We start from the raw sequence: 60,948 nt of genomic DNA on the forward strand, positions 1-60,948 counted from the left end.
CCAGTATGACTTAAGTATCTGCTGTATTTTATTATTCTTACAGTGTCTATATATCTAATGGTTTTTAATGTTTGATGTTGCACCGGTTATGTTGTACATAACTACTGGAAATGTGTAGAGTACAGTTTGCTGTTGATTGTTGGAGCATCTGCTGTCCTGTGACTGTGGTTTGATGGATGGTGGGAAAACAATGTGACGCTTCACTTGCTTATGTATGAGAGTTTTCCAGAAGAGTGTGTATGTGTATGAAGGGGGAAACTGGGGTGGGAGGCTAGGCTTGCACTTACCATTTGACTACTTGAGGGAGCTTGTTTTTATTTGTCTAAATTGGTGTAGTGACTATAAATCAGTTATTGCAGTGCAACCAAACATCCAGACAGGTGTCATATTTAGTTAACAGCTCCTTTCTGTATGTGAGGCAGGACATTTTCCCTTTCTTTCTTTTTTTTTTTTTTTTTTTTTTTTTTATTTAAGTTCTGAAAATTTTTGTTTGCTGTTTTGACTTTAGTGCAAAACTGAAACTATTTAGGTCCTTGCATGCCAGCATAATTTGAACTGCAGAATGATCACGTTGCCTTGTTTTCCTGTTTTATGCTTCAGTGTGGAACTCTTAACTCTAATAAGCTTTGCTTTGCAAGTCCTACTGTGTAGATGTTAAGATTGAAATGTTTTACTGTAAGCGGCAGTCTTGAAGCACTTGGCTGAGTCCTTGACCTCTCACTCAAATGTAGTTATGCTTCAACTGAGTGAAGAATATTTACATCCATGAAACCTGTGCAGCTATGGATACACACTGTTATAGTATTCAAACCACGCATTGTATATAAAATATGCCACACAAGACTTATGTGTTTTGTTTTAAACTTGTACCTTGCTCACTAGTTTTATTAATATATATATATATATATATATATATATATATATATATATATATATGTATATACATACACATATATATATATATATATATATATATATATATATATATATATATATATATATATATAAAAATATAATTTTTCTTTTTTTTTAATTTCCATTTGAATGTATTACGTCAAATAAATGAAGTGTTTGGAAATTTGTCTTTCACTTTTTCCTGAAACATGCATGTTTATTTTGCCTTTGTACATTATTCAGGGTTATACAAGGTGACTGAATCAACCGCTTGTACCTTGTAACGTTTTGAAAGTAGGAAAAAAAAAAAAAAAAGAGATCCTACTCATGTTTGTTAACCCTGGACAGAAAATCATTAATATAGATTTTTTTTTTTTCTCAAAAGTGCCGTCAACATGCTGGGAACTGAACAATTATGCAAACAGTCTCATACTGCATTACGATTCTAATGAACAGTTTTGTGGCTGCTTAATTTGAGCGATTTAAGACATTGATGTAATTTTTATAAATATGGGGGGAAAGCCAAGTTATAGCTCTGTTTAAAAACAAATTTGGAATAATGTGTAGGAAGCAGACAATTAACAATCAATTGCAAATGAATGTTTACAAGATGTCTAACAGGACAAAACTGAATATGGGACGATTTTACTAATGATTTTTGGCAAATTTGCTTCAAGTCAACATTGGCGAGACAAAGTAGTTTGCACTACAGTGTACTACTTTTATAAACAAATTTTATTTTTAATCACACAGAACAGAAAAGCAACAACTTGTATAAATCAGCTTATTAGAAACCTTGAAGAAAAATATGACCATTAGCAAAAACACTGATTAACTATTGCTACAAAGTACATCTGCATCCCTATGGTTGTCATCATCTTGTTAATTTGAGTAAATATATGATCATTTTGATAGATTGCAACTGCACAAAATGAATAAAGAGTATTTTTTTCTTTTTTTATTTCTGTTTTCATTTAAATAAAACTGTTAAAATGATTATGGCCCTTTATAAGGGATTATAGCACAGAAAAAAAAAGCTTTACTTTATTTAAATTTTTCGTCTAAATATATACAGTTTGGGTACATATTTTAGGGTGGCATATTATGACTGAATAGATTTTAATTATGTAGACCAAATACCAACTTGAGTACTAAGGCTCACCTTCAGCATCTCTGCCTGGCAGCTTTGCAAAGTCTTTTGGATGTCGTGTGAAAAGGAACTGAAAACCAAGGAATTAATTGTCCTTATCCAATTATACACACATGTACAGGCATATGTACAAATATCAAATCGAATCAATCTTCATTTCTAAAGCACTTAACATGATAAAACCAAGTCATGCATAATGAAATTGATATGACCACCACCACATTAACTTGACCCACTAAATAATGCCTTTTTAACAATGTAGGTACAAGCAAATGAAAAAATTTTAATTAAAAATCTGACTTGACACTGATGTGAGGAAATAACAATTCTTTGTGATCCGTCCACACCAGGAGCCGGTCCCTCCATGTTCATTGGTGTTGCTGCCATGGTAACCACCTGGATTAAGCCAGGCCGGAGTCCATTCCACACCCATAAAGCTGGAGTGTTGGACCCTTGCCACCCAGACAGGGGCAATCACCATGGCAACAACCTCCAGCCCAAACAGGCAGGGCCCCCAGCATGGAGGATCCCCAAAACACTGGAGAAAACCAAAAAACTAATGATCTTAAAAAAAACAATAAGAGCAAACAATAATAAAATGCTTAGAAAAGACTTCATTAAATAATGTGCTAAAAAGAATTGCAAAAATAGTCTATTGATGCTGAGCAATAATTGTTGATCAGTATTTTTTGATCAAAGACAATATAGTTCTCAGCATTTTTTTCTGGATGGTTTCAATAAACACGGTTTCAAAACAACATCTGTATTTTTACCTTGAGGTGTCCTCCAAAGTTCTGCTGTGGTCCTATAGGGCTGTTTGTTCTGCCCTTTTGGTCCATATAGACATTTTAAAATGTATCCCATCCACTGTTAGACAGGGAAGAAAATCTACAGCGGTATGTATCTTTTAAGATGGATTAGGTTTAAAGGAGATTTGTCTTTCTGAGTTGTGAAAGTCTGTTAAGGACTGGATGGTCTTTATGTTGGCTCCAGCTGCTCTTTGGCTTAAAGGTAATGATCTGGATTTTCTGTCTTTATCACAAAACACTGAACATCATTTTTGTGTTTCTATTAGCCAGTGTTTCAACCGAAATCAGCATGCAAGTGCTTCAAAGTAATAAACATGATCTTAAACTTGAGTGTAATTAAGTTAGATTGAAATTAATATGTTTTGGTCTAAAGACAGAACAGGCCGGATTTTTATTGGCTGGTTGAAATAGGAGCAAACTATTCCAATGTAATCTTATTGAGAGACATTTTTATTGTGTTCCCTCAAATCTGGCTTCTGCTTAAAGAACTTTTATTTCAATGATCTAAACTACTTAAGAAGCAAAAATCCCTATGATACAATAATAGAGTATCACGGCTCTGACGTGAAACATTCTAGTTCTTATTTTGGCCCGCCTGTGTGGCTCGAACCTGTTAACTGCATTTGGCACATTATAAAATGAAAAAAAGGGAAGTCCTGCAGCTGGGTATTGAATGAGAAAACATTTTAAAACTTTGCTTTAAGAACTATATATTGTGTTGTGCATGAACTTAGCACAATACACCAGCAGCAACCTGTCTGCTTGGGGTAACATAAGCTCAATACAAGTCAACACCTCAATGAGTTATTTAGCATTGGCAGAGAATATTTGGCAAGCTGTCATCGGTGCAGCCCATCCTCAACTTTGCTGCTCATCCCACATGCATTTTCATGACAAAATGTGGCACCATTAGTCAAATAACTGGTTTTCCTGCATGACTATGGATTATTGCCAATTTAAATTGTTCCAACAAAGAAATAATCCAGCGACCACAATTTTTGTTTCTTTCAATTCTTGTTTTAAATGTTTTTTTATAAAATTGAGGGTTTAGATTATTTGGAAATAATGGAATTGTTTTGTTATTGACATTTCATACAACTTCAGCTCTTCAACCTTTTCCTGAGCAGAAAAGTAAAAAATAAAACCCAAAACTTATGTTCATATTTGATAGAGCTATCCAATTAACCGAGCCAACTCATCCTTTCCTTGCATGTCTACTTCCTCTTCATCCTCACCATCCCTCAGAGCATTAATCAGTCTGACCCAGAAAGCATTGTGCTCTTCTGCTTTCTCAGGCCACAGTAGGTAGGTCTTTTTGCGCACAATCTTGCGTAGACGTGTGTAGGGAGACAAGCAATGCTCTGGGATTTCCTCCAGGAAGACCAGTAGCAGGACATCGCTGCCATCACACAGAAGCCTCAGACTGGCCAGCTGAAACTCCACAGAGCACCACTCACTCTGCAGGTAGTGCTGCGTCACCACACAGAGGGTATGATGGGAGCTGTAGATGGCTGCCTCGATGTTCTCCAAAACAGCAGCACCTGGGCGGAAATCTCTGTGATGCAGGCACAGTCTGAGCCTCGGGGTGCCATCCACCGGCCTCTCAAGATTTGGCACCAGCTGTTGCATCACCCACTCCTCATCCTTAGAGCTATACGAGATGAAAGCATCAAACTGATACTTGGCCCCTGCTGGCCCTTTGCGTCCGCGCAGTTTCGCTTTAATGATGAGCAACAGGTAGCGCATGGCAGGTCCGTGTGCATGCCAGGTCAGACACACACAAACAAACAGCACATCCATCGCAGAGCAGGCGATGAAAAGAGCAAAAGAAACCAGTTCATAGGAGCAGGCATTGTCATCGAACTGCCACAGGTAGGGCAGCTTCCTGTTGTTCTCACAATGCAGGTTGTACAGGTAGGACACCTGGAAGTAATTCAGTGGGAAAGCATAGATGAAGAAAAAGCACCATGCGAACAAGTATGGCCAGGTTGATTTAAATTCACTGATTGTCAATATCAGTTTCTGCTACCTGTGTTTGAGCATTTTTAACGGCCCAGGTCTTGAACCAGCCGTTATCACAGGTACAGCTGAGCGGGTTCTCTGAAACGTCAAGGGATCGCAATCTGGAAACACAAACAGCACAGCTGACGCTTTCATTGCATTACAAATCATCTCAACTATCCTTATGAGTGTGCAAATGTAAAGCCAAAAGATTTAAGGAAGTCCCAACTATAGATCAGTTGGATGAGTGATGTCATTCTGTTACTGGGATGCAAGTTTTAATCATCAGTTTATTCATTACTCCTTTACCTTGGCAAAGCATCCAGCACTGCTTTGTCCACCGTGTGGATGTGGTTTGAATGGATTTTGAGAATCTCCAACATATTATTTGGAGGCAGCAGGTTTGCAGGCAGAGTATCAAGATCGGCCCTGAAGAGTGTCAGCTTCCACAGCTTTGTGAGAGGCGACAGCACTGCAGACAGGTTGGTCTCTTTCATAATCACTCCGGCTATGTACAGGTGTGTCAAGTTACCCAAAGGCACAAAGGCATCAGGATGTATGTTCATCATGATGCTGTGTCCCATGGCAATGGCCACAAACCGCTTTGGACCCTTAAAGAAAAATGGACCAATGGTGCCAATGCCTTGACCTCCGGGACCCTGGTAATTCATTTCCAGATACTACCAGATTTACAGAAAGACAGACAAACAGAAAGTCAGACAGACTTAAACTGCACGTGGTACCAGCTCATGGTATTAGCTCTACTAATAACAGAAGGCAAAGTTGCTTATTGGAAATGCATTTACCTGCAGCGAGGGGAGATTTATGAAGGGAGTTTCATCTGACTTAAAATGGAGGCGGTTGTTGTACAGAACCAATTTGTTCAGCTTGTGAAGCCCAGACAGAATACTTGGTGTCAGCCTCTTGATGCGGTTACTGCTTATGTCCAAGTATCTGTTGAATCAAAAGATCCATGGCAGTGAAAGCGAAGAGCAGAGTTGAGTAGTTGGACAGAGGACACTGAATACCTGAGGTTTGTCAGGTCCTTGAAGGCGCCTTCTCCGATAAAGTCAATGATGTTTCCACAGAGGTTGAGCTTCCAGAGATGATGAAGGTTGCTGAACGGCTCCCTGGTGATGTATTTCAGCAGATTGAACTGCAGGTAGAGCTCTTTAAGTTGGGTCAGGGGGCTGAATGTCTTCGGTGCCAACTCAGTGACTTGATTTTTCACAAGAGACAGACAAGTCAGCCTCCTCAGGGAGGTGAACCACTTCCCGTCAATTTCATTTATTTTATTCTTATCAATGCTCAGAAAGGTCAGATTAGACAGGTGTCTGAATGCGTCCCTCTGAATGACGGCAGCATTTTGGTTTAGCTGCAGTGTTTTCAGGTGGGGATAACCCCTGAATGTTGAGGGAGATATTTCCTTTAAGCCACAGTTGATGAAATCGAAATGAGTAGTGTTCCCCCTCCCCACAGAGAAATTGGCTACATTCCCAAAGTCGGCATCTAAAATAACAACCATGGGAGGGGTGCTGCAGTTCAGAAGGGTGAAGGTAGGCTGAGATATCTTTGATCCTTTCAAGTCAACCTGAATTAAATGTGATAAAAACAAAAAGTCTTTGTAAGCAAAGAAAACACAGCTAAACAACTAACTGAATACTACAAGGAGTGCACATACCTTTATCTTCTCAATGTTATCCATTCCTCTTAGCACGTCACAGATAGTCAATGGAGATTTCTCCACACACAGAGAGAATGTCACCCATGTGAGATTCGCCTTCGTCTGTGCAGAGAGATTCAGCAGCATTTCAACTTCAACGGCCTGAAGATGCAGAAACCGAAGCTTTGGATTCCAGGCAAAAGTATCAGGCTGGAGCTGCACCTCCGTGTTGTTGGACAGCCGGATATACTGGAGGGCAGGGAAGCAGCTCACGTTGAATGTGTGAATGTTGTTTGCAAAAAGATCCAGATGCTTCAGAGTGGAGGAGCCTCCAGACTCTTCACAGCTGAAAGACTTGAGCTTGTTGAGGGACAGATCAATGTTTAGAATGACAGGGAGGAACTGGAGCAGATGTCTGAAGTTACAAACAAGCATGTTGTGAACCAAAAGAAGAGTTCTCAGCCCAGTGAGTCCCTCAAATGCTTGGGACTGAAGGTATGAGATGTTGTTGCTGGTCAGATTGAGAATCTGCAGGTTTTTCAGGCCTCTGAATTCTCCTCCTTTTAGCGAGACTATTTTATTATGACTCAGGTCGAGATCCTTCAGCCTCGTCAAATGGCTGAAGGCTCCGACTGGGACGACCATGATCTTGTTTTTGGACAGGTTGATTTTAGTGACGTTTTCTGGGATCTTGCTGACGACATCAGAGAGGTTAGCAATGTTCCTGTTGAAGCACCACATGAAATGTGTGTTGGGATAGTTCTGAGAGCAGCCTTTAAACCCAAAAGCAGTGCAGGCGGGGGTGTGCAGCAGAAGCAGAAGTAGAGCTGCTCGCACCATCCTTGTGTCGATCACCACAACTTCACAAACCTCAGATTAGACCTTAGAAATGTCAAATTGTGATTAGACAAATAGTTGAAGAAACGATGCATTGAGGAGAAGTTGTGAAAATAAATAAAAGACAACAAGTAATACACGAGTAATGACATATTTTGGCTTGTTGATTGAGAGAAACGTTATACACTAACAGGCATTACTGGTTTTGAACATCCTTTTATAAAGAAGAAGTGATACTCCATGGTGGTAAAACTCACGCTGTGTTCACACTTGGGAGGTTGTCGTCGCCACATTCAAGATCTTATCACATTTAAAGCAGCATTTTTTTTCTAACCTCCGACCTGAAACATGCTTTATATGTTCTGTTGTGAATAAAATACTGATTTTATTTGTAGATCCCTGGAGTCATTCATCATTCCGTGTGTAAAATTCAGCTAATAAACACAGAATTGTCATGTTGAGCCATGCAAAGACCAAAAGTTACTGTAAATGCTCAAACAAGACAATGAGATAGTTTATCGTCTCCAAATATTTCCATCCAGTAAAACCTTGAACCTCTCTTTATGTTATAATGGAGTGAAAACATTATACTGCATATCTTCTAAGTTACATTTGACAGAAACTACATATAAAATTTATAAAAGTGCTCATATATCAAAGTTGACTGAGTTTTTGGCTAATTTCAGCCAAAAACTAATCCTTTAAATGTGACAAAAATTCACTTTTTGCAAATTACCTAAACACCGTGAAACTTTTATACTGCTAATGTCATATCACGCATAAATTAAATAATGACTTTTCAATAACATCCTCTTTTTGAGGATGGAAGAAAATAAATATATGTGTGTGTACTTACTGTGTACGCGCTGCTGAATCAGCTTTTTTTTCTCAGTCTGTAGTCAGGATATGTGAAGTCTTTGGGTTCGTGACTGGTTTTCTTCTGACCACTTTATCAGCTCTGACAGCAAAATGCATCAGACTTGTTGGGGTTTGTCCACATGAGGGAGCCACCAGCACAAGCCTTGATTTTACTGAGACTGCAAGAAGGATTTAAATACTGTAAAACAGACCAGGGGGTGTCAAGAGGGAAGTTTTAACAACTGCCTTTAAAGGGCAAAATTGCAGCAGACTACTGAGCTGAGTGAGGAAGTAGAAATGAATAAAGAAACAAAGATAAAGACACCCACGTTTCTCACACAGTTCCAGCTTGTTTTTACACAGACATTACACATTGGACCACATTCAGTAAGTTAAAGATGAATAACTGAGTAAAGCTCAGCAGTTAAATCCACGGCTGTATCACGCTGTATGGCCTCAGCAAAGGAGCACAAATTGTCAGCACTGACTGCGGTGGACTGATTTAAAGAATCCACCTCATCAAAGCTTTTCTCTCCAAGCTTCCTTTTTTCCTCACTGTAACATTAGTCAGATTTTACCAACATGAATGAGAGGATATGGATAAACTGCAGACTTGTCTCCTACTGAAAGTACTTTTTTTCTGTTTCTTCCTTTTTCTTTTTTTTCATTTCAGGTCACATCTGTATTAAAATGTACAAAGCCACATAAAGGTAATTTAATCCTGGTTTTACAGCAACTATTATTATTATTATTATTATTATTATTATTAAAACAATAATAATGATCATTTTTAGTTGTAGTTGTTGTTGTTCTACTGTTTATTGAGTTGAGTGCTTGCTGCCGTTGACATGTTTTCAGTACAAACAGCATTTATAGAGAATGTAGGAACATTTCAGGCTGTTTTTAGTAAGTGTAATGTTGTGTTAAACTTGGGGGAAATCCCTTTAAACTGGTCAGACACTTATCTGAACTGGCTTTGCTGGCCCTGGCAGTTGACCTTTGCTGCTGTATGTTGAGTGTGAAGGTGCTGAAGGGGACCGGAGGATGCGAGGCAGACCCGCGCTTAGTGCTCCTCCTCGGGGTAGACAGGTAGTCTTAAATTCAGTCTAAGTGGAGTTCGGCCCGGCAGCTCTGACCTTTGCAGCAGGGGTGTCCGGGATTTGGGGGCAGAGATACAGGTAACCCCACCAATGGCTTAAGGAGCTGCTTCACCTTTTTCACAGACAGTACCATGTGCAGCAGATTAAACATTACTGACACTTTTGTTCTGTTTTCCCTTGTTTTCATCCTGATTGTCATTTAACATAACAATAGTTGCCAGGGGAGGATTTTGCCTCGCAATATTTTCTGTTCAAAGAATATTTGTGTTATTATTAGATAAGTCGATTAATTTCTCCTGACATTTTATCAGCTCGCATTCCTTGTTACTCATTCTGAACCACGTCTCCCATTTTCACAAAACAAAGACATTCTCCGTGTATAATACAATTTATTCTCATCAAGTAAATCGAAGCAGCTCAATGTGACATCCATATAAAAGTATTTTACATTATTTACACTTATTTCATGTACAGTATTCACAAATCCATTTAAAGGATTGTCTCTCAGCATGAGCTTTTAGTAGAATCAGTTCCTCAGAGTTCCCTGCTTAAAAGGAGGGCCTTCAAGTGACAATCAATGTCCCTAGTGCTTTAGGTAAAAACAAACATAAAAACTCTTTTCTTTCGCATTTCATTCACTTTCTGTTTGTCTTTTAAGGTGCAAAAGAAGTTCATGAGTCATCTTGCAGCCAGATCAAATCAAAGGCATGCCAGTAACCATGAAGATGTTAGTTACAGACAGAGCGCAGACGTTTAGCTGTCTGGAGCTGTCAGAGGACTTGGAGGACACTGGGCTTCCAGTCTTTGTATGGATGGTGGTCTCTTTGGAGGTTTGGCAGAGGAGGGGATGTCAGTAAACACGACTGACCGGCCATCAGGGCAGAGCAGGACGCTGGAGTCTGCTTCACACTTTGTGGTTCTACTGGGCCATAAAGCCTCTGCCGGCCTCATGCTGAGACCACCTGGAGAAAGAACCTCCGTGTTCACCACCGACGCCTGGCTCATCTTGATCAGCATGTCCAATGACTGCTTGCGACTCTCCAGCGAAGCTCTCATTGCCTTCCTCTCGTTGTCATCCTGGTCCTCCTCTTTTTTCTCTTCCAGCCCTTCGTCCTCCTCTTCAGTCTCTGTTGTGTTCCCTCGCAGGCTGCCGTCCTCTCTCATGCTCTGCTCACTAACCGAGTCTGTCGCGTCCCTTTTAACTGACAGGTCAAGAGGTCCATCACTTTGGCCAGCCGTCCGCTCCAATGCCTGGTGAATGTGGGACAGCTCACTGCGGATTTTATTCAGGTGCTCCCAGAGGTGTCGCTGTGCAGGAAGGTCCTCCTTTTCCAGGTAGGAGATTTTGCGTTCAGCCTCCTGGTACTCCTGCAGTGCTTTGGAGAGATCACTGAGGAGGGCAGCCACTGACTCAGAAGCTCCACCTTCAATTGTCCTCGCAGCAGTGGATTCTTGGCTCTTGGCGCCTCCACCAGCAGACAAAGAGGAGGTTTTACTGTTGGCACTGGTGACAAGATTGTTGTACCACTGTTCACTCGGCTGGCCCTGAAGTTGAGCATCCTGCAAACTAAAAAAAGAGACAGAACTTTTAGTTTTGCAGCTTGGAAACCAGCAGCATTTGAGACTAAATAGCCAAGATTATATTTAAAAAAAGCAGTTGTGCTTTTATTGCTTTGTCTAGCAATCACAGAAAAAACCCCAAAAAAACAAAACAAAAGTGCATAGGAAAGAAAATGTTTACCTGTTTTGGAAAAGAAGTTTGTCAGTTGATGCAGTCTGGATATTCTTCAAAAAGTCCAAAGTAAAGCCCATGACCGGCTTCTTCTCCACAGGGGCCTCGTGACTTCGCAGTGCAGCTCCTGTCCTCTTGAACCCCCAGCTGACTTTGCCTTCCTTGGCTGCAGCCTGCATCTTTTCTCCCAACCTGTACCCCTGCTCAGAGGAGTCTCTCTGAGGGGACACCCAGTCAGCCGGGGACGCCGTGCTTCCTGGCCGCAGAGCAGGCACTTTCCACAGGTTGACTTTAGGCTGGAAACCTGACAAAGGACTTCCCTCCAGACTGTTTGTGGAGGTTTTCAGAGATTTGCTGGCATCGCTCTGACCGGACGTTGGTCCGAGTGTGTGCTCGCACAGGAAGGGGTAATAGAAACGAGGGGGAATGAGAGCTCTGTCTGTGTGTGTGCTGGAGGCCGGGTGAATCAGCTGAGCGGCGGATGCAAGGAAGGGAAGCTGGGCGAGCTGCGCATGGGTCTGGGCTGTGACACCAGAGGCTGCAGGAGGAATGGCTGAGTTCATGTAGGAGAAGAGGCTGGGGCTGATGGGATAACCCACTCCAAGGACTGACAGGTTGAGTCCAGTGGGATCCTGGTAGTCTACCAGGTTCGGGGGAGGGTAACAGGGGATTGAACCACTCACTCGAGGCTGAGCACTTTCTGATTTGGCTTTTGTGTGGCCGGATGTCAGGAGCCGCCACTGCTCCGACAGCAGCCCGGGAGCTGTTAGGCATGTCTTTGACAACTTGTAGTGTCTCAGTTGGGCCTCTACCTCCACAGAGCGTGCTCGTAACAGCTGATCTTCCAGGGAGAGCATGTCAGCCATCAGGAGCTCTGACTCCGGCTGTTTGCTCCTCCTGGCGGCCCCTTCTACAGCCTCTCCTCGGCTGTTGTTGGAATTCTCTTTGTTCAGCCCAGTCATCTCTACTCGCTCTCCTCGTCCTGTCTCTTCTTCATCATCTGCTCCCTGGATTTCCCTTCCCTCATCTTCATCCTCTTCCGTAGACCTCAGCCGGCCCGGCTTTTCCTCGGTGCGCATCGCCTGCTCCAGGTCATCTTTCCCTGCAGCGTGCAGGCCGCGTGCCTGTTGGAGGGGTCGCAGCTGATCTGGGTGCAGGATGTTGCCCTTCTTGTATGGCCAGTCCGACTCTATGAGCAGAGACAAGGAGTTCTTGCAGAGGCTGTACTTCATATGGTTGTACAGGTGGGATTTCTCCATGCAGGTGAACGGGCACTGGAAGCATTTGTAGTTGTAGGGTTTGCCCCATGGCCGGGGAATATAGTGAGGCTTCTTAGGCTTGCGTTCTTTGTGTTTGCTGGCTGTCATCTTGCAAGCGTCATCTTTGGACATGATTGCGGCTTTATTTTGAGAACAAGAATGTCATATGAATTCGGATTGTTCGAGCTAATCTTCCAGATTTTTGGCTTTTCGTTGCATTTCTCTTGAAGCTGGTTTCACTTCAATCTTGTGAGATAAAAAAAATGGCGTCCCTTTGACAAACTGGTACCTGCCAAGCAAAACAAAAGAGAAGATAATAAATGTATTAGTTCATTTGTAAAACAAATTGAAGAATTTTTTCTCACTTTTTTCCAACATTCATCCCATGTTTTCCTTGTTTGTTTCTTGCCAGTTTATACATCTTAATAATATAAATAAAAGTACATTTTATGCACATATGCGTATCAGGAGGATATTTGTCATCTACCAAAAACTGAAGGCTGCCACTAACCGAACTACAAGGAGGCCTGCCCCCCCACTCTCACTGTACCTGCCACTACTCATTAGTTCCAGTGCAGCACCAGGCGAAAGCAGGGTCCAAGAGCTGGGGGGCAAAATACAGCTGCCACAGGGGACTCTGCACCTGTGCAGGGTGGAATGAAGGAGGGGGACGGGGGTGTCACAGCACTGAATTTTGGGTGCAGACCCTTGAAGGGCAGCTACAGGCACAGCACAGCAACGCTGAGGATTGCGTAGGGTTGATGGGAATGGGAGAGAAGTTGAGGGTTTGAGGCCTGGCGTCATGCCTATAGGGCGTCATTAGTGCCAGGATTGCGATCTGGGTCAGGACACGGTGCATAAGTTCAACTGCTCCCCTGTACTGTCTCATCGCAGCACCTCCACATTTAGAGGCAGACAAGAAACACCAGAGATTGTGATGGGTAGTAAAAGTGCAAATAAAAGGGAGTGTAGAATCATGACATCTTGTGTCTGCTGTTACAGAATGATTGATGTTATTACAATTTAGCACATCTTGCATAAAAAAAGACACAAAACCTTTAAATCTTGAGCACTATTACATCTTATTTAAGAGATTTAAATGAATTATTAATGTTTATTTTCTACCTAACTTTCCCTTAATTTGTCTTTTCGCTTCTCGTTGTAATTAAGTTGAATTTATATCACAATCTGATGTCTTTTTCATGTTCAGATATACTTAAGAAATCTTTTTAGAACTGTGAGCAGAGCTGCTGGCTGAAGCCCACAGAGATGCGACGAGGAGTCTGCTCCTCCAGTCAAAAGCTTTGGGCTTTTGTTTCGCTTCTTTTCCTCAGGTCATCCAAAGATGAAAGTCTGCATAAAGTTTAGAGTCCGCACTGAGGGAGGGGGGGGGGATAAGCATGAGAAGAAGGAAACAAATCTTCAACTCATCTTTTTTTCATCCCACGCTGAATGCATTTGACGAAAGCAAAGTGAACACAGGTGATGGATGGGCAGTCATGGAGAGACAGGCGGATCTATAAACCGCAGTATGAAGGGTGATGGTGAAAGACACCGTGAGTCTAACACAGGATGGCAGGCTGTTGCCGACTGTTCTCCCAACTGAACCATAAGAACTGCCCCGTTAGTGACCCACCATTTGATTGGCTCACTTGTGCGCCTCGGGGCCCTGACCTGAGCTTTGAGCTCATAATGGGGTCTAACAGCTGCCGCTACAGGCCAATCAATAAAAATCATTTTTACAGTACATTTTCCTCCTCTCCTGGCCACTATTATCCGCTGCTTTTTCCACTGACTGTGTAGTTTGGCCCCCCTCGCCGCCTCGTATCCAAACCCTGCGGTCTTGTTTTAAGCTTTTAGGGATGATGATCAAACAAGCTCGACCGCTTCAACAACTATTGTTGCAATTAAGAAGCTTCACTACACTAAAAGCTTTGACAAGTTACACGGAGCAGCAACCACACACAGCGTACAGTCGGAGGGGCCGTTTCTACAGGGAACAAATACACACAGACTATCTGTAAAATTAGTTTTTCAACTTCTCCAGATTTATGCATTCATTTAAATATTTTACCTGAGATGTCTGTCAGGATGATTCGTTGTTTTTGTCCTTCAGGGGAGAAATGTTCTGAAAAAGAGAAGGTAGAAATTTTTGTCTTTATCATTACTATTATTTCATATGATGATGTTGAAATGAAAGTAAAAGTTTATTTAAACAGGTTAAATAATAGCCAAAAAAAAGTATTTTTGCCTTTCAATATGTCAAAATAAATTACACTGCTGATAAAGGAACTTATTATGAATCAGGAGCAGCTTTTTTTTTTTTTGGCAGTTTGCAAGTGTTTAAATATAAATAAACTTGAATTCATAAGAGAAAAATAAAAAATAAAATAATTATGGCATATTTGATGTGAGGTCTAAAAACTGAAAAGCTCACATTGCAATCATTTTAAAAACCTGAAAAACGTGCAGAACAAGAACAGATTAAAACAGCACATTTGGAGGTAAAAGTGTGTTAAAGGCATCTGTTTAAAATATAATTTCATCTGCATAAACTTTTCTGATTAACAGTGCATAAAGGAAATGTATTCATTCGTACCTAGAGAGCGTCCTGGTGTGGCTGTCTGTCACTCCTCTGCAGCAGGGCAGCGCGTCCCGCTCAAATGGGAGCGCAGTAGTGAGTGTGGAGATATATATTGACTGGGAGCACTGCCCTCAGGCGCTACAATACAGCAGCTCCCCCCTCTCCCCTCTGTAGCCCCCCTCTGGATTGTCAAATGTGGTCTCTACCTTGCAGCCAGGATGCAATATAGCAACTTACACACTATTGGCAAAGGTTTATATTGGTGATGGCTTCATCTTATAGTAGATGTTACAGATGATATTTGACTTCTTTGTGAAGGAAATCTCAACGTCTTCATCTGCTGTCTTTTTTTTTTCTTTGTTATCACTGAAGAATTCATACGTTTCTTACTAAATTCCTGTATTCAGCTGCTTTACAAAAGATTTCTTAATGAGAATTATGGAAAAAAAAAACTGTAGCAGCTGAGAAAAGCAGAGTTTAAAGTGTGATGTGATCTAATTGAAGTTAGGCTCTTAAAGAGGATGTATCTGAGTTTCTGACTGCTTATTTATCATAACCAAGATAATTGAGAAAGAATAACTACAGAAAGCAAATCTCAAGCCTCCAGTTTGGTTTTGCTGCCACAGATCACAATGTCAAATAAACAGATGATAAAAATTAGAACAGCAGGGCTTCAACCAGCTTATACATGTACATGTATATATATATATATATATATATGTATATATATATATATATATATATATATATATAGTGTGGACTTGCTCACACTTTTCTCTTATTACTGCTTTGTCTTCTTTCACTTTACCTGTTCTCTTTATTCACATTGCGCCCCCACCCCCTCTCCTCTGCTCGCTTTCTCTCTGTTTTACTTCCAAATCTCACCCCAACCTCTCCGTCTTCGTCTACTGCACTCCTCCCCTGGCTCTTGGGTCAACTGAAGGTTCTCAATTTCTGGGTGGGAAGCTCGCCTATGAGCCCCTTTGAGAAATATCATTACCCGTGTGCTGAGAAAGTCGGGGGGCCCTTCACAAGCCATCGGGCCTGCTGTCACACAGACGCGGCCAAATGGAGACTGACAGGCCACTCCATGAGCCTAACCATCTGTACCAAATGTGACAGCAGGAGGAAGAGGATATCTGGTAACTCAGAAGGAACGACGGGAGTGAACTGTGATACGAGGAGGAAGGTAGAGAGGATGGAGGAGCAGAGAAAGATTCTCTATTTCTTAAAGAATGGGGGGTGATGACAAAGGGAATGTTTATCTCCAGCTACAGAGATGCTTGGGAGGGGGGGGCTTTGTGAAGAATACAACAAAAATAACTTATTTGGTAAATATTATTCTGTGTTTCTTGAATTGTTGGGATTTTAAGAATATGGTAAACTAACCAAAAACGCCTAATAAGAATACATGAGTGCCAAATTCTCCTTCCCTCCTATGAACCTCACTCATTTTAAAGTCACTAGTGGATCACAGGAGAGAGGTTTGAAAAATATCCCACATTTATTAAATTATAATTATTATTTAACATTATAAATAATAAATATAAATAAATAAATATTGATAAATATATCTATAATAATATAAATATAATTTAGTAAATTAGATTATAATTTATTCTTTTAATCAAGGCATAAAACAATCTACACTGCCATTATTGACTCTTCATCATATGATCATGAATAACAGATTGTCCGTTTAACACATGCAGTTACATTTATTTGTTTGTTTGTTTTAATCTATCAGATCCATTCCTGAACACAAGCAGTGTCAACAGAAGTCGATGCTGCATCTTAGGACATGGGGCACTAATTCAAGAGATGCACAACACTGATAAGTGAGGCCCAGCAAAAAGCATTCACAAAAGATCTTATGGCAGTAATTGTTTTTTATTTATTTTTTTTAATTAAATAAAAACTTTTTTGGACTAGTCAAATGCCAGTCTTATTATCAGTTTTTTCTGTTTTTAATAGTTTTTTTTTTTTTACATCCCTTTTCTAACATGATCATATCTGGTGACTGTGCCTTGCAGAACTGTTTGGCTAACTAATTCCTTTATAAAGCTAAAAGTGGTCTTGTATCGCTTTGCATTAAATCACAGAGTGACCCGATTAAGACACAAAATTCTCCATCATCTTTATCTAATTTCAAGAAGTTTAAAAAAAAACAACAACAAAAGAATGCCCCGTACACATTATATTTAGTTGCATTAAATGCACTGAGATGCTGATCAAACAGCAGTGAGAAAATCACGGATGTAGAGTAAAAGAGTTTTATTTCCAGGGAACCATCTCCAAAAACGTCATAAATGTTTAGTCTGTTTAGTGAATGCATTATCACAAACTTCAACATTTAGCATGCTAACTAAGTCCCATAGAATCTGACATATAGTTACTTTTTTTTGTTTGTTTGTTCTTTTTTTTCCCCTCCTTTTTCATCTTTTTTTCTCCAGTTTCTCTTTTTTCCAGTTTCTCTTGTTTCCAGTTTATCTGAGCATTTTTACAGTCAGACTGGGACACCCACTCCTGACAACTGTTCCACTTTACCATTCTGTGGACTCTGAACTGGAAATGTTCTCATAACCATCCCCACATTGATGTGCAGTAACAAAAGCTCAGCTAAGATCATTGCTGATGTGTTTCTTCCTTGATACTTTCACACACTTGAAATCTTCAAATCGGCAAATTACCACATCTTTTGTAGAGGTTCTCACAGTGATGAGGATCATTGCATGAACGGCACAAGGTTGCTAAATATCCTCTTATTTTTTCTTTAATTAAATTAGTAAGAATGCACAGAAATTTTCATATCCTTTTTATTCTGAATTTTGTGTTAGTGGTTTTTTTTTTTTTTTTTAAACAAATAATGACATGTATAGTGTATGTTGTGTTTTTTCTATCTAAGGTTGGATTTTATTTCATAATATGCCCTAATAAACAAAACTTTTGCATTATTAGAAGACAAATCAATAAAACAACTGTCTTTCACTCTCAAATTCACAGAAAAATTGCTTTATCTCCCTCTCTTAAAGTTTTGTGCACTTCTTTACATCTGCTTTCTTTAGATTTGGAGAAAGAAACAGAAAGACACTAATACTTGCTCTGTGAACACAAAACTCTCCTGGCGAGTGCAGCATCCTTATGGAGCGGCATCTGGGGAGGCTGACAGGAGCACTCTATTACCACACAGAGAAAGGAACCAGAGGGCTGCAACAATACCGCTACCAGCGAGATCCAGCTGTGCAAACGCCTCCAAACACACACACACACACACACACACACACACACACACACACACACACACACACACACACACACACACACACACACAACTAAACCCATGCAAATGAGGAGAAATATTCCAAACAAACTTGCACCTACCATTCAGCAAGATGGACTATATTCAGTCAAAGGGAATTTATAGGCCTACAGAGGAAAAGAATAGAAAGAAGATGAATGACTAAAAAGAGACCACAAACACAGGATGAGTCTTCGGCTTTTTCCACTGCCTGAGTTTTAGGCCTGAGGTGGAATAGCTAACAGCTCGTCTCTTAGCCTGCGCTGCTGGGCACATTAACTAAACTCATATCGCTCTCAGCCACTATCAATTATTCACCACACCCTCCCTTCTTTCCCTCGGTTTTCAAAGAAGAAAAGCTCCACCAGCTAACATACAACCCTTATAGTCACAAAACAACCACATGCCTTCGGTGGCTTCCTTCGGTTTTCCATAGAAACCTCCATGTTTTGACTTTAAATTATCATTTTCACTTTCTTTTAGCATGCTAATATCCTTCTTACATCATTGTTGCAATACTATACCTAATAAACACTGTGGCTGTTACAGTTTCAGTTCATTTGCTCCAGAATGTAAAAGCAAATGTGCAGAACCAAGCTGACATTTTCATGAGTTAAGTAAAGTCTCAATAAAAAGTCACCCAGTTCACAAGCTGATGATGATGAACCTGATGACAGTGAGTAAGCAGAGACAGAAAAAAAACAACTCCTATGGTGATGGACACTAAACACCAGGCACAGGCCAAATAGAGATGAATGTACAGCAACCCCCTCTGTAAAGATGGAGGACCACACACATTCAGCAGGTATCAGGATCCTACCAGCAAAAAAAAAAAAAGTAAATATTGATGAAATACAAACATCTCTCCTGAACTAAAAACTGATAACAAGAGAGAAAAGCTCAATCGCAGCAGAAAAAAATACTAAAATATTTTAAAACATAAAGCAATTTAGACATATTCATCTCTTTGTTTAATTATTATTTCATATTTATAAGATTAAAAACGAGATCTGCTCTATGTTGAGGACTTAGGACCACATATGATCTCTATTGGAAAAATGTAATCTTTTTAAAAGGCCAAATAAGAAGATGTGTCAACCATTTCTTTCTGCAGGCTCCAGGAGGTCATTGGTGTCTTTTTACTATGAAACACCAACATTTACCTCAAAACTGGTAAACATTGACATTATTTAAACAAGCAGCTATAATAAAAAGATTAATTTCACTAAACCTTGAAAGAAAAAGACAATGTTTGGATTAGTATATATTTAGATTGGAGGCATTCAAAGTTTCTTTTGCACGCAAAAAGTTTGTAAAATAGCAGCCCTGACTGCGGAGAGCACTTCATCATGCAGCGTATGAAGTGGAAACAATAACCTGAAGGTTAACTGTACAGAAACAAGTGAGCAAGACTGAGTGCTGGGAAGCATGCTGTCTTTCAGGTGCATTTTTGAAATGTATAATTTATGCTTCTACTTCCAAACACTCCAACAGGCCTGAAGGAAATGGACTTTGCTTAAGGATACTTGCTAACGCAGACTCAAAACCACTCAACCAAACATCATGGTGGTGACCCAGTAACACTGCTGTCGGGGTACATGCCACACGGTGGCCAGTGCAACGAGTCCCTGGTTTCATATCTGGCTGGTTCGACCTTTACAGTAGAGGACTGCACTGGGAGATGGATCTTGGGAAATCTTGCTGCAGCAAGTTATTTCAAAGTTTTGCAGAATGGTGCACAGTTAAATAAAATGCAGGCTTGGCTGACTGCAACAAGTCAAGACAAATGTTAATGCTGCATTTTACCGTTCAAACACTAAAGTAAGTCTGTCAGAAAGACTAAAGGTAAACAAAAAAGTAGATTGTTTCTCTTCCTTTGTGTGTTCAGTGGCTTTCTTTTCTTTTTTTTTTTTTTTTTTGGTTCTTTTTGTTCCGTTTTGCAGCATTTGACAAACAGCTTACAGCTGCATTAGTGGCACCTTACATATTGAAGTCTGTTGGACATTTTTTTTTTTTTTTTTGTCAGTGTTTTATTCAGTTAATGTTCATGCATAACAGAAAGTAGGTATGCCATTAGAGTTTAAGTTTACCTTATACATACTTTTACACCGTCATTAATTGATTAATATTATTGATTTGCATGTGATCTAGAACGCTAAGGAAACTTTAGCGGACCTCAGATTAAGGTAATATGTGGTTTGTGGATTTGCATAAGAAACTTTGTGACATTCTGCATTGCTTTATTGCTTATGTATTTTGTTGCTATAAGTGATAACATATTTGTTAGATGATTCACAATAGAGGGCTAAACTTGGATTTGGATTGGATCTGCAGAACAAACTTTTCAGAAGTTGATGGAAATGTTTAGAAACTGGAGAAAGTGAAGAAAACTGCCCCATTAAGGCTCTATTTTTTTTTTTTACAGAATCTCTCGATTCCTCTCTCTCCTGAATAAACATATAAGAACATTTTGACCTCTCATCATAACCTCATGTTATGATCAAATTAATGTGTTAGTGTTGCATCTGCAACTATTTGTTGGTTTTTTTTTTTAGATTTTGAGTGATGATGTTGTATGATGAGACAATTGGCGCCATTTTTATTTTCTTAAGGTTTAACCTCACTCACCCTTGCCTGAGCGTTTTCAGTACGTTACTTGGGTGTTTTAATACACAGTATTTAGCTTCTCATAGTCAACATTTTAGAAGCGTTGACAAGATGATGGACAAGTGTCCTTTTCAGAGGCGAATTGCCTCCACATATGTCACGGAAGAGAGCTGGAAGCACACAATGAGACATTTTCAGCTTCACTCTTAAGTGAACGCACACAATTATTCAGATGAGGGCCAGACGAACGCTGGCCATTTTCCAAGACGAAAACACCGCCTTCAATGGGGAGATGGGCTAATATCCGAAAAGTCAAGGTTCAGTCACGAGTCTTTGGATTTTTCTCTGCAGATATCTATGCCCTTCTCCAGGCTTTAACGTGAGACGGACGTGAGGCTTGTTACTGTCAGTCTGTCAGAGGCATCCGTCTGGAAAGAGACGCGGCTGAGGCCTGATATCCGCTGTTTGTCATATCAGAGAGAGTGTGATGAAGGATGGAGTTCACACCGATGCCCCTTACTGTGGGGTTCGCTGACAAGAAGCAGCTGGTGCCACGGCCGTATGCTTTTTCGCTCATCATCTCTACCATCCTGCTTTCACCAGCTGCCCCCCCCCTGAACGCGCCTGCAGGAGGCCGGGTCTCCCCCGCTGAGGCACCTGTGGGTGTCACCTGATGGGGGGGGGGAAGCAAGTGGAAATTAAAGCAAGCAGCCGATTCTGTCAAAGCACATCAGGGCTGCTGTCCATCACGCCGCTGACCTTCAGGGTGTGTGTGTACGTGTGCATGCGTAACCTCTGAGTGTTTGAGTGTGTGCAACTATGTGCATATTAAGTCAGTGACCCACAGGGAGTGTATGTGAGTGTGTGCATATGCTTGTTCATCAATGCAGGGTGTGTGAGACCATGTGTGTATATTAGCGCCTTGATCCCCACAGAGTGTGCCTGTAAACACAATAGACCTTAAGGGTGTGTGTATGAGTGTGTGTCTATATCAGTGCAGTGATCTGTATGAGATAGCTGTCATGCTGGTAGGTCACTGTCAACCCTCCACTCTGAAAAACAAGGCTCTTGATTTCTTATTTACTGTGATTTCCCATCTTTGACATATTCCCAGAGTGTACTGTGTCTGTTGCTTGTCAAACACATCCAGGATCTGATGCAGCCACTGTCGATACGTGTTGAAATCTCCAGTTCCAGGATGTCTGCTTGCCATGGTGCAACAGGGCTCTGAGCAGCACCGCACACCAGGGAGCAGGGACAACAGGATGGTGTCAGTCAATTTTCCAGCTGGAGCCAGACGGCCAACCTCCTCCCATTCCCCAAACTCTGTGGTTCCTCACCTCCCCAACTCCGCCATCTCTGACTGAGACCGAGGAGAGGGGTGTGGGCAGCAGCGAGGACAGAGGGAGACGCTGCACTGCGCCGCTGACTCCTGGAGGACGGCTGCTTAGCTCTGGCTGTCCAAGCGGGAAGAATTGAGGGAGACAGGGACCAAAGCCTGTCAGCTTATCCCTTAGGGTGCCTTGGCCTCCCAACTACAAGTCCATGTTTTAGCAAACCATATGTTCACCCCACTACCCCAACCCCCCACCTACCCAGTTAGCAAATAAACAAGTCAGGAAGCCATAGCTAGAGGGAAGTCTCCTTTCCCTCTCACTGGCTTTCATTCTAGCGTGTTCATACTGCTTCATGCAGACTTTCTCCTCTCATGTTTTGGAGCATGTGATAAACATCGCAATGGTTTTGGGAAATCTGCGATATATGTTTTATTTTATATCAGACATCCCTCCTGTAAACTCCCTCCTTCTCTAAAAGGCACAAAACTATGAAGATAATCTGTTGTTTTGGTGAAATCATCCAAAAACTGCAGTGTTTTGGCAAAAGTCAGTAAAACAAAGTGCTACGGTAATGTCAGGTTTATGATGAAATGCAAATCGCTGCACATATTTTCCTGCTGGACCACAGTGGAAATGTGAAAGGTGGTCTGAAGACACGGCAATTTATAAAACACATAGATTAAAGGAATCGTTTCTGTCTCCGTGCTAATGAAATTAATCAAGACAGAAGTTGCAGAAAAACAGAATTTATATTTATATTATTTAAAGATAATTAAGCCAAGTGTGGCAAAACTCATCTTTTTTTTATGAAATGCATTTTGACAAGTGTTTCAGTTTTGATTTAATTTATTTATTTTATTTCACTTTCATCTAACTGTATTCCATCTAGGATATTTTGATTTATTCAGTTTTAGTTCATGTATTTAATGTATTTAATTTTAGTTCATGTATTTTTGAAGAGGGAACCAAACTTTGGTTTTTCTCATCCTAACTTCTGTACCTTCAATTGTCATGGGTTTGCAGAAGAAGAAGAAGAATTCACACTGCCAACTGTATAATGATCAAAGGGTTTTTTTTAACAAAAGGAACGAGGAACTGGAGACGACGACGGACTGGTCCCTGCTGTGGAGAAATGATCTGGTTATAATGGGATGTGGTGGTAAATGTGGACAGGTGTGTTCATTCACATGATGAGGTGCAGCTGTGGCTGCAGGGAGGGTAAACTACGTGAGGGCAGTAGAACCAGGAAGGCAGGGCATAAATTACAAATCTAACTTTAGCTTTCACATTAAAATACAAGTCATTGAGATCATTTTACATCCCTGATCATCACCATCAACAAACTGGTTTGTTAAGTACTTAAAAGAAAAAAAAAAAGAACAATTCTTACTGAAAGCGGCCCAGATATGTGCTGCTGTCTTACAACATTGTGGATCAAACGTTATGAAAACATTCTGATTTATCATCAAAACCCCATTTAAAATATAAAGTAAAGAGCTTCCTAATATTCTAAGTTATTCGATTTAGCTTCAAAATGCTTTGAAATGACATTTTGAGTTAATTTATTTACACCAGCATTAGTAAAAAATGAGTCTGTGACTTTATTTGACATCGGTGTAATTAATTTAAAGGTGGAACTACTCCTCTCCTAGAAAACAAGAAGTCATTGACCATGTGTGCATACGAAGCAAGTTTGTCTGGTCGTGTTTTTCAGGAAGTGAGTGAAAGGCAGCTTCTAACAGATGGACGGCGTGTGTACAAGGTCTGCAGAGCCAGTCAGTCCTCCCTTTTGGGCAGAGAAATTGTCCAGAGAAGGACAGCTGTGCCCAGGGCTGGGCATGTAGGAAGTGAAAACACGGTATTTATGCTTCCCTCGGGGTGTAGGGACTCACTGACCTGGCATCCAGCCGCTGAAAGGCAGAGAGTTGGTCGGCCAAAGTTTGTTGCAAAGTCAATCCACCTTGCATCACAGCATCACAAGATGGACTTTCTCTCCTTATAGCTGCTGAATATGAACAAAAATTGACCCAAACGGCTGTAAAAAAAAATGTAAAAATGAAATAAGCTATGTGGTTCTTTTGTTAGACATTGCTTCAGTGTTTTATTCTGTGGCAACGCAACAGAACTGATTGGATTATTCCACAGAAGCAACAAAGGAAGTTAAACAAAAGTAAAATCAGAAAAAAGCAGCACAGTTGCCAAAAAGTTGTACATTGTATGCTGTAGCAGCCTCTCCGCCGTGCACACACGGCACCTCTTCAGATTATGTTGCACATATTCCATGAATTCACCTGATGGAACGCCACAGCAAGTCAAGTGTGAGCCCGAATGAGAACACGCCTGGCCAATCTTGTGGAACTTTCAACCCTGTGATCACATCTTTATAGATTTTCTTGTCACTGATTTTGTCAAGAAGGCTTGACAACCACCGTAAAAACACACACAAGCACAGATACACACATAGTGACATGACAGTCTGTCTGGTTCATTGAGTCATCAGTGACCTTCCCTGGGATTGGAGTTGCCAGGCCAATTGACCAAATCACTGATCTTTAAAAGCAGCTCTCTGGACAGGAAAGGGAGGGAAGTTGGGTTGAGGAGCGTTAAACACACACATTTACATACACACACACACACACACACAAACGCAGTCCATCTACCTCTTTCTCTAATCAAGGAGGAGGAGGACAGGACTCTGGGTCACGACAGCGACACTAACAAGAGGCGACAGCTTCTCGGCGCTTGAGGCAACGACCAGCTCGGCTGTCGAGGCCGCGGAGAGAGTCCGCCAGGCACGCACTGAGGCAAGGTTTGCCGTTTTGGGAGGAGGAAGAAGAAGAGGAGAGATGGAGGAAGGGAGGGGGAGGACCAGGAGTTAGCTGGTGGTGTAGATGCATTGAGAGTTAATGAGAAAGCTTGGATCTGAGAAATGATCCACACAAACCTCTTCTAATGATCACACAGTGCGTTTCATGTTACAGTCCGATACTTAAGAAAGAAGCACAAACCTATACCAGATATATGCAAACAGCAACACACACACACACAAGCAAAGTCTGAGCTGACACGCACCAAACCATCGAGCCCTGAGGCCTCCTTGCAGAGAGCTGTTGCCTCCCTCCCCACCTCCGCATCCCCTATACCCTTACTCCCCACCCCCATCTCCTCTTGAACACAGTTTAACTTCTGTCATTTAGATGAAGCAAGTGAGTCAGTCTTGCAGTGGCGAGAGGATGTGACAGGCTGGTAATGGACAGGACAAAGAGGGGATTTATGAAGTATTAGTAAACCTTAATAATTCACTAAACGAAAGACCCCAGGAGTCGTCCCCCCCCCCCAACACACACACATCCCCGACCGATCTACTGTCTCTGGCTGACGTCCCAGCCTTAATGTTTGCTGGATCTCTCTGTCTGAGCCAGCACGTGATAAAAGATGATGATAAAACTTCTACTTTTATCTCTTCTGTCTGCTTGTTGCTAAAAATTTACCAGATAAAATATTTATTCTCCAGTTGAATTAAATTTTATTCATTGTACAGTATCTGTGTGTTGTTTGTCTCTTCAGCCTCTCAGCTGGGAGGCAGAGCAAGTTTAAGGTAGGTGAGAAAACAACCTTTGTTTAGCAGCTGACTGGACTTTAATCAGTATGTAAACTGTGGACATATGAAGCTATAAAAGTTAAGGATATTTTTTCAGCACTTGTGCTTCAATTTTTGTTCTAAAATGCTGCTATACTCTCCTTCAGAGAGTGAAAATGTTCAGGTGTGGAAGGTTCTGACAATAAAGGGATGGGACATGAAAAATGTAGACAAACTTTTTCTTTTTTTTTTTTTCACAAAACGAGTTTGCTGTGTCAATGGTGCAGATGTGGATGCATGTTAGTGCAGTGAAGTGGGAACAAACCAAATCACACCGGTTGGGATCTGCATGTACAATGATGAGAGAGTGAAAACACTGAGCTCTGTGTCTTTTATTAGCCAGATCCCCAGAGTAATGTGCTTCCATGACAAGGAGTCACCCATTCAGAATCCAGCATCCTACACCTGTATATATCGGACAGGTCAGTACACAGATACTAAGCAGCAAACCTGCCGCGCTGGTTTAGATAGGACCCACACCTAAAACTATCCTGGAGGCTGCAGCATAAAGAGTGAACAAACCTACTGAAGGAGCAAAGGAGAAGGACACACACACACACACACACACACACACAACAGTCCAACCAAAAGCAGAGGCCAAGAGAGCTTCTTTCTTTCTTTTCTCTCTCTCTCTCTCTTTTTTCTTCCATCCCAGATTACAGATAAAAATTAGCAACCTGCTAAACATTTACAGCATTATTGTATTTTCATGAAAATGCATTGTCTTATTCAAATAAATGACAGAAATCAATCAGTTATATGTGTTAATATGAATCGAAAAGAGCACGAGTTGAATTCATACCTATTAAACAGTAGTGAACACTACAACAGGCTCTGTGAGGTTGTCGTGAGTTTGCATTGACCCAAATTTCTGCTGAACAACACATGCAATGGGAGAGAATGGTTATAGATGGTGGTCTAAAAGCATAACAATATGATACATGTGTCTGCCTCTGATCTTGCTTCACTTCTCTAAAAGGATTTGTGGAGCAGTTTTCCTACAAAGTGTTGATATTTGCCCAGAAGAAAATATATGAAAACTATATAAAAACTTTTTATTGCAACATGAAAATCAATATAACTACAATTATTCAGTTCAGGTGACGGTTGTGTGACGTGACGTCTAAAACCATCTCAATTCAAATACTGGTGGCAAAAATGGTCTTAAGTTTTAGTATTCACGCTGCATGTGATACTTTAAAACAATAAACTCATTCATATTTTTATTTTTTAAAAGAATGAGGTCATGATCAAGTTGCATTCCAGGTTTGTGTTTCAGCTTTCTTATTCTCTGCTCTGAGCCACAAACAGAGCAGCAATGACCACCACTGGCTTGAATTCAGGGTATTTCCTTTCACCAATGCTGACCACCAATTAACTGTGATCAGAGTTTATCAGGTCGCAATCGGTCGGACAGGTGGCCTAAAGGGAAACACATACACACACACAGAGTTATATTCCTGCACAAACATCTCTGTCCCAGCTGCTCTACCACTAAACAGAGTTAATTCCCTCCCTCAGCAGCCATTTCTATGACAACTGCAGCCATGGCTGTGAGTGGCAGGCGCAGTCATTAGATCCCTAGACACCCCCACTGGCTGCTCTTTTTACTCTCTTTGTGTGTAAGTGTGTACACTCACTGGTTTTGGGGGGGAGGGTGGCGGGGCTGACACAGGCAGAGTGACGGTTTTCAGAGGCCTGGTCCAGTCTGCTGTGGCTGCTGTGACAACGCGGTGGCTTGACCACCCCAATCCTGAACCCCCTCCCCCACCCCCCCTTCCCTACTTCACCCTCCTGCCTGAATCGCCCCGAGAGACGTAGAGGGTGATGGGGACTGGCACCGCAGGGGCCGCCTTGGCTGGTGCCTTTGCTGGTGGTCTCTGTGGCCTATTAGTGTCTTACTATGGGACTGTCAGTCTGACAAAACAGGGGCCTGTCAAATTAAGTAGGAGCTGAATATCGGAGATAAGTATTCAAACACACCGAGGGGAGCTGGTGGCGGGGAGGGGTGGAGAGGACCAGGATGAGGAAACCACCAGTGCTAATGTCGATGCTAAGTGAGAGTGACAGGTGGCGAGCTGATCGGAGGGGAAGAACGAAGAAATAGAAGGCGAGATGGAGTGAAGGAGTAACTGTGGTTGATAATGGTGGTGTGGTTGTCCTGAGGAGACTTGTTAAGGGCCAGTCCAGACAGAAGCAGACAGCAACCATTCCCAGGGATCTGAGCGTAGGTAAACCGCTCCAAGTTTGTTCCAAACAGCTTGGAGTTACAGCACTTCGCCTTAATGGCATCAGACTGATGAGACCTGTGTGCAGGTATGTGTGTGTGTGTGTGTGTGTGTGTGTGTGTGTGCTGGTGAATCATCCCAAAACACAAAAAGAGCTAAGAGAAACGTTTCCTCTGCAAGGCTCTGCTGACATTTTTTGTCAGTTTGCATTTGTAGAAAAAAAAAACGAAACAAAAATAAAACAACCACAAATACTTTTATCTGGACATAAAAGGCAACCTTTTTATACGACACTATTATCCTTTGTGTCTTTTTCAGTTTATTTACCTCTGGAGACACATTAGCTGCTCATGCTGCAGGCCAGGCCACTGTGAAGCCATACACAGCCGCACCGCCACTGAATTTGCACAATATTGCTGGAATATTTGGGAAACGTTGCAGCTCAGTCACTGAACTTGGACACAGAAGCCTCACTGAGCTTCATAATGAGCCCACCCCTGAGAGGAGGACAGTGCAACACAGGAGCAGGTGAGGCATCAGCAACTGGCAAAGCCTTGTGTGAGCTTACATGTGCGTATGTTGCAGTGGGCGCGGTGGCAGTGTGTTTCAGGGAAGGCCGCGTCTCTTCCTCTCACGTCGCTGTGCGTTGTTGAGACTGAGAGGCTGATGCACAGTGGCAGCTCCCCCCTCGCAGCCACGGGCCTGCCCAGAGCCACTGCAGATGATAGTTTTAATTGCTTTCAATCTTTCAGGCTAGTCCCTGCCCACTGGCGCAGAGTGCTTATGCGTGTGTGTGTGTGTATATGTGTGTGCATATTTGACATTGGGTTTTGCTGCTTCTGTGTGTGCATCTGTGCACATGTGGTGCATTTATGCTGAATAGATATTGTCTGCGGATGCTCTACACATATGTGGTGTGTGTTTGATGAATGTGTTTGTCCTTTATGGGAGGAAAATGAACAGAATTAAGGCCTTGCAGTGGTGCATCTGATGCAAATGAACACTGAAAGACACACGTTTATCAGACGTTGGCAGCAGCATGAAGAGTGGCTGCTTAAGCAGATCCCCATTTCCATAAAGGTTACACGTGTTTATAAATAATAAAGTTTGGGGTTTACATGCAAAGACCTCAGAACACACACTCACATCCTTAAAAGCATTTTAAAAGCGGTGAACTACAAAACCAAACAGATCAATAATTCAGAGCAGAAGTGGAAATGGCATAACGGAGAGCAGAAAACTGCCTGCAATTAAAACGACATTGTTATTTATTCCATGTGCGAATAAAACATCTGACTAATGGAGTTAACAGAAGAGTTGCAGTAATATTTCCATGTGAGACAGTGTTCTGGTCCCTGTCATTGCAGACCACTCACAGCGAAGCTGCCATCTATAAACACAATCTATCATTGCACAACATGCAATATCTATCAAGAGACATTCATTTTACAACAACGGGCCCGTAATGTTGCATCAAGTTAGCAGTCAAAATGCATCAGAGCAGCTAGAATAGCAGGTAAAACACAAAAACCCTGGACCAAAGACATTCATTACATAATTATATAATAAAAACATTTTTTCTCAAAAGACACAACATGTTCAGAAACACCATAAAAGCTAAAACAGAACAGAATTTGAGAGGCATTGTGTTTTCCACAAGACATGATTACAAAACAAAATGCAGAACATTTCAAGAGCTAAAAGAAATCAATAACGAAAAAAATACAAGAGCTAAAAACTTCTAATAAATTATTTAAAAACAAAGAAGATAATAATATATCCTAATATACTTAATAAAATAATGTTTTTTTCCCCCTTATTTTATCATTTTTGTTCATGCCTACTGATATAAGTGTATTTGTGTAATAATTTCATTACCAATAATAGTGTATTGAATGTTTAAAACCAATAACCAGATGTGACATGCAAGATAAAGACGTCCACCAAGTTGATCGAATCTCATTTAAAGGAGCAAATGTGAAAGTAAAAAGTAGAAATGTAACGTTCAGTCTGATGTATTGATTTGTTCGATGTTAGGTTACCTACCCGCACCTCTCGTGTCGATGAAGAACACCCCCCCCCCACTAGAAACCACATGACATCTTCAAACAACCTACTCTTAACAAACATGTAATCCATTTACACCAGGACACTTGTACGGCAGCCCCTACCCTCTCTGCCCACCCCTTCCATGTCCACACAGACATACACACAAGCACATCTGGCCTAGGGGTAAATTAAGCCCTAACATTCCCACAGAGGCTAATCTCCATCCATTTAGAGGGCTGTAATATTTAATCAGAAGGCCCTGAACCGTCTCCATGCACCACATGATGTGGCGTGGGTCATATGTTCACAGGAGAGGCCAGCCCAGAGGCAACGGAGGGGAATTCACTGCTAAAAGCAGCAATGCGTTCAACCACAGAGCCTAACTGGCTGTGGCGCTGCGCTCCTCTAAGGTGGAGATGCAGAAACAGAAAGGTGTGCTGGTTCTGGATGGATGGAAGGTTTGTTATGGTCTTGTTAAATCCGCTGACTTGAACTTGCACTTCACAAATAGACTGCTCTTGTAAAATAAAACTATTTAAATTTGTATATGCTCAGTGTTAAACTATAAACACTTTTATTACATTGCTTGGCCAAAACAACACAATAATATATTTTAGGACAGCATTCACTGCTGCATTGTTTTAATAAGCTTCTGCAATTTGGCAACATTTATTTCTATCCAACTGCATTCATTCTTCATAAATAGCTTGTATTGATCCACAGCACATCTAAAAGATTCTCGTCGGGGTTCAGGTCTGGAGTCTGTGGTGGTCAAGCCATGTGTGAAAATGATGTCTCGTGCTCCCAGAACCACCCTGCCACAATGTGAGCCTGATGAATCCTGGCAATGTCATCTTGCAACGTGGCTTTGCCATCAGGGAAAGTATGATGGAATAACTTATCCTCCCTGCTTAGTGGTTTCTGATGGTTACACAGCTGTTAAGTCACGGTTCCTTCAGTTCCCTTCACGTTGTGTGTGTGGAAATCTTCTCACTCTCAGTATTAAACATTGCACTAAGTTCTATTGTAGTTTTTCTTCAATTTGATTTCACCAAACGTTTCAGGGATCGTCGATCTTTCAACATTGTTGTTTAAGAGAAGAAAAGCAACTGATTGCATCAGTTGAGTTTAATAACTTGTTGCCAGCTGAAAGATAACTTCCCATGCAGTGATTAGCCAATAAAAGCCTTGTAGTTATTTGCTGAGTTAAATCCAGGTGGCGACTTCATTTTTGGCCATGTATCTTTCAAAAAGATAATCAAGTGATTTCTTGATCTGTCAGTCATTTCCTCGGCACTGTTTTCATGCACGTTTACTATGAAGCTGGATAAATATGAAGCTGAAATGATATTTTGTTTTAAACAAATAAACTACATCATTATGATAAACAGAAATGGGCAAAGGGACACTGGTAATTATAAATAAAGAACTACATTTCATTAGTTAATAAGCAACTATATTTTACATTATGAAGATTCAAAAGTGGTTGCAATTCCCTAAAAAAAATTTCCATCCATCATTCTCATGCCAATGCAGGGTTGCAGGCTAATATCCCAGCTGCTACTGAACAAGAGGACAGGGCTGGACCAAAGAGAAGAACAATTACTTGCAGGAAGAATGTAGAAAAAGCAAACAACCTTACATCCATAGTTTTGGACTGTGCGATGAAGCCGGCATACCTGGAGAAAACATGCAAACTTCACACAGAGAGAAACAAGCTGAGGTTCAAACCAGGAGTTTTCTCTGTGATGGTGTAGCGGTGCAACTAGACCACCATGCATCCACTTTGAGTTGGTCTTTTTTTTTTTATTTATTAACATCTTAAATATGTAAATAAGTGAATTTGTAATTTGTTTCTCAAAAGTTCACGGGACACAGAGAAAAACATTTAAAAACACAAACATTCAGTTAAAAACACTGCAAATATTAGTCCATGTCACACAATTTTCACTTTCTCACTTTATTAGTCTCAGTTCTGTGTAAACCCTCAAACTATGTTTTTGGGTTTTTTTCCCTCCTTAATGTCATTCAGCGCTGTATTTTCTACGCAAATCCATCTTTTTACCATTAAAAAAAAATTAAGTCAGGCTACAAAAACATGTGGAAAAAAGCCTCAAATGTTTCAAAGATAATAGAATAAAAAAGATGTATACACTTTATTTCAATTCAGTTCCAAATAATATCTGGATTGGAGTAAATTTCAACTCTTTTATTAAGTCTGAAGCCCTCAAATGCTCAGCTCCATACTCAATTACTAAATTGTGAAAAAGAAAGGAATATTATTCACATTTAGTCTCAAATCTTATGCAATTAAAAAGGTTGTTGTTATATAACATTTAATCTTTTTCTTTAAAGCATCTTCTCTGCAGGGCTGTTGTCACCAGTATCCTGCCATCTCCTCGCATTGTTTCAGTCTGATGCCGGACATGCAGCAGCTCAGAGGTACGGCACAGTGTTAGCTTTCTGCCTGGAGGGTTCACACCGGACACAGCCAACTGTTCTAAAAACTCACACCCAGGAAAGGTCAAGTCTCACACCATCAGTGTGGAAATCCTGCACTGAGAAGCGTGCAGTCCATATATTTTGAACAAATCAGTGCTGCTGATGGTTGCATTTGCATCTGAATGTAGAGCAGCACGCTAAGCTTGATCTGCAGCTATAAAAAAAAAAGTGGCTGCTGTGATTTTGTGTTTTATAAAGGCAACATTTGCGTTGCTAAACGGAGAGTGATACAAGTGTCATGTGAGTGACCAATGTAACGCCTGCTCCCTGATTCAGACTGACTCTAATGGGAAGCCCTGGTGAATTTTTCATGCAGCCCAGAGGGGAAGGATGAGTGACCGCATGGGCAGATTACAACCTCTAGGAGAGAAAGAAAGAAAGAGTGCAACAAAGTAAAAGAGCAACCTGAGATTCAGGTCATTTCTCCATCTATCCGTCAAGCTATCCATTTAACAATACATTTTAATGCAAGTCAAAAGCCTTATTACACAAATCAAGAGCAGATTCCAACCTTTCTGACAAGTTAAGTGTAAATTTTCTGTACTTTTTAGGTTAACCTACTTTCTACTCAAGCTGATAAATAAGAGCAACTTGATCCAGATTATTCTCTTTGAGCCTTATGGATAAAAACACACTGAGTAATGCCCAAGATCCCATTTTAATGGGCTGAAATTTCTGCAAGAAAGCTCTAAAAAAATTATCCATCTGTTCAGTGCACACATGCCACAGCTCTCTCAGATAGCTCGTAGCACTGTCTTGCGTATGCAAATATGTTTTGCCTGGAAATCTATTTGGAGTTGCTCGAAGGAATCCAGAACGGCCATCCTTCTGTCTCCCCCTCGCCGGCTCACGCGGGGCTCCCTCTTGCAGCCGATCTCCTCTCACGTGGAAAACATTTTCACCAGCTCCACACGCACGGACACACTGTCAGTGGCACCGCCTTGCCTCCGACAGCTTACACCACCATGGGCCAATATGCAGATCTCATGGGCCCACACTGGCGGTCCTGTCCGCAAGCAGAACAAGGAGCCCTGCAACTATTTGCTCAGTTGGATAATACATGCAACACAGAGACACAGGGAATAATTATCCATTCAGTAAAGAGGCCAGTTATTTTTTTTCTTTATGCTAAGTACTTTCATGTCCCTTTTTGGTATAAATATAAAAGTGTGTGGTGTCACAATTTCATCTTCTTTTCACATTAAAAATGCATGTATCTAAAGGATTTTCAAAATGTGTTTATTAAGTTTATGTCAAGATTCATAAGAATTCTTTATGTTAAAAGTTTTGTCTGGCTTTGTTTGAGGAATTAATGCTGCTCTTGGGCAGAGATGTGGAAAAAAAAAAGAAATAATGGTTTTCTGTGTGTGCATATGTGTGTGTGTTTGTGTGTATACCAGAGGGCTGAGAAGGCAGGCTTGGGCAGATGGTCTACAAAGGTGTTACTACACAGTGAGTGGGCACTGCGATTGATGCATTGCAACATCCAAGAAGGTGGAACATTTGGCTGCTGACCCGCAGTCAGAACTCATTGGCCCTTCCTTCTCCTTATTTAGCTGCTGCGAGAGAGCCGACGGGTGATTTGGTCAGAATAAACACACATTGGAAGCGCACCACTTTCCCACCCTGAAGGAAGCCTGCACGGGCTGTGCACTGAAAACTTCTCCCTCGTCTCTGCAAGGAGGTCATGATGTTGGTGCAGGCAGGAAGGATGAGTGCACAGAGTCATGGAGACAAACAGAGGCGGCACACAGGGTTGCCGTTACACTTGGATGGAGAAGATCTGACCCTGAGCTTGTTCTGAGGCGCCTTTGTTAGTGAAGCAACTTCATATGCCTGGATTTCTGCAAGTAATGTGTAACACATGTGTCATATTTGTTTGCCACGGCTTGTTAGAGAACACTTGAGAAATGAGGAAACATGGGGACAAAGTAGTGTCTAATTTTCTTTTACCTGTGGACCAGTGGAGAAATGCCAGTTTTTGTCGATGTCAATCGCTCTACAGGCGAACTGATTTTTTTTTGCTTTTGTAAAGCATCTCAAGACATTTAAAAAAAATTACATTTTACCACTGGAGCATGGAGGCTAACAATGAGCATGTCCACTTCTAGTCAAGAAAATCTTTGTTGTAATTTCTTTTCTGACAAGAAGAATTCTCATATGATTAATCACCAAAAATAGATCTGCAATGTCCTGTTCCACCAGCAAAAGAAGAAACTAAGTTAACTAACTAAGTTAATTCTTTAAACCATTTTCTGAATAAAATGTGAATAATGAGAGTGAAAAATGTCTTCTTTTGTCCAGTTTTCTGAAAAATGTTTGAAAGATAAAACAATTGTGACGGAGCTGCAAGAGTTCAAAGACAAAGTAATCTCTTTAATAGCAATCAATATTAGTCATGCACATAGCAAGTTTTTTTTTTATTATTTCAGGCCCAAAAGCGCTCTTACATCAGTAAAAACATGGAAAATTCATGAGCGAGGGCGCTAACCAAAGGCAATATCGTGGCAGAGGATTTTAAACAAGATAATTGCTTTCTGTCTCGCAGTGTGGCTAAAACTATCAAGTCTGTAGATAATGAAAACACACCTGCTCCATGTTGGCTGCTTTAACGTCTCCTTTTAGGTTTTCATCCTCAATGAAGTTGGTCTAAGAAATCTGCTCTCACTTGGATGAAATCGGGTTTTTGAAACATGAAAATTGTAAAGATGTATGTCATTCTGACAAGCTTTGTGATATTTTACTGAATTTCACAGCTTATTTAATTACTTATTTAAAACACACTATAAATACATGTCTGTGTTGTTGCCATCATTTCTCACTGTACTTTCACTCAAAGCAGATAAAAACAAATTCATCAGGATTGTGACTATTTGTTTATTTATGTATTTACTGATTTATAAAAATGTTTAAATTTTTTTGGGTTGAAACCACATGAGAGGATGAATGCACGATAATACGGAATCTCAGGCAAGCTGCTGTATAATGTGAACAAGTGCAGAGCGCCACCTTGTGGATACATCTGGAAAATCAACTTGTGTATTTCCACAATTACCTTAAATGCAGAAGTAACTTTCTGTTATTACTAGCTACTACTGTGGACTGCAAAGTGAAGAAAGTTGACCTGATTTCCCAATAGATTTTTCTTTGCTTGTTTGGAGATTTTCACTTTTTCTACCTGTAAGAAGCTCCAACTCCTGTAAGAGTCTTGGGTTGACATGAATGGAGGCTCATCTGAGATCATTTCAGATTCAGATGATGTTGAAATTGCAGAAAAGAAAGTTGTTCAGAATCGTGCAGCTTGGTGTTCTGGAGATGGTAAATTGTTGTAGATAATTCATTGTAAAAACTTCATCTCTTGAGATTTGAGATTAGAACTGTGTTGTGAGGCTTTCCATTTCTTTCTGGAAGTAAAATAAAATAAAAGGTGTATTTTTGGCCTCTGTTGTATCAGCTGGCTTGGAGAGACCCGACCTTATGCTCGACCATTTCTCATAGAATAAAATTAGACAAATACACTGAATCTTTGCAGGTATTTGTGAGCGTGCTTTGCATGTTCAGTCTGCTTATGAATGTTTAGTGTTGAAGCTGGTATTGTTTGACTTTTCTGAGACAACAGTAAAAAGTTGCCTGATAGAAAACAACAAATGTGTTTTTAACAAAATTAAAATTTAAATCATATTGAAACGGCTAGAAAAAAAATCCATCTAGATTTTTATGTCTTTTAAAGATTAGCTCAACTTCTACTCTCATATTTTCTTGAAGGAGTTTAGTTTTGGATGCAATTCTGTTCTACAAGTGAGCAGAAAAAAGCTTTAAAAGGGTCACTGGTTTGAGTGTTAATACTTTCGCATCAAGTGTGTTGTGTAAAAAAAAAAAAAAAAAAAAAAAAAGTTACAGTTAATAGTTCATACAGAAACTTGCAGACCAAATGGAACAACAGATCTGAAGTGAAAGAAGACCAGAACACATCAGTATCAGTCCAACACGCCCCTCTAAAGCCAAACCCCGGTTGGGCTCCACACTGAGTCAGTCATCATCCACCACCATCACGTTCCCGTTCAGCTCGTACTCCATGGTGGCCCAGTCAAAAACATTTCCCTTCGGGACTTTGTGTCCATAGTGCCAGGCCTGGATCATGCTCCTAGAAAGCACAAAGTCCCACATATTCAGACCACTCACCTCCCCCACAAAGCTCTGTCCGGCCTCCAGCCCTCCGAGGTGCTTGTCAGGGTCTTGCCCCAGCAGCACGGTGCCTTTGGGACGGATGCTGTGACCGGGTTTATACACCTGGTAGGTGCTGCGTTTCCCATCCACCCAAAAGGCGGCGAGGCCGGTGCGAGACTCCCAGGTGAGGCAGAGGCTGGTCCGGAAGGTGGTGAGCGGAGGCAAGTGGAAGAAGACGCCGTCGCCGCTCAGGTAGAAGGACACGCGGCCGTCCTTTTCACGCCACACGTTGAGCTCGTCGTAGTCGGCGGTGCGGTAGGCGAACAGGATGATCTGGCGCTCCTCCGGAAGCTCGGTGGCCACGCGCATGCAGAGGGTGAAAGCCCGGAGCGCCATCTCCTTCTGCGGGATCAGGGTCACGAAGCTGAAGTCCGTCTCGTAAGGGAAGACCAGGACTTTGTCACTCAGGCCCACTGGAGTTCACAAGATCACACACCTCTGTCAGCGTGGACACCACTTCATATAACTGGACATTATTTATTATTGTTTAATTAATTCAGCCGAAGAGATGACAAAGTGCTAATTGAGATTTGACTTTATTTGGGCAACAATTCGAGACTCATATACATATATATATATATATATATATATATATATATATATATATATATATATATATATATATATATATATATATATTTCATTGGTACATATATATATATATATATATATATATATATATATATATATATATATATATATATATATATGGTATATATATATATATATATATATATATATATATATATATATATATATATATATTTCATTGGTACTATACATATATATATATATATATATATATATATATATATATATATATATATATATATATATATATATATATATATATATATATATATATATATATATATATATATATATATATATATGTATAGTACCAATGAAATATTAGGACCATATGCTTGTATTTCCAGTGAAATATTTGAATATATGAAGAATGTCCTCCTTACAGATCACAGCCTAAAAGGCTGACCTCATCCTCTAATGCTGAAAAGATACCTGACAGTATTTGGAGTTAATTTTCATCATGATGTTAATTAATTTCCTTCCATTTCCGCTTTGAATATGTTTTTGTTTTTTTGTTTTTTTTTTTTGTTTTACCCTTTTGTTGAACTGAAATAAATAATTTGGTTGCCTGATGATTGCACTTTGATATTTTAGTGTTACGTGTGTGTAAAAGGAAATTTACAATCTTTAAGTTTTTATTGTCATATAAATCACTTTTCATCTATTTTCCTTGAATCAAGTAAACAGGCTGATAATTATGCAGTTTTTCTTGAAATGTCTTCATTATTTTAGATCTAATGCTCCCCTATTACACAAGAGTATGCAAGCCAAAACACTTAATATAAATGTCTTTTTCATATGTTGTAAAGGATATGCATGTAAATAAATAAAAGTCAGAGTAATCACTTTTCTTGTTATCCGTGTTATATAAAGCCAAAGCTATTGTCTGTTCAGAAATATTACCAATCCAAGATCAAATTATTCTTGAATAAGCAAAGTGAAACAGGGTAAACCAGTGGACTTCAGGGAGTCTGGTCTATGAAGCGATGACACTAACCTGGAACTATTATGACACCTGCATAAATAATATTATAAGGGCTCTCTAACTAATAAACTCTAGAGGGCCTACATTGGCTGCTTGATAATAACTGTTCTTCTTTAAGTCATTTTAAAGAAGAATGCAAATTTCCCTGCAGAAATCAGACTTAATGTTTTTACTTCAAGCAGAAATATAATGTGAAGGATGCATTTCAACTAAACACAGTTAAGGGATGATTATGGAAGATCTCTGAGTGACCTTCTCTGCCTCCAAATATAAATTCTATTGAAAGTCTTTGATGGTGTTGCTTTTAAAGGTAGCTTTACCAAAAACTGTAAAAGAGAGATGACATTGCATCATCATAATAATTTCAATATATTAGTGGGCCCATAATGTTTAAAAGATACAATCAATGCTGTTATTGAGAGTTTATGCTTTTTACCTTTTTAAAGAAAAACCTATTCAAACCTGAATGGCATAATCTTACTTTTCAAGCCAACTGTTAACATCTTCAGCATCTCTCAAGACACATAAACACAAGGGTAAAGTTAAAAATGAACAATGAAATTATTAGTAAAAATGATCATTTTGGGATTTATGTTTCATATAAATGTGCTTATTTGCCTGATATGTTCTTACTGTGGATCTTTCTTTAAAAATAATTAATGTAAAAAAGCAAGTAAATATCTATTTTTAATCATTAAAGTCATTCTTACATCCATACCTTGTGTGGCCGAGAGGGAGGTTGAACTCATTACTGTCACACCAAGCAGAAGCACAGCAATCCTTACAGTGCTGATGTGCTACAAACATGCACAGAATATCCACATCAGGGATTCAACTTCTAGATCAATAACTAGATACTAATGAATTATATTAATTCTTAGTGATGAAAGAAAAAAACAAAACAAAACCAAAACCTTACCATCTTGATGTGGTTTTGTTGTTCCACTGTGTTGCTAAGTCTGTCCCACACACCAATAACCAGGGCCCAGTCCGCTTCCCTCCTGGTACCCGCTGTGATGTCAGCTCTTTTATGGACACTGTGACAATAGGTCTGGTGTGTGAGGGCTGGGTGATAGCCTGTCCGTGTGACTGAGGCACACACACACATAATTTCACCTATGTGAGAAAAGCCTGTAGTGTTTACAACAGGAGGAACTGAAATAAATCTAAATTACAAAAAGAAAAAAAAAATCACAAACTTGCAGAATCCTGCTGTTTTAAGATTGTAAGTTAGGATCAAACAAGAAAAGTACCTTTTAATATAACTGTGTACTTTTGGAGGGAGAGGGTTAAATAAAAAACACAAGCACACTGGAGCATCTGTAATTAGCACCTGGAATGGAATAAGCGGGGGCTGGAACCAGATGAAGTGTGATACATGTACATGATACCATATGAGGGAAAGAAAAGGTCTTGATTTCACAAAATAAAAAACAGACTACTACAAATAAAGTGGTCATCTAATGTAAAGAGTACAGTTAGTTAAAGAATGACATGTAAATACATATATATGTATATACATATATATATATATGTCATTCTTTAACTAATTAAAGAATGACATATATATATGTCGTTCACACATAGGACAGGCAGCATTTGTTTGGACATGCAACAGTTATGTAGCATTGTGGGGTGTTAAACTGAAGTGGAGAAGCAACGTCAGCAGTGTGTTTGCCCATCACAGTGCTAAAAGACAGTATGCGATACTTGCAAAGTCGAAGTAATGCAAAAAGACTGCTACGCCAAATCATTTAACACCACTTTGATGTGGTCTGAAAAGCCCCAAGCACAACAGTTCACAGGTAATGGTGGGAAGATAATGCTGTTAAGTATAGCTTTCATTTAAAAAAAAAAAAAAAAAAAGTATAGCTTTCATTTTGTACAGAATTTGATTTTAAACTTTAAAAAAATATACATCGCTATCAGTAAATATCGGTTATCAAATAAAAATATTCAGAATATCAAGGGCAGCCATATTCATGACATGTCTCCTTTGACGGAAAAAATCTGGCAAAAATATGGCACACAGATAGCTGTACTGTATGCTGTGGTGCTGGACAGGACAAGTTATATATATGTACAAAAAAAAGTAAATGTCGGTTATCGACCATTAAACATTAATATCAGATGTTAGAATCAGCCAAAATGATCATAATGGTGCATCTCTGCATGCTATGATGCATTTGAATATGTGTGCTATTAAATGTGCCAAGCATGTTCAAGATGAACTTCTTTGAGAATGCTCACAAATGTAGTTTTATAGATGTTTTCATTGTGTTTTTCCTTTCACATTTAATAATGTCAGTTGATCTTTGTTTTAATTCAAATATTCATTTAAGTATTTATTTTTCTATTACTTAAGATTTTCTGTGCATTATGATAAGAAGGTCAGTTAGGAATTCATTAGGAATGCTTTTGATCGAGGTTATACAAATAATTGTGCTCATAAGTATTCATGTCTTTTCATTAAAGAAAAGGCTGAATTTACAACAGTCACTCAAATAACTGGAGACCTAAAAAAAGGAACAATAACTAAAAATGTTCAAAAATATAATTTAGTAATATAAGACATGTTTTTTTCATTTAAAGAAAGTTGAAGAAAGAAAAAAAAAAAACAAAGAAACAAATTGGTCCTGGACAAATCAGCCCTTTTCTGTTGAAGAGCGGGAGAAAATACCTGTCAACAGGTGCAGAAGTCTGACTGAGAGGAACAGAAAACACCTGACTGTGGCGGAAACATTAAAGGATTGCTCCACAAAACATTAGTTTATGAGTGATGCAATATGTAATAACTTATCTTATTTGTTTGCTTTTTAAAAAATATTTCTATTGAACCAGAATTAGAAAATAATGTAATGATTTTCATCAAATGTTTTATTTATTACTACTTTAATCAATTTCAGCTTATTTAACAGGCAGCTGTTTTTATCCTTTTTTAATGAAAGGGTATGAATAAATATGAGCACAACTGTATATATGATAGCTGTTTTATATAGTAAAGAAATACACAAATAGATAAACTTGGACGAAACAAAACCAAAAGTATCATTTCTACATTTCATTACAGACTTTGGGATTCTTTCACTAATTCAGGCATTTCTGGTCGTCTATAATCTACAACATAACTAATGCTGACAGATGAAAGAATGTCCTAAATGTCAAGAGTTCAGCTATCTTTTCTGTTTGTTCCTATCAGCGGATTTCTAAGAAGCAGCAGAGTTCCATTCATAATTAGTATCTCTTTAATGATCATCTCGCATCAAACACCACAACAAACTCCAAGTTCTAAGTTTAATGGGAACAAATGAAGACTGAATCGGGCATTAACGTTATCAACATATCTACATTTAATACAGTTTCTCAAGCTCTAGGATTTCTTAAGAAAAAAGAACCCTATCTTGTCAAGAAATAAAATCTGTATAACACCAGCTAATTATATACACTGCCAGGCCCCCAACCCCCCCAACACAAACAACCACCAACAGGCCTAATTCATTACAGACACATTCGGCTGGAAAACCTGTAAACTACAAGCACTGAACTAAAAATGTGTTTCAAAGAGAGTGCCGGACAGCCAGCACGCAAACACTCGGACCGAGCTACGGATGAGATCAGATGGTCGTAACTCCTCCAGCATTTCTATGACAGAGGTTGGGGCAGTGATGCTACTGAACCTCAAATCCTTTTAACAGGTCACAGCTTAGTTCATTTATATTGGCGACACTCAGGAGAAAAAGCATCAGCGAAAGGTGAGAAAAATGCATCTTCTGAAGAAAATCCCATTCCTGTTCGACGTGAGCATCTGCTGTCAATCCAGGCACACGTCACGAGCCCCACACACACACACACACACACACGCACAACATCTCAGTACATTTTTGCTTCTATAAACAGCAGAGACGGCACAGACCATTTGTTAAAGCGGGTTTTAGCAACCACTAAAACAGATGATGTCTCTCATTTATCAAGTTTAAACATTTAAACGATTGGAATTTTTATCCAGCAATGCAAACATGTTTTTGTATACAGCCATTCATTTTTTTTGTTTCCAGGTCAAGGCTTTTCAGGAAACCTTACATTGTCCAGATAAAAAAAAAAAAAAAACACATCTTGGATTACTAAAGGTTTACTAAACCTAAAAAAAACCACATAATGCATACATTCAACTTATCTTAATTGTCTGTAATGGGGTTTGATTGATATCAAAAGAAAAAAAAACTATTATATTTACCCAAAGTCTTACAGTAAAGTGACATGGGATTGAATGTATGTAGTCCCACTACCAGCAGGTAGAAAAGTGAATCTTTTCTATTACCAAGATGAAAAACTTGCATACAAACAAATTACCATTGTTCAGAACCGGTTTTGGCATTTTAGTGACCACTTCCAACGAAAGTACATCAATAAATGTGCTCCATTTCCTAATGAAAAAAATACCTAGAAAATACTGGAGTAAATTCTAAATAAAAGGTTGACGTGTTCGTAAATAGTGCCACCAAACTTCTTCCTTTCTTTCTTTCTTTTCAAATTACAGGTGGTACATGTGAAACACTAGAGTGCAATGTTTTCCAAGAACTGTGGCACTCAGAGAAAGAGCAAAGGAGATGAAGCAGGAAGGGTGCAAGAGACCTGAGAACATGGTCCCTAACTGGAGTACAGGAAGGAGTCGGGCTTAAAAGACAAAAAACAGCATGAAAAAGGGAAGGACAGTAAAGAGGAAGGTGAACGGGTCTTAAAGGGAGCAGCAGGCCATGAACACTGAGCCTTGGAGTTTTACAGCAAAGATAGAAGGGGGAGGGGAGGTGGGGGGTAGGCAGACCGAGACACATGGCTCCCGTTTGGTATTCCACAGAGTGGCTTTTCGTGCTTGTGTAAGGTACATATCCAGGCAAGGGGTGATCTGTTCTCTATAGTCTTGTGTTGTCCAGGCTTTGCGTGGAGTACTGGGGTATGGAAGAGAAAAGGGAAGTGTCTCTTCAGTAGTCCTCCACCCAGCCATTCTCCTGGATAAAGGCATCGATAACTTCCTTCATAGCCAGATTCGGGATCAGCTGATCCTGGGTCAGGGGACTCCGGGTGACTGGGTCAAAATGACCAACTCGCTGCACAGAAGTAAACAACAGTGTATTTAGGCACAATTACATTCATAATGCATTAACAGAATGCAGTAATGTTAGATTTACTTCAGTTAAAATCACATTGTACAATAAGGGGGCAGTTCCCAGTAGGACCCAGTTTGACTGGTTGGGGATTTCTGAAAGAAAGATTTCACATGTTCCTTTGGTTTGGTTTATGTTCAAAGAGCACTTAACTCTAGCAGACAAACCACCTGGGCAATAACACACTAACACAACTGCTCACTTCAGGGCGATAATCTTGCCAAATTGTGTGTAAATAACACACAAATTAAATATTATGCCAGTGGAAATTTATTATGTAAGGGCAGGTTGTGGGATTTTTCTTTTTTTTTTTTTTAATATAATTTTGTGGATGAATATTTTCCTGATCAGGTGCTGGGATCTCCTTTATCATGAAGCCCTGCAGGAGTATTTCCAAACCTTGCGCTTATTGGGAGGAGAGTTCTCGCCATCTCGGCGCCCAGCGCAGCCATTGAGAGTTTTCTGCTGCTTGTTATGTGATTCAGGATCGGAGAATGCGGCTTAACCCAATCATGGTGGATGATATCTGGTTTATGCAGAATTCTCTCAATAAAATGAACAAAGCCCCCCAAGTAGCAAGATAACAGGAAAAAAAATCCTAAAATTAAATTCTGCTCAAAATAAACCCTCAAATATATTTCACTGTGTTGTCTTTTCCTTAGTTTTATTGTAAATGAAAATGACTAAACAGCATTAATCAGATTAAATATAAGAATGAATGAAGAAAAAGTAATGTGGTGAAAAAGGAACATGGGCTGGATTTACTTAAAGTGTTGATGTGCAGGCCACTGTTGCCAACTTGGTGACATTCTGGCGACTAAATCTGGCGACTTTCCAAACCCCCTTGGCGACTTTTTTTGTGAAAAGCGACTAGCAACAAATCTAGCGACTTTTACTTGAGTTATTGGAGACTTTGGTGTTTTGGCGACTGACTTTAAAGCGAATATTGTAAAGTTATTGTCAGAACGAGAGTCTCTCCCCGTCCTAAAGCACTCAGTCGCTCCGGCTGCAGCTGCAGCCAGTCAGAGGAGCAGAGAGGACACCTGCACGACTCCACCTACACAGTCACAATGAACAGCCAAATCCGCCACTGATCCCGCTCTGGATTACAGAGTGGGACGTAAATTACAAAGTTTTTCACGTCAAGCAAAAATAATTAATTGTATTTGATTCCATTCACAGCCTCTGTCACTTACTCACCTCATCCACTGTGTGTGTGACACAAGCATATTTATCTAGCTCGTCATGTCTCTAGAAAGTACAGAAAGGAGTGGGAATCAAACCCTGAATTAAAAGCTGGCTAAAGCCGTTTATTGGAGACGATACGAGGGCATTCTGCCTGTATTATAAGGCAGATTTCTATGCTAAACTCTACGATAAAAAAAAAAAATATATGACAACTCAAAAACATATCCATAAAGCAAAGCCTAATAATAGTTCAACCCAAAGCAAGCTAAAACTAAAAAGAAAAAACTAAACTAAAAGTAAGAAAACTACAAAAATAAAAAAAAGTAAAATGTATCTCTGTCAAAGTGTCTTTTTTGGGTCACTGTGGCAGTCCCAAGCCCAGATAAAGGAGGAGGGTTGAACATGCAGCTAGCTATTCCACAAAACATAACAATCCTTGGTCAAATTTGATATTTGATAATCTAACATTTAACAAAGCAGGACAAAGCTGATTTATACAATGTGGGTTTAATGGTATTCAAAATTATTTTTCAAAGCGATAGCCTGTTTCAGTAGCAAAAAAATAAAAATAAAAACAATAACTATTAGAAAAAGTTTATTCATAGTACTAAACATATTTATGGTGGTTTTAACTGGCCATTTGTTTCTCCCACAACGTTATTCCTCTCTCCTACGAGGTCCATTATATTACGTGCAAATGGAAAATTAGGCAAATTAGGTGATGACGTCATTTAGCGACCTCTAGCGACTTTTAGAACAGCCAATAGCTACTCTCTTTACTGAGGAGTTGGCAACAGTGGTGCAGGCTTTGTTGCAGGTTATACATAAATTGGATGGATCCAGTCAGGTCCAGGTTTCACTAAGAGATATAGTGGGTCCGTAAAACTGGACCCTTGCAGGACTCTGGTCTTGGGGTTCCTAATTTTCCTGCAGTATGCAGAACACATGCTGCTGACTTTGCTTTTCTTTGCATCACTTCCTTCTTTTCCTTGATGCTTTCTTGATGTTCGCATATGTCACTCTAATTTTGATCAACATATAGTGACCCAGACCCTACTTTTTTATCCTTATCAGAGCACTGTTGGTGTTCATACGGCGCCAAACCAATTGTACTATCCTGGGAAGCGGATCAAAGAGCAGCAGTGTAAACATGCCCAAAGTGTTTTTTGTCATGAAGAACAGGCTTACAAACTGCAGAGTCAGCAGTCAGATGTAAAAAAAAACCATTCCTAAATGGCAAGCAAGCTAATTAAGTATTATTTTACCTGTAGGTGCTCTTCAATGTCTTTACGGTCATAGGTGATTCCACTGGGTGTGATGCAGGGCTCCCTCATCAGTTCAAAACTGATCTTCCCACAAAGGTAATCTGGGATTTCGCGCTTCTGATAAAAGAAAATAAAAACAAAACTGAGGCACTGCAAGTATCACATAAAGGTAAATAAACATAACTGCAACCAGAACAGCAGGATGAAAAACCTCATCAACCGCCCCAACTCTGTATCAATTAATACACAAAAGCATCACCAATGGAGATTAAGTTGTTTTTTGTTTTTTTAAGGGAATATATTTATAGTGTTCTTTAAAAAACAAATCTGATCTGAACACCTGCAGGCCAAAACAGAGGGAACACACTGTGCTGATCATTTTGTTTATACCTTTTAAGTCAACATCCATCCATAGAACTTTTCTAAATGAACAAGCAGTGACAAACCACAGGAACAGCTTGAGGCAAAAAAAGAAAATACCTGCTTGTCTTAAGTGTGCGTTTTTATTTGTATTCGTGGGATCATTTAGGTTGTAAAAGTGCAGAACTGCAGTGAGAATAAGCCCAAAGCGAAAAACACAAGACATTTATACTAAAATCCTTTTTTTTAAACTTTTGTTTTAGATGCAAATTTGGCTTCTGTGTTATGGGTGTGTCCTATCAGCAAACGCACAATAATATTGTTGGTGAACATTAAAGGTCTGTGTAACTTTGCTTTTTAAATGATGCCTGCATGGTTGAACTTATTCAGTATGAAAGAACACGGAGCAAAGAATGGCTTTTCATACTTACTTTTCTTTTCTCATCCACTTGGGAGAAGAGCTCATCCATGTCCATTAAATACTTGTCCTTAGGAGGAATTTCCAGGATTTAGACAAAAAAGTATGCATGTATTGATTTGTGTTTACTGCATTTGAAAAGTTAAATGTCTCCACTGGTTAATAAATTAAAGTAAATGAAAAAACATACATGTTTTGATGAAATCTTGGCAACATCTCCTCCATTTTGATTGTCATCCTGTTTTTCTTTGTATTCTTCTAGCTCTCTGGAAAACATGAGAAGTAATATAAAGTACTACGTCACTTAAAGACCAACATGCCAAAGTCATTTGATTCAAATGTGATACTAAACTACCAGTCACAACAACACAAAAATTTCCAGACTCACCTTTCCTTCTCAGCCAGAATGAGTTTAGTTAGGTAGGCGTGTAACTCATTCTCCTGGTTGATACGCTTCTCCTCAATGCTGTTCCAACGTTTTTTCTTGGCAATGCGCAAAGCACTTGGGATGTCATCTCCAAAATTCAACCTCTGCTCTTTTGCCAGATTATAGGCTGTAAAATTAAAACAAATATAATCCACTTTTAAACTATTATCTGCTTAAAATTATTCACCAATAAAATTAATAAACAAAATCCACATAGGATATTTACAAAGAAGTACTAAATTTTATTATTAAAATTACATTTAGGCCTTTTATCTTCTCAAGAAAAAAAAAAGGTGAAACACATTTCAATTTAAGTGCTTAACTCACTAGACGTCACTATGTAGGGCTGTAAGGAAACAAAATTAATGTGTGTGGGCAAATGATAAAAATACTGTTGTCTTCATATAATTCGGTTAACAAACTGTGTTGATATTGTGGGGAGATGAAAGCAAATTTAATCACAATTACAGACCAAAGTGTACACAATCATCTATTTTCCATCAAACAGAATTTCTTATGATGCCACTAATGTTTTTCTACTATATGTCTATAATAAACTTTTAGGTCTTGGCTCCCATTTATAAGCTAAAGATAGCTTCTAGGGAGTCCAAATTTTTACAAGTATACAGTGTATCTATTGGTGTGTCACTCTATTTTAATGTGAATTGTAAAAATGAAATAAAAAATAAAATGTGTGTATTATTAACACAAAATCTATTTTACCACATAACAAATCTTTCAGCATCAACACTAGTAAAACAACCCACACACTAAACACCATTATCATAAACATCAACTTAAACATCAGTGACAGCTGTTTAACTTGTTTTGTCATTTGGTTCTAGTGGTATTAGTTCAGTTAAATGATTTTCCAGTTAGAACATCATACTGGCATGATTGCTAATTGGACCATGTCTGATTTTTAGTGGTGTTAGCATATCACCAATTCTACAATGGTAAAACATAAGTGCATAAGGGCTAGAGCTTGCTTCTGTTAGTCTATACCTCTGACAATCCAAATAGTATGGACCACAGTCTTGATACAAGCTGAACAGAGCTTTTAATTATCCTTGCTTCTGACTCATTCACCTAAAACCTTTAAAACATTGGATAATCTCACAAAAATTAAAAGATGATTAATCACCACATTCACTGATCATTATTAACAGCTGGGACAGGGTAATGTAAAAGCATAAAATGAAGGAAATGTGTGAATTTATATTTAAAAAATGAAACACATGAGTAAGACTGAGCAACAAATGCGAAAAGTGCTTTTGGACACAGCCACAAAACTTTGCAACATTTCCCCATCCCCTATTTTCCCCAAGTGTTTGCTCTACCTTTCTGCAGGTTGCCTATGGCTTCATCATAGTTTTCAAGCTCCAGATGACACTGGCCTAAGAAGAAGTAGGCCTTCACTGACTGTGTGTCCAGTTCCAGGGCGTGCTTACAATCTGCCAAAGCCTTGTCATACTGCTGCAGCTTCACATGGCAAAGAGCCCTGTTGGTGTAGTATACTGCCACTGATGGATTACGGTTCTGGGAGACAGAATATAACAGAAAATACACATGTTCAGTAACATTACAGCACCTTGGCAAAGCCATTCCTATTATTTGTATTAACACATCAATGGATAAATACAGCACATGCATGGACACTGAAGTTCAGTTGTTTTTTTGTTTTTTTTTTATCAGTATTATTAATAAAAGACTATGTAGCATTCTCTGCATTGATGATACAATAAAAGACACTCACTATAGCTTTACTGTAGCACGTAGCAGCCTCTTGGTACTTGCGGCAGAGAAAAAGCCGGTTCCCCTGCTCTTTCAGCTCCTGTGCGGTAGAGCTCTTCTCCGGGCTGCCGGCCATCTTCTCCACCGGCTCCGCGGGGCCCGCCTCGCCCTGTTTCCCTATCCTGTTCCCCGTCTCTTCGGCTGGCTAGGTGACAGGTTTCAGAATCGTCTGTCCGTCCTGGATCCACACACTAGGATAGAGACACAGTGCATGCAAAGGTACCAGTCACTGCAATGCACCTGCAATGCGCGTCTCGGGCCATTTAGGTGCAATGCTGCTTGATGCCACCCAAAAGCATTGGTTTAATTCGCTGACTGTGCACAAAGCAGGAAAATACAGCGAGGTGGTGGCGAATTAACTATTCATATGTCGGACATCAGGGAGGACTGAATGAGCAGCACGGCTAGCCATTAGGAAACATTACCCACCCTTCCACTTATTCTTATTAATACAGTGTAACTTTACAACAGTGATATATCATTAAGTGAATGCCATGAACAAATAATCCCCTGTGCTCAATAATTTTATATCTAACTCTTGCTTAAGCTTGAACAGAGGCAGGGACGATGTCGCTAACTTTGGTCAACAGCTGACAAGAGATCGCTGCTATGCTACGTTAGCTAAGCTAGCGCTATCTCAGCGTTTTAAGCCGGGGCAACAAATACTGAGAGGACTATTTAGCTCTGTGAGCTTTACACAAACTTACAAAATTCTTACAAAAGCTGCATTTGGTTTGTTAGAACTACAGCTATCGTGGCCAGAAATGTTCGTTTTTGTATTGGTTAACATTTACTACAACGCCGCTAGGCAACCTAAGAAAACAGAATTTAGCCTATGCTAAGTTAGCCTATTTTCAAAAGGATCCAATGTCGTCCATTTCTGTAAAACGTATGGTTTGTTCTTTCAGTGCGCGAATTGTAGTCCTTACCTTTAATCTGAACTCTTACATTCAGGTGAAAAGGTATTCATTTAATTGAATGTCAAATCTTTAATCGATATTTTTTCTCCATACAGGCTGTCATGACAGGTTGTTGTTATACTGACGTCAAGCGCTATTACCCGACGTCAACGGAAGCCGAGAAGGTGCTGGACACTGAGTAAAACTAAACCTTTGGAGCAAACATATATATATATATATATATATATATATATATATATATATATATATATATATATATATATATATATATATATATATATATATATATATATATATATATATATATATATATATATACACATTATATATAATGTATATACATTATATATATATAATGTATATATAATGTATATGTATATACATTATATATATATATATATATATATATATATATATATATATATATATATATATATATATATATATATATATATATATATATATATATATGTCAAGACATGAACAGCTGGAGAAAGCCGCAGTTTTCATAAGCATTGCAATAAAAAAGAAAAAAAAAAGTCAATGAGAAGGTAAATTTCAAGCTATTAGTTAAAATGAAACCCATTACATTTTACAGAAAACTTTCATTTTTACATATAACCTGTAAGCTATTTTCCAGCAGTCTAATATAAAATTATGTATATAACAACTTTAAAATGTTCGTAGGCCTATGTCTTAATTCTCTCTTTAAATAACTTTTCATTGAACAAAAAAAGATTGCATCTTTTTTAAACATTATGTACACGACAAATATTTATTCAAAAATAGATATATTGACCCAAATAGTTGGTGCCATTTTTTAAGTGCTTAAGTTATATTGCATGATCTTAAGTAAAATAATATAGACAAAATAAGCATATTTTTAAAAATCACATTTTTCCCACAACTAAATGCACACACACAGAAATAATATATTAATGAATTTCCCTCATGAATAAAGTATCTATCTTTATATAAACTGTTTCATATTAACCACAAATTAATACATATTTTTATTTTATTTTTTAATAAGACACCCCCATGTGTCCCATGTGTCCCTCGTGAATGACTCTAAAGAGGTACAAGCAAACCCCAGGAGAGGGCACTCCACCATAACATTCGATACGTTAAACTTCACACAAACACAAAAGCTCATGCACTTAAAAGAAAGAAATAAAAAAAACTTGACTGAGGGGATAAACAAGTGGCCCTATAGACCTTTTTCTGTATTACGGAATTTCGTTGAAGCGCAACTGCTAATACACATCTCAAAAGTTACATAAAATCCCAAATATTGTAAACCAGTGGTTGACAATTAAAGTCAGCAAAACAATAACTGCCAAAATACTTAAAATAACATTATATAATTCTTTATTTGGCAGGTGGATTCAATTATATGATCCGAGTGTTTAGTGGAAGATGCCGTCCACAAAGAAGAGTGAGATCACAGTGAATATCTTCAGACATTATTATGACACAACCCACCCACGAAGAGATCAACAAATGACCTTAATAGTCCTTTTTATTATATAATTATTATTCAACTTTTGTAGAAGAGGAATTAGCAAGACTGTGATTGTGGACAGGGTCACTTTTTATCCCCGCCTGTTGCGCCTCTTTGAGGGCTTTGCACAGAGACAAATGTGTGAAGATTAGGACACATCCCTAGAGCAAACAGACTTATAAATGAGTGAAGGGGAGGTCCACTGAGCTGTAAACCCACCAGAACTATGTGTCTCCAGCTGTGTTTACCTATCTCCACCAGTCTGGACCACTGATCCCTCAGAACACCCACCTAAATGACTAATCTCTATGTCACAAGAACATATAAGTCTTCACTTACTGATGTAAATGGCAAGGAGACAAAGTTAGAAACAACTCTCCACCTCACAGAATATTCATAGTTTAATATAATCCTCTTAACAGTTCCAGTAATGTTATATTCACTGTGAATCTAAGATATAATGGCAACATTTGCAGCTGAATTCTAAAAGTGCCTTAAAATAATTTCTGTCAGCTTACTCATATTTCTGTTCTGTGGGCACCAAAATTATACAATTTGCTTTCAGTATTTTTATCACTTTAGAATATCAGAAGGATTTGGTGTTTCAGTGTAAAATATAAACCAGCAAAAGGAACATCCTCCAATCCTTAGTATGAACAATCAAAGTAATTTTTGCTTACATTTGAACCATTTCTACCCTTTTTATCCAACATCCCAACCGTCATCCTCCGCCATCCCCCATCCAACCCAACGGCTACCCACTGCACCAGCTGGCTGAGCTTCCAGTATCCTTGGCAACAAGACCAGGAAGTTGCCTGGCTCCTTTGGCACAGCTAAAAAGCTGCCACTTCCTGATAGAGCCTGATCTTTCTTTCTGCTTGTGTAGTCGTTTTCCCATTTGGCAGTGTTCTCCACTATTTAGCGCCAAATGCGCAAGTTGAAAGAAAGGGTGAACACACTCTCCTCAGCATTAAGGATGCCTCAGGTTCAAATGGGTTAAACAAAGGCAGTAATTCTCGACTGTGGTGGGCCTCTGTTTGGTGGGTTTGCTCATTTTAAGAGGGGGAAAGTCTGGAAGAAAAAAGACTTATTGCAGTTCGCTCAAGTGGGTCTGAATTTGGCATACACATAAAAACAGATCATTTTCAACTGTAAGAGGATGGAGATAAGAACCATGAAGTGAAAATCACTATAATCAAAACAAATCTTAGTCAGCAGTGTCTTATATAAACCATTTAAACATGCAGTTTACATTAAAAACAGATGCCGTATGATGAAATACACTGACTTAAAGAAAACTCCCTGTAGAGGCACAATTGCAGTTTCCACCTTCAAATCCACTTTGTCCGTCCGGTGTGATGATGCTTACCAGTCAAAAGTTTGGAAACACTTTCCAGTTGTATGTAATGGGGAAGTGTATCCAAACTTTTGGCTGATAATGTAAATAAACATTTTATAAACTGTATTTGATTGTTACAGTTGTTATGGTTACATAACAACTGTATTAATGCATTTTGTGCTGAGCGAGGAAGAAAATGGCATTATTAGATGATTGCATAGTTTTTTAAACTGGGAACATGTGTGCTTTACAGCTGACGCTAATATGGCATTACTACAGTATTCTATGGCATGAAAAGGACATTATGTTGGTCTATGGAGAAAAAATATGGAAGCTTTTTCAACTTTTTCATTTGCAAAAAGCTTTGGACTTTTAGGTTTTATCTGTTTCATCTGGTACTTTAGTGAGTCCTTTTATGGTCAGCATGGTCAATAACCATTTATAAAGAGCATATTAATATATAAATATTTAACTTGTGAATGTCTATATGTGCCGATGCTACCCTAGAAGCAAGTTATAGCAGAAGGAGGAGAGGCACCCAAATGTCAAAAGTCATCCACCCACGTCTTCAACATTGGTCAAACTTCCTAACAGAGCGGGAAACGCTTCAAATTTTAAATGATGTATTCGTCTTTATTTAAACTGTTCACCAAATGTGCAGTTTCCGAGGGAGTTGAAAATACGGCTCAGGATTCCTGGATCTCTATGTGTTATGGCTTGGAGTGCATAAAGCTCATTTATACATGGATGTCATTTTCTAAATTACCACTATATCCAGTATGTTATATGACATCTATTGAAAAGAAGAGCTGATGTAAACTAAAATCAAAGAGTTTGCTTTAGAAACATGCAGTGTTTGTCCAAAAATCTTTTACACTCTGGGGGGTTAACAGCTGAGTGGCTGAAACACCCCCATCTTCTAAAAACACCCACATCAGCTTTAGATTGATGTGTGGTGGCTGGGGATGGAGCGAGGCAGCTGCTGAGTAGCTTGTATTTAAGTGGCAGGGGAGAGTTTTACAATGGGGACAGGATTTTTGGAGGGAAACCAAAACTTCTGAGTCTGACTAACGCAGGGAGGAAGAGGGAAATTCAGTCGATTGTCACTCATCACAGCATTTCTACACATGGCCTAAGGTTCACCAAATATAAAATAACAGCTTCTTCTCACATGAAAACGTTTGTAACTATTTTAATTGCAGGTTTTTTTTATATGCATATTAAAAAAATCATTTTTAAATTATTTTAATAAGATCTGTCATGATGTATCTTTGCAAGTTAAAGTAATTGCTCTAATATAATGTATGTATTTTACCAAAAAGTTCTAATTTGTCTATATTTTATTTTGAAAACTTGTGGGCATCATCACAGGACAAAGGAGAAGACAACCAGCAGGGCAGCAAGAAGTTACTTTCCCTCCCTGTGGGTTGATGGCCCACACCCCCTGTCCCCCTGTGCAGCTCTCCCCTTAGCTCCTCTAAAGTCCCCTCAGGTCATAGTCTTCAGGGTCACCAAACTTTACCCTGTCCCAACCCCCCTCAAACTTCACCAACACAATCCAGAGGAGCTAAAGCAGACATAATGAGCTACAGGCTAATTGTGTGCACTGTGTGTATATTTCTGTGTATGCTGCCCAGACGTGGTTTGTTTTAGGGTGTGTGTGTGTAGGATAGATCTTACATATATTGTGGGGTCCCATGTCTGTGACATTCATTTAATGCAGACTTGTTGTCCTCCTGATGATGTTAAACCAATCTTCATAAAGTACATCAGTAATATAGAATGAAGACATGTTTTAGATTAAGGTTGAGTCTGGAAAGAGAGTGGTAACAGCTGAGGTTAAATTAATGTCCTTCTGGGAAAATAAGGATTTTACTAATAAAATCTGGTTAAAGCTGATTTGAGGCCTTTCAAAGAATATTTTCAGAGCTGTCAGATTTAGAGGACACTTGCATTGTTGAATTATAGACTACATGTTTTTCACTTTGTGCACACAAAGTCAAATGATGCTCATTTACACAATAAAGGGACTTTTTTTTTTTTTAGCACATCTTTCATTTTTCAATTGTGCTGTTTTTTTTGTTTGTGTGTTTTTAAAAAAGGGTATTTAACTTGTTTGTATATATATATATATATATATATATATATATATATATATATATATATATATATATATATGTATATATGTATATATATGTATATATATATATATATATATATATATATATATATATATATATATATACATATATATATATATATATATATATATACATATATATATATATATATATATATATATATATATATATATATATATATATATATATATATATATATATATATATATATATATATATATATATATATATATATGTATGTATGTAGTTGTCTGTTGGCCTGAAGATGTTTCTAACTTTTAGCTTAAATTGAAATGTTAAATGAGAAATACTTATTGAAATGCTAAAAGCTGCATTGGGGAAAAGCTCTGTTAAGATAAGCTTTGCTGCTTTGAAGGACTGGCATACTTAAATGTTGAAAACACACTATTTCTTTCTGTGTCTGCATACTCTTCATCTCTTCATCATTAGATCTGGAGGAGATCATTGTGAAACATGTTTAGTTTGGATTTTTATATTGAAGGAATCCTCTGCTTGTGCATTCTTTTACATCATGATCCCCGTATCCCTGTGATGCTGTTGTAACCGTTCCCAAGCTAACAACAATCACATTTGTATCAGATTCTCATCAGATGAAGAATACCAGGCCAGTTTATACCAAGGCTGGCGTCTATCTGTTTTGTCTGTCTCTCTGAATAGCACCAATAGCCGACTCGTCTCTTTACTCTCCCCATAACAATCTAGCTATTTGTTGTGATGTAAAGTTGCTGAAAAGCAGCTTGTCCTGATCCTAGAAGTGTGTAGTCCACAGATTCCAAATTGGATGGTAATCAGATCAGTGTGAGGGGTTTGACAAATGACCACTGACAAGCACTGGACCCTGGAGGATGGGTGGAGTTGCCATAGGATAAGGCCGGGGGGGTCAGAGGTTAGCTTTTCAGAACCGCTCGGTCGAAGGGCCATTAAATCCAATCTTTGTGAGATTTCTCAGTGAGGCGCTACGGTTCCATTGGATGCCCCCAGTCTATGCACTATCTGCACTCTGTAAAAGCTACAGTATGTCTTTTCAACACAGAACATGCATTCAGTGAATTTCTCTGCAATACACGGAAAAGGAGACATTCGCCTGGTGAGGCATTTGGGAGACTTTGAGAAGAAACCAGAACCTTGATGTGAAAATCTTAAAAAACTAAAGCTGCAGATTTCACTTATTAAAAATGTTTTTCTCTATATATTTAAAAACAAATGTTTTTGAAAGCCCGACTGTTCTTTCATTATTTTGTGAAAGTGTTTGCAGTAACACACTCTATCAGTAATATCACAAAGCCATTGTGATCCTGGTTTGAAGGTTTTTTTTTTTGCAACTCTTACTGAGTGTTATCTCATGTGTAAAGTATGTCGTCTCTGGGGCTTCTTGTCTCTAGCTTTGTTTTCTTACGCCTGCCGTCCAAATTTCCATCACAAACATCTCACCCTGAATGACCCTCTGCTTTCTATCTCTGAAGAGGCCCTGATTAGCCTGCATACATGTGCAGATAGACCCAAAATCCTTGAGCTGAGACGGCCTGAGACTATGCCTGAATGCACGCTTTAATGCATCTGTGTGTGAGTGGCATATATAGGGAAAATACAAGCAAGTGCATATGCTCATGCATATGTTTGGATGTGAATCAATTCAGGCCTGTGCTTCATGCACTAATTATTCCGCAAGTTCCTTTTTCCTCTTTCTGATCACCTCTTTGCTTTCTTGCTTGTCTGCAGTGCATAGTTCACTGCAGAAAGAAACCACCTGCATTGAAGAGCTGCTCAGTCAAAAGACAGACTCTGTATTGTCTCTGCTTTTTTTATCAGATTGAACTCTCCATCACTCCTGTGTCAGATGCCAAGTAACTACATCCAGCTGTAAGAGAAATCTTTATCACCTCTGCTATGCTTTGCACTGATGTTAATATTCAACACAGCAGCAGCAGCGTCATCTGACTAAAAAGTAACAGATAAAGATATGAAACATAAAAACATTTCAACATTGCTTTGATGAAATGAAAAGAAAAAAGAAAAAAAAAAAGGAAGAAAGGTTGTTGTCTACTTCGTTTCCGGCTATTATCCCACCTGTTGTATACATTCAAATACACCTGTTATCATGAGAGCCCCCAGTCATGCACACAACTACACCCCGAGGGATCTGAGATATGATACCTCTGAAGTAAGAGGTGTGTGTGTTTGTGTGTGTGAGGGAGAAAGAGAAGTGGGGGTTGAGGTTTACTGGAGACATGGTGTCACAAAATTTTGGCGGTTCCCTGAAGGGGTTCCCCTTTACAAAAGGCTACCTCATTTACAACAGATGCATAGCTACATTTTCAAAAAGGTTTCATTGATGATGTGAAGGACACTGAAGTGCAGGTGCTGAGGGAGGAAAGGCGACAGCAGCAGGGCGTGTGCAAGGGCATTTTAAAAAGTCAGATGAAAAGGAAACTTAGGGACGAGCTGCAGGTCACTTAGGAATCTGAATGGAATTGATGAAAGATGATGGAAGATAAAAGACGCTGTCGATGCCGATCTTGTGCACAATTATTGTCCCACTGAGCCTCTTTTTAGTAAGTTTAATTGTTGGGTGGGGAATGAAATATAATAACTCTCCACTTCCTGCTAAATCTCATGTTTTTGTAAATAAGCTTTGCCCTGATTGTGTCTTTTTAACATCAAGGTCTCACATTTAGTTCTTGATTTAATGTGAGCAATTTATATATAATTAAATGCACATATCAAATTATGCTGATTTGCTGATGACTGAAAAGCAAGCTTAAATAGTTTAGATCATTAATTATTCTGTTTAAATAAGTGCTAAGCTCATCAAAATCTCTGGTTCCCAAATTAACTTAAATGAAACCATTACATTTAATAAATTTTATCATTTGAAACACAATACACCTAAGCTACGCTGAGCATAATTCATGGATGTGGTGAGATTTTAAAAATTTCCACAAGAAAGATTGACATTTAACACCTGTTAAGATATTTATTATTTCCATGATATGATGTGAAACGTGATACGTAAAAATGTAATCTTATCAGTCTTATTATTTTGCTGATCGAGCATGCAGGAGGGCAGAGGGTTAAAGGATGAACAGGGAGTTCTTTGTGCATTGAGATGGCTGAGGGGGGGTCACAGCATTGGCATGTGTCTATTGTCTGAAGATGCCATTGTATGTGGGGGTTTAAAGTTTAAAGTCTATGTGTGTGTGTGTGTGTTTGTGTGTGTGTGTGTGTCGGCAGTCTAATTATACTCTGTACAGCCAAGGATGACCTATGGCCTGACCAAACTCGACTCTAGAAGGATGCAGTTGAGGGAAAAGGAGGAGTAGATGGGGAGGAGGTGCTCAAGTGTAGTCATGCAGCAAAAGGAAAAAAAACTGGCCATTCACTTTTTATGCTTGTAGCATTTTAGATACTAATTGTCTGATGTGAGTATTTGATTTTAAGAGTTATTCAGCCATGACTGACAGACATTATATGAAATCATTCCAGTTGGAAATGTTTTGAATGGAAAAAAAGTCTGATCATATCTTTCATAAAACCAAATTAGTAAAATAAACTCTATTTTCCAGAAAAAAACATCCATCCATCCATCCATGTTTTTTTTTTAAGTTTTTTTTTTAGAAAAAGCCTGTAATGGTTGTTTTATTTAAAGATGGACAGTATTAAATGTATGAAAGTCTTTTGCACCACTTGAAAAATGTGAACTTTTTTGGCTGCTTAAATTATGCATCTGTCTTGACCACCAAATATATATACCCCCTTTATATATACCTCCATTGTACCCAGATAAAGGTATTGAAATGTGGATGTGGTCAGGAGCGACAACATCTGTCTTTCCTGTGAACAATATGTAAAACACTGAACCTATTGTGAATTTTTGGAGGGATTCTGCTTCTTGTTAAGTTTCCCTCCAAACTGATTCAGCCAATTAGAAGAGGTGTGGGGGGTGCTGAAGCTGCAAACAAGACAGACAGCGGTGATCCCCTGTCTGACCCCTCAGCTGGGCTCCGACAACATTGCCTACCAACCTAACTCCCCCAGCTATGCATAACTAAACCACTGCTGGGCAATGCTAACAATACTCTCATCTGGATTACAAACTTTGGGGGGAGATGCTCTGTTAATTGCAGCTAATGAGAGTCATAAACTTGAAATAAAGGGAGCTGCAGATGTTGTCATTAGAGGGTTTACAACTAAAGTGGCTTTCCCTCCAAAAGATGACAACCCATTCACAGACCTGACTTTGCAAAACAAAATATCATACAGTCTTGACAAGCTCACCCACACACTGCCATGATCTACTGATGAAATGTGACCTTTGTAAAGGAGCACAGCGCTTTCTTCAATCTGGCTACAATCAGAAGCGGTGCTGCTGTTTGTGATTACTTTGTTGTCTAAATTTACCCCCAAACCTCATTTACCACAGGAAACTTCCTGTGAATTCTGCAGTGATTATAATACGTTTTTATTTGGTGTTTTCTTCCCTGCCTGCTGCTCACAATCAAGCCCTGACTGTCAGATGTAAGTTCACAGTGGCGACATTGTGTAAAAAACCACTTAAAAAGGGTCTGGCCTGTTTGCCCTTGAGCTAAACTATTCCCTTGTGTTCTTTTGAGCAGCAAGGAATGTGAGTATCATCCGAGAGGACATCAGCGCTGGCTGCACTGTTTACGCTCCGCCTGTTAAAAATCACTCTCAGTTCAATGACACAATCTATTTAGACTAAGATAAGGGACCAGATCTAACCCATTTGTTCAGATCTTTTTTCTTTGGCACACAAATAACATAACTAACAGAGTCCTATAATACTCTCATTAAAATAATAAAGTTTAGTGCACATACTGGGCACACCCTGGCAAGATGTAAATAAAAGAAAACTGAATAACAAAAGATGACTGGAGGTTTTAAAGGAAGGGGATAAAGACATCTGAGGTTTCTCTCATACTAATCATCAATAAATCCTCATCCTGCTACAGTTGTTTATTACATGTTTGGTAGGTTTTGTTTCTGTTTTATTGTGACTTCATTATTTAGGTTTCTGTGATTTCTGTGTTGTGATTCTAACACCTCTTAGTCTTCTTCTGTAGTAGATCACCTGGACTAAAGTAGTTCATCTTTGCTTTCCTTTGGTTTAATGCCAGATCCTTGTCTACACTCTTCTAGCTTGTCATTGGTGAAACTAGTCTGCATTCTGTGTTTTGAGGAGCATGCCTTTGTGAGAGAACTCTGATTTTCCTAAAATATAAAATGTTTTGGCTCTGATACCTTCCTGGTTCTGCATTAGATTCCTACTCCTGCTTGCATATGTCATTCAAGTGAAGCAGATTTTTGTTTGGTTCCATTTAGAAATGCAAAGCAGTGGTAGAAAAGCACTTCTATGACACTGGGAGCAGAGAAGCATGCACACGGTGAGCACAGGAGAGCAGATCTTTAGTATAAAAGTAAAGATGTCCTAAAGTACGGATTTTGGGGGTGTAAAATCTTTAAATGTTTAATCTGTATAAAACTAACCCTTGTATTTGCTGCATCATTATTTTTTTATTATTAATTGTTAAGTTTTACATACTTGCACTGAGACACTGCAAAGAAAATGTTGTTTCCTCATTCACTAAAAATTGTGCTTTTTTATGATCTATAAATAGCAAATTTTGATTTTTAGGGACCAAGAAGCTCAGTCAATGTAAAAGTAAGTTTGAGCACAATGGAGAGATTCCTGAGTTTAAGCAAAACAAAAAGAAGCCCACTTCAGACATATGCAGCCTCTTCCCTCCATTTTCCTAATGAAAAGTCCCCAGGGAACCCAGCTGTGACCTTTGACACCAGACACTATAATTAGCTTATATTTGGAGCTGTCGAATGCAAAAAAAAAAGGTGGGGAGAACTGTGGAGAAATAGACGAGCAATTTTAAAAATTGAATTTGTCATAAATGCCTCCAATAAATTCAAACACAGATGATGCAGATACATGAGAGACTTTTGCAGATGGATACATAGAAACATGAGTTATTTCTTGTGAATATAAAAACACGTCTCTGGCAGGATCCGTTGGTAAAAGTTATGTGAG

At 39.2% G+C, this 60,948-nt stretch overlaps 5 protein-coding genes across 5 annotated transcripts in view; 1 reads left to right on the forward strand and 4 right to left on the reverse strand.

Moving 5' to 3' along the window:
- Nucleotides 1–871, forward strand: part of LOC306771302 (myosin phosphatase Rho interacting protein) — a 50,691-nt gene extending 49,820 nt beyond the window's left edge. The window contains exon 26 of the mRNA XM_079260451.1: nucleotides 1–871. This exon is cut by the window's left edge and continues 389 nt beyond it. The gene's annotated coding sequence lies outside the window, so the exon portion shown is untranslated.
- A 3,155-nt stretch (nucleotides 872–4,026) lies between these two features.
- On the reverse strand, nucleotides 4,027–7,357 carry LOC306771413 (uncharacterized protein; the record flags this gene model as incomplete). The annotated part of the gene is made up of 6 exons (XM_079260578.1): nucleotides 4,027–4,776; nucleotides 4,883–4,976; nucleotides 5,164–5,534; nucleotides 5,661–5,808; nucleotides 5,883–6,445; nucleotides 6,536–7,357. The coding sequence occupies 6 exons, from the start codon at nucleotides 7,355–7,357 to the stop codon at nucleotides 4,027–4,029; spliced, it is 2,748 nt and encodes a 915-aa protein (XP_079116704.1).
- A 2,708-nt stretch (nucleotides 7,358–10,065) lies between these two features.
- On the reverse strand, nucleotides 10,066–12,435 carry prr35 (proline rich 35; the record flags this gene model as incomplete). Its single annotated transcript, XM_079260486.1, has 2 exons — nucleotides 10,066–10,879; nucleotides 11,054–12,435. 2 exons carry the CDS (start codon nucleotides 12,433–12,435, stop codon nucleotides 10,066–10,068), a joined length of 2,196 nt encoding a protein of 731 aa, XP_079116612.1.
- Nucleotides 12,436–36,577: 24,142 nt separating this feature from the next.
- Nucleotides 36,578–39,100, reverse strand: LOC306771414 (C-reactive protein-like; the record flags this gene model as incomplete). The annotated part of the gene is made up of 2 exons (XM_079260579.1): nucleotides 36,578–37,188; nucleotides 39,070–39,100. The coding sequence occupies 2 exons, from the start codon at nucleotides 39,098–39,100 to the stop codon at nucleotides 36,578–36,580; spliced, it is 642 nt and encodes a 213-aa protein (XP_079116705.1).
- A 2,531-nt stretch (nucleotides 39,101–41,631) lies between these two features.
- On the reverse strand, nucleotides 41,632–50,011 carry stub1 (STIP1 homology and U-Box containing protein 1). The gene is made up of 8 exons (XM_079260510.1): nucleotides 49,895–50,011; nucleotides 48,928–49,156; nucleotides 48,512–48,710; nucleotides 47,133–47,298; nucleotides 46,935–47,010; nucleotides 46,758–46,814; nucleotides 45,967–46,083; nucleotides 41,632–43,456 (listed from the first exon to the last, which is right to left on the reverse strand). The coding sequence occupies exons 2-8, from the start codon at nucleotides 49,039–49,041 to the stop codon at nucleotides 43,331–43,333; spliced, it is 855 nt and encodes a 284-aa protein (XP_079116636.1). The 5' UTR covers nucleotides 49,042–49,156; nucleotides 49,895–50,011; the 3' UTR covers nucleotides 41,632–43,330.
- Nucleotides 50,012–60,948: the final 10,937 nt, after the last annotated feature.

Source organism: Telmatherina bonti, assembly GCF_933228915.1.
Source record: "Telmatherina bonti genome assembly, chromosome: 21".
NCBI lineage: Eukaryota > Metazoa > Chordata > Actinopteri > Atheriniformes > Telmatherinidae > Telmatherina > Telmatherina bonti.

Coding starts and splice junctions, on each gene's coding strand:
- stub1 (XM_079260510.1), bottom strand. CDS start 49,041: ATGGCCGGCAGCCCGGAGAAGAGCTCTACCGCACAGGAGCTGAAAGAG. Junction 47,299..48,511: donor CATAGGCAACCTGCAGAAAG/GTAGAGCAAACA, acceptor TTAATTTTACAG/CCTATAATCTGGCAAAAGAG. Junction 47,011..47,132: donor ATTCTGGCTGAGAAGGAAAG/GTGAGTCTGGAA, acceptor CATGTTTTCCAG/AGAGCTAGAAGAATACAAAG.